The 72,089-nt window shown below is 37.1% G+C and overlaps 2 protein-coding genes and 1 non-coding gene across 3 annotated transcripts; all 3 read left to right on the top strand.

Annotated features, from left to right (window-relative positions):
- The first annotated feature begins 28,239 nt into the window (after positions 1–28,239).
- Positions 28,240–28,346, top strand: LOC139878976 (small nucleolar RNA R71). Its single transcript, XR_011769834.1, has one exon. It is a non-coding gene; the product is annotated as a small nucleolar RNA R71 (small nucleolar RNA).
- A 27,530-nt stretch (positions 28,347–55,876) lies between these two features.
- On the top strand, positions 55,877–56,716 carry LOC139874644 (uncharacterized). Its single transcript, XM_071862046.1, has one exon. It carries the CDS (start codon positions 55,877–55,879, stop codon positions 56,714–56,716), a length of 840 nt encoding a protein of 279 aa, XP_071718147.1.
- Positions 56,717–61,679: 4,963 nt separating this feature from the next.
- LOC139874240 (protein NETWORKED 1D-like) lies at positions 61,680–68,819 on the top strand. The gene is made up of 5 exons (XM_071861696.1): positions 61,680–61,861; positions 62,343–62,517; positions 63,073–66,629; positions 66,712–66,984; positions 67,739–68,819. The coding sequence occupies exons 2-5, from the start codon at positions 62,415–62,417 to the stop codon at positions 68,669–68,671; spliced, it is 4,866 nt and encodes a 1,621-aa protein (XP_071717797.1). The 5' UTR covers positions 61,680–61,861; positions 62,343–62,414; the 3' UTR covers positions 68,672–68,819.
- Positions 68,820–72,089: the final 3,270 nt, after the last annotated feature.

Genomic DNA, 72,089 nt, shown 5'->3' with positions numbered 1-72,089 from the left:
AAAAGGACAACAAACCATGTGGGCCTAAGGTAATGGACTCCGTTTGCCCCACGATTTGTTCTTCATGCTTGTTGTTAACAAAAGCTTCAATTTGAATCTCACCAAGCTTTACAAGAAAATCGTTAGTAATAATCATGCGTAACGATCCTACTCTTATCGCTGGATGTTGACTCTTTCGACTCAACGCATCCGCGACCACGTTCGCCTTACCTAGATGATAGAGTATCTCACAATCATAATCCTTTACCACATCCATCCACCTACGTTGATGATAATTCAAATCTCGTTGATTAAAGATATGTTTCAAACTCTTATGATCTGAATAAATTGTACACTTGACACCATACAAATAGTGGTGCCAAATTTTCAACGCATGTACCACCGCCTCCAATTCAAGATCATGAGTCGGGTATCTCTTTTCGTGTTCCTTTAATTGTCGAGAGGCGTAAGCGATGACTTTACCTCTTTGCATTAGAACACACCTGATTCCATTTAATGAGGCATCACAATAAACCATCATATCTTCGATTCCCTCTGGTAATACCAACACCGGAGCTTGACACAATTTCTCCTTTAACAATTGGAAAGCAATTTCTTGCTCGTTTTCCCAATTAAACCTCACGTTCTTCCTTGTCAACTTCATCAAAGGAGAAGCAATTTTAGAAAAGTCTTGGATAAACTGATGATAATAACCGGCCAATCCAAGAAAACTTCGGATTTCCGTAGGCGTAGTCGGTTTTCCCCTATTCTTCACCGTCTCTATCTTCCCCGGATCTGTTTGAATACCTTCTTTATTCACAATATGGCCAAGAAATTGAACTTCCCTTAACCAAAATTCACATTTGGAGAATTTAGCATACAACTTCTCCTTTCGCAACGTCTTCAACACTTCACGCAAATGGCGTTCATGTTACTTCATACTCTTTGAATAAACAAGTATATCGTCAATGAACACAATTACCAACTTGTCCAACATAGGTTAGTACACCTGGTTCATAAGATCCATGAATGCCGCCGGTGCATTCGTAAGACCAAAAGGCATAACTACAAACTCAAAATGCCCGTAACGAGTTTGGAAAGCCGTTTTCTCTATATCTTCCTCACGGACCCGTACTTGAATATAGCTGGACCGTAAGTCAATCTTAGAAAAATACATTGCACCTTGGAGTTGGTCAAACAAATCGTCAATCCAAGGCAATGGATAACGATTCTTGATCGTTACTTTGTTCAACTTCGGATAATCGATGCACATCCGCATACTACCATCTTTCTTTTTCACAAATAAAACCGGAGCACCCCATGGCGAAGCACTCGGTCGAATGAAACCCTTTTCAAATAACTCTTTGGTTTGATTTAACAACTCTTGCATTTCTGTTGGCGCTAAACGATAAGGAGTTTTAGCAATGAGAGTAGCTCCCGGAACCAACTCAATGCGAAATTCGACTTGTCTTTCCGCAGGAACACCCGGTAACTCATCCGGAAAAACATCTTCAAATTCATTAACCACCAAAATTTCACGAATGGGTGGTGGCTCATCACGAGTATCAACTACATGGGCAAGAAAAACCATACCACCACTCTTAAGAAGACATCGCGCCCGTGCATAAGTGCATAATGGTACGAGTCTTCTTCGTTTATCGCCATGAATAATCAACTCTCCCCTACTTGGGGTCTTTACACGAATGAACTTTTCATGGCATGCAATATCGGCCCTATAACGATCGAGCCAATCCATACCAACAACAATATCAAACTCACCCAAGGTCATCGGAATGAGATCAATTTTAAATGTTTCGGTACCAAACACAACATTACAATCCTTACACACATCAACCCTTAGCACCGTATTACCATCCACTATTTCGACTTCTACCAGATGACTTAACTTAGCTAGCAGTTTGTTAAGCTTAGACACAAATCGAGGCGACACAAAAGACAAATTAGCACCGCTATCAAATAATATCCTTGCTGAATTAGAGTTAACCATGAAAGTACCTGAGACAACTTCATTGAATTGCTTGGCCTCATCATTGGTCATCAAATAATTTCGCCCCCGAGTCGTACCCGCCGCTTTCTCAAACTTCTTAACATGATCACCCCGCAACTCGGGACATTCCGTCCTTCGGTGGCCTTCCTTTTGACAGTTGTAACAAGTGAGCTTTGGTGTTGAAGATGAGTTTGTACAATCACGAGCCATGTATCCTTGTCGTCCACAATTATAACATTTGGGTCCATAACCCCCAGATGCACCCTTCTTCACACTACCAACACTCTCACTCGCACCCTTACTTTTCTTGTTAGAATGACTAGTAGCTTCAAACTTTTTTTGCCAAAAGTAAAGCTACTCTTCCTCACCACGAGCGCCTCAAAACCTTTGGCCATATCGAACAACTCATCAAAACTTTTCACCACGTTTACACTAATCTTCTCTTGATAGCTATCGTTCAAGGTTCGGTAAAAGTCTTCTTTCAACATTTTATCATTCCCGACATACTCTGGCAAAATTGGGTCTTTAACAAGAAAACGGATTTGAGAGTGTTCAAATCCATCGACCCTTGCCTCAAGGCACGCAACTCATCCTTAAGTCTAGTAAGATCGGCCGAAGTTCGGTACTTTTGGAAAAACTCCGCCTTGAACTCGTCCCAAGTAAAATCCATACATTGTTCTTCACCATAAAGTTGGATTTTCGCATCCCACCACAACTTAGCATCGCCCGTCAACATGCTACAACCATACCTCGTTATTTTATCAAGAGGGCATTCACAAGTACGAAAAGCCCCCTCCATATCGGAGATCCATCGGGCACTCTTAAGTGGGTCCCGTTCGCCTTTAAAAGTGGGAGGTTGAGCATCTTTGAAATTCTTGTAGAAAAAGTCCCGCCTTCCAACGTTATCCTCTTGAAGGACAACCTTAATTTGTTCCTTTACTACATTGACTAATTGCTCGTCAATCGTATCTAGAAACATCTTCTTAACATCTTCTAGGAAAGCCGCATAATGACTTTTCAAAATGGCCTCAACTTTGGCAGTGAACTCGGGGTCCTCGCTCGTGCCCCCATTATCGGTGTCGTGTCCATTTCTCATCTTCATTCTATAAAACGGAAAAGGTTAAACAACGAAACAAAAAGACATACACATATATATACACACATATACACCTTACCGCCCCATCTTGCTTAACAATCCTCGTACATCGCTTGTTTGACACGATTTGCACCCGTAACATTGGTGTGATGCCCTGTACAAAACCATCGTGTTCGAATCATCAACAACAGGATCATTACAAGGTCAAACACTATATGCTAATTCAAAATACGTTTGCATTCATTATAAAAGGTGATGTCTTAACCAACATCAATGTTTAACAACCAAAGTATGCTTCAATGAATAGAAGCAAGGATAATATTATGTGACCCACAGGTCGTTACAAATCATAGTTCAAAAGTAATAATGTTTGAATGCAACCTTAAGCAACCTTAAGCACCTGAGAAAAACAGCGGAAGCAACCTTAAGCACCTGAGAAAAACATGCTTAAAAACGTCAACACAAAGGTTGGTGAGCTATAGTTTAAGTATAACAGTATGTAAGGTAGGCCACGAGATTTCAGTGCTACAAAGAGCGTTTCAAAATAGTATGATAAAGTATATGTTTAACCGTGGGCACTTGGTAACTAACTTAACGTTTATACCCCCTGAAAGTACAATTGGCAAGTGCGTATGTATACGAAGTATTAAACACTCGTTAAATGCTAGCGCGACTAGCCCAAGTGGGGATGTCAAACCCTATGGATCCATATCTAAGATTCGCGTTCACCGGTTCAAAAACCAATGACTAAACATTACCGAGCTAAAGGGAATGTATATGCCGTTGTATAACCCAAAAATATATAAAGTTTAAGTACTCATGCCTAGTATGTAAAACGTAAAATGCGCATGTATTCTCAGTTCCCAAAATAGTTAAAGTAAAAAGGGATGCTATAACTCACAGTGGTAAAGTAGTGATAAAGTCGAGTCGGGAAATAAGCAAGTACGTAGGTTCGGAAAGTCCTCAACCTAAGACAAATAGTACTAAGTTAGTAAATCGTCCTAATAGGTTTAAATGTATGTAAATTAGGTCTTAAGGGTCATCATCATTCATCATTAAACAAAAGGTGTAACGTAAGTTTCGTTCATGAAAGAAGTTTAAAACAAAGGCTGACTTGGATCAGTCACCACGGCCTCAATACCTACTGAAATAAGGTGAGACAAGTGGCCATGGCTCCGTATATGAGTCCTCTAGCTGTGGTAAAAATTCCAGAAGTAAACTCATCTTTGTTTGACCGTGGGAACGGTCTAAGTGCGAGTAGGTCAGAATTTTCAGCACAACGTTAAACGGACATAGTGACGATCGGAGGGCCATAAATCCTAAACCGTAACTCGGATTAAGACGAGTCCTAAATGAAAAGTTATCTAATAGAACAGAGATAACTGAAAATCATATTTATAGTAGCCCAGGTTGTACTGATCAGACCCAGAAACAGTAAACAGTAGGTTCCGGTGGGTTTCTTGGTACTCGATGCTTATCACGGTTCTCATCCTTGATACATATAGCTTCAAGTGTACAACCAAGGTTTCACCATCATAACACTAGTGCAAGTCTAAGATATGTAGCACAACTCAATTAAGTGTTGTATGTAGTTTGATGAACCAAAGTTACATCAAAGTCTTAGACTTAACACATACATGAAATATAAAAGTAATATTGAACTACAAACTTGAAAGTAAACTAACTAATCAAGATCTTAAGATGTAGAACATAGTTCTTAGTTAGATCTTGAAGATCCAAGACCCAAAGGTCTAGATCTAAAGTTATTAAGTTAAATCTAACACAAGTGTATGAAGTTATAACTAAAAAGTTATACTTCCATGTTCTTGAACCTTTAAAGTTAACTTTAGTTCAAGAAAAATGAGATCAAAGTTAACTAGTAACACTTGACCAACAAAAACATGATTCATGAATTTAAAAAGTGCAAGAATGAAGTAATAAACTAAATAAACAAGTAACTAGTTCAATGTTATTCATACTTTAAAGATTCAAGCCAAAGTCTTGATCTTTAAGAAAAGTAAACTTTGAGTTTACTAACATGAATTACAAGTATGATTTTTCAACATATGAACTTACAATCTTTCAAACGTTAAATGTTGAACATAAACTAGAAAGTTTATGTTCTTGTATGTCTTGTAAGAACAAGTTGATATGAAGAATCAAACTAACAAGTTTGATTCTTAATAATTAGTAAGTAAATAACAAATAACTACAAGTAAGTAAGTAACAAACAAGAACAAGTAAATAAACAACAACAAAGAACAAATGATGATGATGATATGAGATGCAAGGTTTCGGTTTTTGCAAGGAAAAGAAGAGAAGAAAATGTTCATATTACTTACAAGTATTTGAGAGAAAAAGAGAGAAAAGTTGAGAGAAATTGTGAAGTGAGTTTGTGTGTGAAAAGTGAAGTGAATACAAGTAAGTAAGTAATGTAAAAAAAAAAGATTTGAACACCCCTTCCTCCAAGGGTGGCCGACAGTTTTGGGGTTCCAAGGGGGGGAGGGATTAGTCCACAAGATCCTTGCATGTAAAGGCTTAAAAAGTTGGTTACAAGGTGTATTTGCATGGGAAGTAGCATGTAACTAGATGTAATTGTGTAGTAACAAGATTCCATAAGCATTAAGCAAGCTAGTTAAGTTTGAAAGTAATACTAGCATAAATAAATGGGCTAACTAGTCCATTTAAGAAGTAGGGTGGGCTCTCTAGTTCATTAACACTAATCAAAGCCCAAGTTCAAGTATTTAACAAATAAATCCAATTAAAGCCCAAGTAATTAACTAATAACCTTAGTTAATTAAAATGATTAATAAAACTTAATCATGAATGTAAATAATATTCTAAAAATATTATTCGTGTAATGTACGTGTGTCACAAAGACGTTTCGGGCATTTAAAGTCAAGTATGGTAACAAGTAAATGTATAAAAATACATTCATTAAATCACAAGTATTAATAATAATTATTAATAAATAAATGTTGGAAAATCCAGGGTCGTTACATTACCCACCTGTTAAAGAAAATTTCATCCCGAAATTTTAAGTTGAGGTAGATGGAGGAGTCGGGAAAAGGTGAGGATACTTCTGCATCATTTGATCCTCTCGTTCCCAAGAAAACTCAGGTCCTCGTTTCGTATTCCATCGTACTCGGACGATCGGAATCTTGTTGCGTTTCAAAGTTTTGATCTCACGATCCATAATTTCGACAGGTTCTTCGACAAAGTGGAGTTTGTCATCAATAGTAAGTTCCTCCAATGGTATGATAAGTTCTGGTGGAGCAAGACACTTCTTCAAGTTTGACACGTGGATGGTAGGATGAACTGAGCTCAATTGTGCTGGTAGATCCAGACGGTAAGAAACGGGTCCAACACGCTCCAAGATTTCAAAAGGACTAATGTATCGTGGGTTTAACTTTTCACGTTTTCCAAAACGAATCACACCCTTCCAAGGTGCAACCTTCAACATTACACGATCACCCACGTTGAATTCAAAGTCTTTACGTTTACGGTCAGCATAACTCTTTTGACGATCGCGGGCAGTCTTAAATATAGCTTGAATCTGAGCAATCTTCTCCGTTGTTTCGTGGACTACCTCGGGTCCGATGATTTGCTTTTCGCCTACTTCGGCCCAACAAATAGGAGATCGGCACTTTCGGCTATACAACTCTTCAAAAGGTGCAGCATTAATGCTCGAGTGATAACTATTGTTGTACGAGAATTCGGCTAGCGGCAAATGCCTTTCCCAGGCCTTTCCAAAATCAATGACACATGCACGCAACATGTCTTCCAAGGTCTGAATCGTTCTTTCACTTTGCTCGTCAGTCTGGGGGTGATAAGCAGTACTCATGTCGAGACGAGTTCCCATGGCTTCTTGCAATGAACACCAAAATTTGGAAGCAAAACGGGGATCGCAATCCGAGATGATCGATAAAGGTACACCATGACGAGATACAACCTCTTTGATGTACAGTTGAGCGAGTCTCTCCATCGTATCTGTTTCCTTCATAGCTAGGAAGTGTGCAGATTTGGTAAGACGGTCAACAATAACCCAGATGGTATCGTGTCCGCCCACCGTCTTTGGTAGCTTGGTAATGAAATCCATTGTTATTCTTTCGCACTTCCATTATGGGATTTCCGGTTGTTGAAGTAATCCAGAGGGCCTCTGATGCTCGGCTTTAACCTTCGAGCAATTCAAATACTTCCCAACATAAGTTGCAACATCTTTCTTAAGATTCGGCCACCAATACTGTTCTTTAAGGTCATGGTACATTTTGCCCGCTCCGGGATGAATCGAATATCTCGACTTGTGGGCTTCATCAAGTATAAGGTTCCGTAGATCTCCATAAAGAGGTACCCAAATTCTTCCGACATAACATCGGAGTCCAGACTCCCTAACCTCGAATCGAGAGACAAGAATGTTCAAATGTTCATGAGATATATTCTCCTCCTTGAGAGCCTCATCTTGGGCTACTCTGATCTGACTGTTGAGGTTCGAATGGATGGTGATGTTCAGAGCCCTAACACGAAGAGGTGTCGTCCTCTCCTTTCGGCTTAAAGCGTCAGCTACAACATTGGCCTTGCCAGGGTGATAACGGAGTTCACAATCGTAGTCGTTCAACGTCTCGATCCATCGACCCTATCTCATGTTCAGTTGTTTCTGATCGAATATGTGCTGGAGACTCTTGTGGTCGGTGAAGATAGTACTTTTCGTTCCATACAAATAGTGTCTCCACAATTTGAGCGCAAAGACAACGCCTCCAAGTTCGAGATCGTGAGTAGTGTAATTTCACTCATGAATCTTCAGTTGACGGGAAGCATAGGCAATAACCTTTGATCTTTGCATCAGTACACAACCAAAACCACTCTTCGAAGCATCGCAATAAACAACGAAGTCATCACTGCCTTCAGGGAGTGACAAGATAGGTGCGGTGGTTAACTTCTTCTTCAAGGTTTGGAATGCTGATTCGTGTGCGGGTTCCCAAATGAACTTCTTGCCCTTGTGAGTCAGCGTGGTCAAAGAACGCGCAATCAGAGAAAATCCTTCAATAAACCTTCGGTAGTAACCGGCGAGACCTAGGAATTGGCGAATATGAGTCGGAGTAGTGGGGGTCTCCCACTTGCTGATAGCTTCAATCTTGGCAGGGTCAACTTTGATACCCTGGTCGCTCACAACATGACCCAGAAATTGGACTTCCTTCAACCAAAATTCACACTTGGAGAATTTCGCATAAAGTTGCTCTTGCCTCAAGAGTTCAAGCACTAATCGGAGGTGTTGCTCATGCTCTTCTTCGCTCTTGGAGTAGATGAGGATATCATCTATGAAGACGATAACAAACTTATCTAGGTATGGCTTGCAGACACGATTCATGAGATCCATGAATACGGCAGGTGCGTTGGTCAATCTGAACGGCATCACGAGAAACTCATAATGACCATAACGAGTTCTGAACGCAGTCTTCATCACATCACTCTCCTTCACCCTCAACTGGTGATAACCGGATCGTAAATCGATCTTAGAGTAAACGCTCGATCCTTGTAGTTGATCAAAAAGAACGTTAATTTGGGGAAGAGGATACCGATTCTTGATCGTCAATTTGTTGAGTTCACGGTTGTCGATACATATACGGAAGGATCCATCCTTCTTCTTCACAAACAACACAGGTGCGCCCCAAGGCGAGAAACTTGGTTGGATAAATCCTCGATCTAACAGCTCTTGTAGTTAACTCTGTAATTCTTGCATCTCGGAAGGTGCGAGTCGATAAGGTACACGAGCTACAGGTGTGGCTCCTGGCATTAAGTGGATCTGAAATTCTACTACTCTCGGCGGCGGTAATCCAGGCAATTCTTCAGGAAAGACATCGGAGAATTCATTCACAATTCAAACGTCGTTCACACTCTTCACCTCGGTTTCTACCGTTTTCACATGCTCTAGGACAGCAAGACGTCCCTTCTTCATGATCTTTTGCGCTTTCACGCAACTAATGAGGTTCAGCTTCGAGGTACATCTCTCTCCGTAAATGATCAGTGGCTCACCATCTCCTTGTGGTATACGAAGAGCTTTATCTCCACAGATAATATCGGCTCTTATCTTGGTCAACCAATCCATGCCGACGATCACGTCAAAACTTCCCAATTTGATGGGTGTCAAATCTTTTTCGAAATCTACACCAGCTATGTTGATAATAGCTCCTCGACTAATGTGGTCAACCTTTTCAAGTTTACCGTTGGCTACTTCGACAAGCATACTCTCTTTTAAAGGGACTAACGACCAATTAATCTTATCGCAAAAGTGTCTACATACATAACTTCTATCGGCACCAGTATCAAATAGGACAGAAGCTAAAAGATTGTTGATAATGAATATACCTGTCACCAAGTCGGGATTCTCACATGCATCCCTTGCATTAACGTTGAAAGCTCTACCACTGGGTGGTCCGCCGTCTTTTCTTTTGTTGGGGCACGCATTTCTAAAATGGCCCATTTGTCCGCATTCGTAGCACTTTTTCGGTCCATTGGGGTTCGCCTTCACATTCAGGGTGGTGACCTTGCAGTCTTTACCGATATGTCCAGTCCGTTGGCACTTTTCACAAACAACGTTACAATACCCAGTATGGTGCTTGTAGCACCGCTTTCATTGTGGTAAGGTTCCCTTGTAGTTTGAGTTTGAGTTGGTGTTCGGATTGGGGTTTCCACCGTTGTTGTTTCCTCTGAAACCCTCACGTCGTTTCATCAGGTTTTGATCATAGGTCCTTCCCATGTTGTTATCCCATTTTCGCTTCTCACTACTACCCGCTTCAGACTTAGCTTTCTCCGATTCATTGATGATAATTTGGTTCATTAAAGTATGTGCCATGTGCATCGCTTCTGGGACATTGGTTGGTTTGAACGAGGTGACGTTTCCCTTAATGGACTTAGGAAGTCCCCACAAGTATCTCTCCATACGCTTGAATTCTGGGGTAACCATGGTAGGACACATCAGGGCTAGTTCCAAATATCTACGATGGTAGCCATCGAGGTCATTCCTTACAACCTTCAACTGCATAAACTCAATCTCCATCTTCTGGATCTCGGTCCTAGGGCAATATTCCTCAATCAGGGCCCCTTTGAATTCCTCCCATGGGGTAGCAAAATCCTCATCAATACCTTTCCCTTGAGCCAACGTGTTCCACCACGTTAGTGCGCCGTCAGACAGCGTGCATGAAGCAAACTTGGTTTTATTCTCCTCTGAACAGTTACTAACTCGAAACACAGATTCTAACTTCTCGAACCATCTAGTGAGACCAACCGGCCCCTCTGTTCCACTGAAGTTGTGGGGTTTGCAGATTTGGAACTCTTTGTACATTCACCCATTACGAATGGGTTGAATAACCGGTGGTGGTGGCGGTGGAGCTTGGAGGTTCCTTTCTACTAAAGCTGCGGTGACTCGCTCATTGATCATCTCCTCGATTTGGGCTGCGGTAGGTGTTGATCGTCCGTTGGCCATGATGTTCTAAACAAAAATTTTGACTCAAGTCAAAATCCAGTATTCAAATAGTAATAATACAGTATATGGTAACCAACATGGAATCAACACATCACATGTTTATTAAGTAATGCAATCCAGGTACAAATACCACAGAATCATACAGTAACGTAAATAGAACACCATGCAAGAATTAAATAACGTAAAGTTCCATTCATTAATAATAAGTTGCATACATCTGTATAAGTTCGTACAATACATAAGTGAAACATAAAACTATAACTAGATTACATAATGAAATCTACTACAAAAGCCCTACGGTGAAGATGGGTGTAGGATGTCCAATACGTGGGACATCTGGTCCTCGAGCTCAGTTACCCGAGCACGGAGGATCTCCACCTCCCTCATCAATTCCTCGACAGAGGGAGTGGGTGGGGCAGGCGGTGCAGTCGGTACGGGTGGTGCTGGTGGAGCTGGCGGTGCAGACGGTCCGGCTCCAGAAGTAGAGGCTGCGAGGCAGTAAGGCTTACGGATGAAGGGATCAGCAGGATACGACACAGGCCGCTTATGGGCGGTAACCCTACGACGCCGACCAAATGCGTCAGTGAATGATCGAGCTCCATTGATCCCGAGAATGACGGTACCATCGAAACGGTACCGCTTCTTCGGTGGGGTGGAGGGTGGCTGAACAGGTGCATCATCAGGGTCCTCCTCGTCGGAGTCATCCGTGGAATCCTCGGCACTAGAGTCATCTGAGGATATGTCGTCAGATGAGGGGTCATCTGAATCATGTGGAGGTGGCTGCACGGGTGGCTGTACTGGCTCTCCTCAGGCGGCCATCATCTGTCGATATCTAAAAGGCAGGATCGGCACGAGACGTCCATCAGGAGCGCGTCGGCACCAATGACGATACTCATTACGAAATGGACCTTCCCCAAATTCCGCGGGAATCACAACACCGCCGAGATGGTGCTATGGCTCCTGAGGTACCGGGGCAAGTGGAGCTGGAATCTCCGGGAGGTCCTGGGCTCCGTCTGCAGTATCCACTGAGGCAGGCGCATGACTGCTAGCTCCGGAGGATGAAGCACCGGGGTCACTGGTGGGTAACGGGATCAGTGTGTCGGCAGCAGCAGTAGGTAAGGTGGCTGAAGTGTATGAACTGCCCAAAATGATAGCAGGTGGAGTATCCGACATCTGAACAAGGAAAAATAAATTTTCCATGTTAGTAAGTCATAAAGCAAGCACGTATTAGGCCAAGTAACTACAACAGTCTAACTCATGTGTAACAGTAAGTAGCATGGCAATAACGACAAGTATCATGCAATCGAAAGCAGATAATAGCATGCAGTAGTGAAATCATGTAATAGCATATGGCATATAGCAATAAAAGTAAGCAGCAACATGCAGTAAGTTCAGCGGAAACAAGTAAACTAGCAAGTTGTAGATTAGTCCTATTAGTGAATCCTACTCGGGTCGGTCTAGACTCACTAATGCAACCTAATTCCCTACAACCAATGCTCTGATACCAAATGTGATGACCCGTACGAAACCATCGTGTACGAATCATCAACAACAGGATCATTACAAGGTCAAACACTGTATGCTAATTCAAAATACGTTTGCATTCATGATAAAAGGTGATGTCTTAACCAACATCAATGTTTAACAACCAAAGTATGCTTCAATGAATAGAAGCAAGGATAATAGTATGTGACCCATAGGTCATTACAAATCATAGTTCAAAAGTAATAATGTTTGATTGCAAGATAAACGTTCATGCAGTGACATCTCTAAAGCAGTGGGTATCTACAGCAAGACTAGTACACAGCGGAAGCAACCTTAAGCACCTGAGAAAAACATGCTTAGAAACGTCAACACAAAGGTTGGTGAGCTATAGTTTAAGTATAACAGTATGTAAGGTAGGCCACGAGATTTCAGTGCTACAAAGAGCGTTTCAAAACAGTATGATAAAGTATATGTTTAACCGTGGGCACTTGGTAACTAACTTAACGTTTATACCCCCTGAAAGTACACTTGGCAAGTTCGTATGTATACGAAGTATTAAACACTCGTTAAATGCTAGCGCGACTAGCCCGAGTGGGGATGTCAAACCCTATGGATCCATATCTAAGATTCGCGTTCACCGGTTCAAAAACCAATGACTAAACGTTACCGAGCTAAAGGGAATGTTTATGCCGTTGTATAACCCACAAATATATAAAGTTTAAGTACTCGTGCCTAGTATGTAAAATTTAAAATACGCATGTATTCTCAGTTCCCAAAATAGTTAAAGTAAAAAGGGATGCTATAACTCACAGTGGTAAAGTAGTGGTAAAGTCGAGTCGGGAAATAAGCAAGTACGTAGGTTCGGAAAGTCCTCAACCTAAGTCAAATAGTACTAAGTCAGTAAATCATCCCAATAGGTTTAAATGTATGTAAATTAGGTCTTAAGGGTCATCATCATTCATCATTAAACAAAAGGTGTAAACTGTAACGTAAGTTTCGTTCATGAAAGAAGTTTAAAATAAAGGCTGACTTGGATCAGTCACCACGGCCTCCATACCTACTGAAATAAGGTGAGACCAGTGGCCATGGCTCCATATATGAGTCCTCTAGCTGTGGTAAAAATTCCAGAATCAAACTCGTCTTCGTTTGACCGTGGCGACGGTCTAAGTGCGAGTAGGTCAGAATTTTCAGCACAACGTTAAAAGGACATAGTGACGATCGGAGGGCCATAAATCCTAAACCGTAACTCGGATTAAGATGAGTCCTAAATGAAAAGTTACCTACTCGAACAGAGCTAAATGAAAATCATCTTTAAAGTAGCCCAGGTCGTACTGATCAGACCCAGAAACAGTAAACAGTAGGTTCCGGTGGGTTTCTTGGTACTCGATGCTTATCACGGTTCTCATCCTTGATGCATATAGCTTCAAGTGTACAACTCGTTAATGTGTTTGCATCATCTTAACTAATTTTTCACCATCATAACACTAGTGCAAGTCTAAGATATGTAGCACAACTCAATTAAGTGTTGTATGTAGTTTGATGAATCAAAGTTACATCAAAGTCTTAGATTTAACACATACATGAAATATAAAAGTAATATTGAACTACAAACTTGAAAGTAAACTAACTAATCAAGATCTTAAGATGTAGAACATAGTTCTTAGTTAGATCTTGAAGATCCAAGACCCAAAGGTCTAGATCTAAAGTTATTAAGTTAAATCTAACACAAGTGTATGAAGTTATAACTAAAAAGTTATACTTCCATGTTCTTGAACCTTTAAAGTTAACTTTAGTTCAAGAAAAATGTGATCAAAGTTAACTAGTAACACTTGACCAACAACAACATGATTCATGAATTTAAAAAGTGCAAGAATGAAGTAATAAACTAAATAAACAAGTAACTAGTTCATTGTTGTTCATACTGTAACATCCCGCCTTTTTCCGTTTACTTTTCTGTTTAACTATTTAAATTCCGTTATATGTTTATGACATCCCTCGTTAATACGCGTTTTAAAAATATCTCGTTTAGGTAATTCACGCACCCACAACCGAACTCGAGGGACTAATTTCGCCAAAGTACCAAAGAGGTGACTAGCATTTGACTAGTCAACCCACCTCCTCTTTCTTTTCCATTTCATTTTCCTTTTCTTTCTATACTTTCCATTTTTCTCTCAAATCTTCAAACAAAGAATCATCATCTAAATCCAAGCTAGCGGGTGTCTTGCAAAACAAATTACATATTTGGAATCCTTGCAACTTCCTCTTCGATTCCATACCGATTTCATTACGTTTGGGTAACTTTCTAAAATCACTAGATTTTGTGTTCTTGATGTTTTTAACTTATAAAGTTGTTAATTAGTGTCTATGGCTCAAGTCTAACATGAATATATGATTTATATATTCGATTTTATTATTTGAAGTAACTAGCTTGAGTATGAACTTTGGTGTGCTTGATTTGGTGATTTGGTTGTTTGAAAGTTGTTAAATGTTATAAATGCATGTATTAAATGTGTTCCTAGTATCACTAGCTTCAATTTGATGTGTAGGTTGCTTGAGAAAACTCCATAAACTTGATTAGTAATTTTGGTGAATTTGGGTTAGGGTTTGATAAGCTTGAAATGAATATTTGATGCATTGAATGCCATGAATTATTGTTAGTAAGTAGTTAGTTGTATTGTATGCTTGATTACCTACAAAACGGCGTGTTTTATGTATGCATTAAATGCCCAAATCATAAATGTGCACTTGTAAGATTTGAAGCATTAAATGTGGGCATTGATTGATCTTTTGATTTGAAAAGTCGGTTATTGCAAATAAGGTTTTGTTGGTAAAATGTATTTAGTTGTGTTCCTTATCAAATTACCTTTCCAACGATATAAGATGCGTGTCATAAGTGTTTACGGTTTGTGTTTTGTGTTTGATCGAAGTTCGGAAAAAGACTTGAACAATTGAAACTGACCAGGTACCAGCACCAGTTAAATGCCGCGGCGCGGCAGCCTTGGGTCGCGGCGCGACATATAACGTGACCAGGTTCTGACCTACTTGGTCAAAATACGAAAAATGTTTGGCACGCTATGGACCTCCGATTCACATGAGACTTGTTCTAACATGCTTATATATGAATAAAAACCTCAGAAAATAGTTCGGGACCCGACCCGAATGTGTTGACTTTTTCGTTGACTTTGACCGACCAAAGTTTGACTTTTTGTCAAACTTAACCAAATGATTATGCAACCTTCCTAGCTTGTTTCTATACTTGTATCTTGCATGAAACTTGACAAATTGATTCACATGCTACATAATCGAGTCGTAAGGAGCCATAGGACTAATTGAACATCTTTGACCTATCGTGTTTACCGTTATTGATATGACCTATTTGTTTAGGTCAAGACTAGCATTGTCCTTTGCACACGTTACTTTGTGAAGTACTTTTCATACGTGCACTCAAGGTGAGATCATAGTCCCACTTTTACTCTTTTTGAACTTACATTTGGGATGAGAAAACATAAACGTTTCTTTTTACTAAGTGAACACAAGTACAGGAAAACAAACATTCTACATACGAGTTTGAACAAAAATCCTCAATTCGATTATCATTAGTTACACTTGCCGGGTGTAAGCGAGAACTTATGTTATATGGCTATATGGGTTTGACAAACCCTCATTCAAACGGTTTGCTACCGTTTACAAATGAAATATATTTTCGAGAAACAGTGTATGTTCTAACACTATTGTGATGGGGTTCTATGGAAGGAATGTTAAGCATTGATAATTGGGTGCTCGTGAAACAAACTTTTGGAATGTATTACTATTATATCAATGTTACAAATCTTGTGGTTCACTTGTACTTAATTACTTAAACCTATGATTTCACCAACATTTTCGTTGACAGATTCCTATGTTTTTCTCAGGTCCTTGAACGTTTTATGATACATGCTTCCGCTCATTACTTTTGATACTTGCTTGGATGTCGAGTATATACATGCATACATGGAGCATCTTTTGGCTACTTTTAAATGTGTCGCATAGATTTCAATTGTACTTATAACTTTGTAACGTAACTTTTGGATGAACGATTCTTGTAAACTTGGGAACAAATCTTAACTTTTGAAATGAATGCGACATATTTTCGGTCAAACGTCATTTTAAGACTTATGACCACGTAATGGGACCTAAGTAGCCGGCGCCGTCAATGACGAATTTGTCGGGTTGCTACAGATGGTATCAGAGCTTTGGCTGTAGGGATTTAGAGTTCATTGGTGTCAACCCCGAGTCATAGGGTACATTAGTGAGTCTAGACTACAACCGGCATATAGACTTGAAGTAGGAATTACTTGACTACTTGTGCATTATACTCGAACTCTTCTATCATATCTAATTCTTATTTAACCTTAATCTCACGTTACTTGATTTAATTGACGGGCCACCTTGACTATATGAAATAGTGTCGAATGCACATATGAATTAGGGTAATATAATTTCCGGGATTATATTACGGTGAATCATAGGAACATTCCGACATTATGACATAAAGAATTTAAGGCGAGTCAAGGAAAATTTATCTCTATCCTTATTCCATATCATAGTTAGTATTATTAAGAATACTAATCAACGGTATTCTTGTGTTTTGAAGGAACAATGCCTCCTCGTTGTGTGCCACGCCATGAGACACCCGAACAAGCTCTACAACGAATGGTAGCCACCGCCGTAGAGGCAGCCATGGCCGATCACTCCACCAATAACAATAACAATAACAACAACAACAATTAAGGGGCCGGTAACTCAAGTGAAGGGTGCTCCTACAAAGCCTTCATGGGGTGCAAACCTCACACCTTTGATGGAACCGGGGGACCGATTGTACTCACTCGATGGTTCGAACAAACGGAAGCCGTTTTTAGCATAAGCGGTTATCGAGAAAAAGATAAAGTCAAATATTCCACTCACACTTTTGCCGGTGTCTCCCTCACATGGTGGAACACCTATGTACAATCGGTGGGTACCGATGAAGCTCACGCCCTCTCTTGGGCCGACTTAAGGGAAAAGATGATCGTCGAATATTTCCCTCATGAAGAAACCCGAAGGCTCGAACAAGAGCTAAGAACTTTGAAAGCGGTCGGAAACGATCTCAAGGCTTATAATCAACGATTTTCCGAACTAGCCTTGATGTGCCCAAACCTTGTGAACCCCGAAGCTCTAAGGGTTGAACTTTACATGGATGGTCTCCCAAAGATCATCAAACACGGGGTAATGTCATCCAAACCCACTAATCATCAAGAAGCTTTGAACATGGCCCGCAAGTTGATAGAAACGGTGGACGAAATTGTAGTGCCGGCACCTAAAGCCGAGGATAAGTCGAGTAACAACAAAAGAAAGTGGGAAACCCCCCAATCAAGTAACAACAACTTTGCCAAGAAGCCTTACACCTCCGACGACAAGAAGGGTTATGCCGAAAACCTACCTCTTTGCAACAAATGCAACAAACATCACTTCGACGAATGTGGCAAGCTAATTTGCTATCGGTGCCAAGGAATTGGTCATAAGACCAATGAGTGTAAAAGTGTCGCCCCCATCGCTCGAAAGGGGCCCAATGCACCAAAAACGGGCACTTGTTACGAATGTGGCCAAACGGGCCATTATAGAAATGCATGCCCGAAGAAGAAAGATAACCCCAACACACGCAGCCAAGCTTTCAACATAAACACGAGGAAGCCCGAGATGACAATGAATTAGTCACGGGTAAGTTTCTTCTCAACAACACTTATGTTACTTGTTTATTCGATTCGGGTGCCGATAAGAGTTTTGTATCCAAGACTTTGACTCATTCTTTTAACACTCCACCACTTCCACTAGATACCACTTATACCATTGAAGTGGCTAACGGAAAACTATTAAGTGCCAACACATATTACCGGGAGTGTACGTTAAACATTTTGGGTAATGAGTTTGAAATTGACTTGATACCCATGGAACTAGGAAGCTTCGATGTAATAATCGGTATGAATTGGCTAGCCAAAACGAAATCTCACATCCTTTGTGATCTTAACGCAATCCGAATTCCTATCGAGAATGGTGAACCTTTGATCGTCTATGGCGATAAGAGTTGCACCGGACTCAACCTCGTTTCATGCATTAAAGTTAGAAAACTACTCCGTAAGGGTTGTTTTGTGATCCTTGCTTACGTTAAGAAAATCGAGTCCGATGAGAAGCACATCGATGATGTGCCAATTGTTAGTGACTATTCCGATGTATTTCCCGACGAATTGCCGGGTCTTCCACCTCATCGACCGGTTGAATTCCAAATCGATCTTATTCCGGGAGCCGCACCCGTAGCACGTGCACCATATAGACTCGCTCCATCCGAAATGCAAGAATTGCAAAATCAAATCCAAGAACTACTTGATCGTGGTTTTATCCAACCTAGCCATTCACCTTGGGGCGCTCCGATTTTGTTTGTTAAAAAGAAAGACGGATCCCTACGAATGTGCATTGATTATCGTGAACTAAACAAATTGACGGTTAAGAACCGATATCCTCTTCCTCGCATTGATGACCTCTTTGATCAACTACAAGGGTCTTGTGTATATTCGAAAATTGATCTCCGCTCGGGTTATCATCAATTAAGGGTTAAGGGGGAAGATGTCTCCAAAACCGCTTTCCAAACTCGTTATGGTAGCTATGAATTTCTTGTAATGCCATTTGGTCTCACTAACGCACCGGCGGTGTTCATGGATCTTATGAACCGCGTGTGCAAACCGTATCTTGACAAATTCTTTATCGTGTTCATCGATGATATTTTGGTTTATTCTAAAAGCGAAGAAGAACACGAGGAACACCTCCGACTTGTGCTTGAACTTTTAAGACAAGAATGACTCTATGCCAAATTCTCCAAGTGTGAATTTTGGTTAAAGGAAGTTCAATTTCTTGGTCATGTTGTAAGTGATCAAGGTATTAAAGTCGATCCAACGAAAATCGAAGCCATTAGTAAATGGGAGACTCCTACTACTCCTACTCACATTCGTCAATTCTTGGGTCTTGCCGGATACTATCGTAGATTCATCAAAGATTTCTCTTTGGTCGCTCGTCCTCTAACCGCGTTAACTCATAAGGGAAGAAAATTTTTTTGGGCAACCGAACAAGAATCCGCATTTCAAATCTTGAAAACGAAGCTAACCACCGCTCCTATATTGTCACTTCCCAAAGGCAACGATGATTTTGTTGTGTATTGCGACGCCTCGAAACATGGTTTTGGGTGTGTGTTGATGCAACGAACGAAAGTCATTTCTTATGCTTCTCGACAACTCAAAATTCATGAACGAAACTACACGACACATGATCTCGAACTCGGAGCTGTTGTCTTTGCACTTAAAATGTGGAGACACTATCTTTATGGAACCAAGAGTACTATCTTTGCCTATCACAAAAGTCTCCAACACATCTTCGATCAAAAGCAACTAAACATGAGATAACGAAGGTGGATTGAAACCTTAAACGATTACGATTGCGATCTTCGTTACCATCCCGGAAAGGCAAATGTAGTAGCCGATGCCTTAAGTCGAAAAGAAAGAGCGGTGCCTCTTCGTGTCTGAGCCTTAAACATCACCATCCACACAAACCTTAATAGCCAAATTCGAGTAGCCCAAGATGAAGCACTTAAGGATGAAAATGTTTCACACGAGCTCTTGAATATTCTCGTCTCTCGATTCGAAGTTAGGGAGACCGGACTTCGATATTTCGCTGGAAGGATTTGGGTGCCTAGTTATGGGGACCTACGAAGTCTTATTTTAGATGAAGCCCATAAGTCACGATACTCAATTCACCCTAGTGCCAATAAGATGTACCACGACCTTAAACAACAATATTGGTGGCCGAACATCAAAAGGGGCGTAGCTACTTACGTTTCCAAGTGTTTGACATGTTCCAAAGTCAAAACCGAACACCAAAGACCGTCCGGGTTACTTCAACAACCCAAAATCCTGCAATGGAAGTGGGAAGGAATAACAATGGATTTTATCACCAAACTACCAAAAACGACGGGCGGTTATGATACCATTTGGGTTATTGTTGACCGTCTCACCAAATCCGCACACTTTCTCGCCATGAAGGAGACCGACAAAATGGAGAAACTTGCACAACTTTACATCAAGGAGATCGTAGCCCGACACGGTGTACCTTTATCGATTATCTCCGACCGAGATGGCCATTTTGTTTCTAGATTTTGGCGTACCTTGCAAGAAGCGTTGAGAACGCGTTTAGACATGAGCACCGCATATCATCCCCAAACCGATGGGCAAAGCGAACGCACCATTCAAACCTTGGAAGACATGTTACGAGCTTGCGTGGTTAATTTTAGAAAAGCTTGGGACAAGCACTTACCTCTCGCCGATTTCTCTTACAACAATAGTTATCACGCGAGTATTAAAGCCGCACCTTTTGAAGCGCTATATGGCCGAAAATGTCGTTCACCTCTTTGTTGGGCCGAGGTAGGCGACGTGCAAATCACCGGACCCGTACTCATTCACGAAACCACCGAGAAGATCGTACAAATCCGAGATAGGCTTCGGATGGCTCGGAGTCGTCAAAAGTGCTATACCGATAAAAGATGCAACGACCTCGAATTTCAAGTCGGTGACCTAGTAATGTTAAAGGTCGCACCTTGGAAAGGTGTAATCCGTTTTGGGAAACGCGAGAAGCTAAATCCGCGGTATATTGGTCCTTTCGAAATCTTGGAGCATATTGGAACCGTTGCTTATTGTTTAGATCTTCCGCCCCAATTGAGCTCCGTTCATCCTACCTTCCATGTATCTAACTTGAAAAAGTGTCTTGGCGAACCCGATATCGTCATCCCTCTCGAGGAACTTACTATTGATGACAAACTTCATTTTATGGAGGAACCGGTTGAAATTGTGGACACCTCCGTCAAGACATTGAAACAAAGCCGAATTCCGATTGTTAAAGTTTGTTGAAACGCCAAACGAGGACCCGAGTTTACTTGGGAAAGGCTAGATCAAATGCAAAGGAAGTATCCTCATCTATTCGCGAATTCGGAAACGCAAGATTTCGAGGAAGAAACAACGACTACTACGCCTACTTAAATTTCGGGACGAAATTTCTTTTAAGGAGTAGGTAATGCAACATCCCGCCTTTTTTCGTTTACTTTTCCGTTTTACTATTTAAATTCCGTTATATGTTTATGACATCCCTCGTTAATACGCGTTTTAAAAATATCTCGTTTAGGTAATTCACGCACCCGCAACCGAACTCGAGGGACTAGTTTTGCCAAAGTGCTAAAGAGGTGACTAGCATTTGACTAGTCAACCCACCTCCTCTTTCTTTTCCATTTCATTTTCCTTTTCTTTCTATACTTTCCATTTTTCTCTCAAATCTTCAAATAAAGAATCATCATCTAAATCCAAGCTAGCGGGTGTCTTGCAAAACAAATTACATATTTGGAATCCTTGCAACTTCCTCTTCGATTCCATACCGATTTCATTACGTTTGGGTAACTTTCTAAAATCACTAGATTTTGTGTTCTTGATGTTTTTAACTTATAAAGTTGTTAATTAGTGTCTATGGCTCAAGTCTAACATGAATATATGATTTATATGTTCGATTTTGTTATTTGAAGTAACTAGCTTGAGTATGAACTTTGGTGTGCTTGATTTGGTGATTTGGTTGTTTGAATGTTGTTAAATGTTATAAATGCATGTATTAAATGTGTTCCTAGTATCACTAGCTTCAATTTGATGTGTAGGTTGCTTGAGAAAACTCCATAAACTTGATTAGTGATTTTGGTGAATTTGGGTTAGGGTTTGATAAGCTTGAAATGAATATTTGATGCATTGAATGCCATGAATTATTGTTAGTAAGTAGTTAGTTGTATTGTATGCTTGATTACCTACAAAACGGCGTGTTTTATGTATGCATTAAATGCCCGAATCATAAATGTGCACTTATAAGATTTGAAGCATTAAATGTGGGCATTGATTGATATTTTGATTTGAAAAGTCGGTTATTGCAAATAAGGTTTTGGTTGGTAAAATGTATTTAGTTGTGTTCCTTGTCAAATTACCTTTCCAACGATATAAGATGCGTGTCATAAGTGTTTGCGGTTTGTGTTTTGTGTTTGATCGAAGTTCGGAAAAAGACTTGAACAATTGAAACTGACCAGGTACCAGCACCAGTTAAATGCCGCGGCACGGCAGCCTTGGGTCACGGCGCGACATATAACGTGACCAGGTTCTGACCTACTTGGTCAAAATACGAAAAATGTTTAGCACGCTATAGACCTCCGATTCACATGAGACTTGTTCTAACATGCTTATATATGAATAAAAACCTCAGAAAAATAGTTCGGGACTCGACCCGAACGTGTTGACTTTTTCATTGACTTTGACCGACCAAAGTTTGACTTTTTGTTAAACTTAACCATATGATTATGCAACCTTCCTAGCTTGTTTCTATACTTGTATCTTGCATGAAACTTGACAAATTGATTCACATGCTACATAATCGAGTCGTAACGAGCCATAGGACTAATTGAACATCTTTGACCTATTGTGTTTACCGTTATTGATATGACCTATTTGTTTAGGTCAAGACTAGCATTGTCCTTTGAACACATTACTTTGTGAAGTACTTTTCATACGTGCACTCAAGGTGAGATCATAGTCCCACTTTTACTCTTTTTGAACTTACATTTGGGATGAGAAAACATAAACGTTTCTTTTTACTAAGTGAACATAAGTACAGGAAAACAAACATTCTACATACGAGATTGAACAAAAATCCTCAATTCAATTATCATTAGTTACACTTGCCGGGTGTAAGCGAGAACTTATGTTATATGGCCATATGGGTTTGACAAACCCTCATTCAAACGGTTCGCTACCGTTTACGAATGAAATATATTTTTGAGAAACAGTGTATGTTCTAACACTATTGTGATGGGGTTCTATGGAAGGAATGTTAAGCATTGATAATTGGGTGCTCGTGAAACAAACTTTTGGAATGTATTACTATTATATCAATGTTACAAATCTTGTGGTTCACTTGTACTTAATTACTTAAACCTATGATTTCACCAACGTTTTCGTTGACAGATTCCTATGTTTTTCTCAGGTCCTTGAACGTTTTGTGATACATGCTTCCGCTCATTACTTTTGATACTTGCTTGGATGTCGAGTATATACATGCATACATGGAGCATCTTTTGGCTACTTTTAAATCGTGTCGCATAGATTTCAATTGTACTTATAACTTTGTAACGTAACTTTTGGATGAACGATTCTTGTAAACTTGGGAACAAATCTTAACTTTTGAAATGAATGCGACATATTTTCGGTCAAACGTCATTTTAAAGACTTATGACCACGTAATGGGACCTAAGTAGCCGGCACCGTCAATGACGATTTTGTCGAGTCGCTACACATACTTTACAGATTCAAGCCAAAGTCTTGATCTTTAAGAAAAGTAAACTTTGAGTTTACTAACATGAATTACAAGTATGATTTTTCAACATATGAACTTACAATCTTTCAAACATTAAATGTAGAACATAAACTAGAAAGTTTATGTTCTTGTATGTCTTGTAAGAACAAGTTGATATGAAGAATCAAACTAACAAGTTTGATTCTTAATAATTAGTAAGTAAACAACAAATAACTACAAGTAAGTAAGTAACAAACAAGAACAAGTAAATAAACAACAACAAAGAACAAATGATGATGATGATATGAGATGCAAGGTTTCGGTTTTTGCAAGGAAAAGAAGAGAAGAAAATGTTCATATTACTTACAAGTATTTGAGAGAAAAAGAGAGAAAAGTTGAGAGAAATTGTGAAGTGAGTTTGTGTGTGAAAAGTGAAGTGAATACAAGTAAGTAAGTAATGTAAAAAAAAAGATTTGAACACCCCTTCCTCCAAGGGTGGCCGACGGTTTTGGGGTTCCAAGGGGGGAGGGATTAGTCCACAAGGTCCTTGCATGTAAAGGCTTAAAAAGTTGGTTACAAGGTGTATTTGCATGGGAAGTAGCATGTAACTAGATGTAATTGTGTAGCAACAAGATTCCATAAGCATTAAGCAAGCTAGTTAAGTTTGAAAGTAATACTAGCATAAATAAATGGGCTAACTAGTCCATTTAAGAAGTAGGGTGGGCTCTCTAGTCCATTAACACTAATCAAAGCCCAAGTTCAAGTATTTAACAAATAAATCCAATTAAAGCCCAAGTAATTAACTAATAACCTTAGTTAATTAAAATGATTAATAAAACTTAATCATGAATGTAAATAATATTCTAAAAATATTATTCGTGTAATGTACGTGTGTCACAAAGATGTTTCGGGCATTTAAAGTCAAGTATGGTAACAAGTAAATGTATAACAATACATTCATTAAATCACAAGTATTAATAATAATTATTAATAAATAAACGTTGGAAAATCTAAGGTCGTTACAAATGGTAGCTAGTCATTGTTACGCGAGCATCTCGCATTAACTTGCTAGTACAACGTCTATCTCGCTTGAAGGATTTCAAACACAACACAAAACAAATAGCGCAAGGTTTGTTCACATAAACCTATGCACTAACCAAACCCGGTCCGACCCGAAGTCCTACAAGCCCCGCATAAAGCGCACACACAATAAAGTCTAAGTCTAGGCACCTATCACAAGTCGCCTAAATCCCTTAGACCATGCTCTGATACCACTTGAAACATCCCAACCCGTATTCTACACGACCAATTTTTTTTCTTTTATAATAAATAAACCATTAACGCCCGATTAAATGGTTACATAACGTGAAACGTCCCTTTCAACCCATTAAAACAATATTACAAGTTAAATGTTTACAAATTAGGCACAGATGCCCGTAAACGAATGTAATACAAGTTCGACCCGTAAAAAAATGATAGTTTTAATCCAAACAACACTTGAGCATGGTTTGGGGCTAAACTACCCAAAACACTAGGCCGACTTCAAAAAACTTCACCAAGCATCCAACAAGGGGTAACTAGTACCCAACAACCCCCTTCCCCTTCTCCGCACCTGCATCTAAAAGATAAACAATGAGAGGGGTAAGCTAACGCTTAGTTAGTGCAATAAGTATACACATCCATATATAATATACCTACTTGCAACCACCTAAACACATACTACAAACATGCTAGCAATATAATATTAGCATGCGAACTCCAAATATGAAGCTAATAACCTCCAATACCGCAACTAGCATAAACAATAGCATATACTCCAAAATATAATATGCTACACTACAATACATACACAACTATATGGTCAACCATACACGCGTCATGGTGCTACCGGCTCCGTGGTTCACACCATACGTAATGCTATGACGCTACCGACTCCATGGTTCACGTCACTACGCATTCGAGTCATACTCTTTTATAGTGCTACCGGCTCCATGGTTCACACTTTGATGTTACCGGCTCCGTGGTTCACACCTCAATTTATAGTGCTACCGGCTCCATGGTTCACACTTTGATGTTACCGGCTCCGTGGTTCACATCACTACACGTACCATGATGCCACCGGCTCCGTGGTTCACATCATAGCACACTCGCACACACTATGGCACTTCCGGCTCCGTAGATCATGCCATAGCATACAAACAAATATACTATATACATACATGCGTAAATATCTCATGCACCTTAACACCAAGGTTATGATTAAAATCCGCAAGCTTCAAGCGAAGTACCTATCACATTAAGTACACTTTCAATACACGAACTAGTTGGACTAGACACCAACATTTAACACTTGAGCATTTAATGACCCGATTGCATTAAATGACTCATTTACACCAAACCGCCCATTAATGGCCAAGACTCATCATAAATCACTAGAAGCTAGTGATTATAGTCCAATATTAACAACTAACACCATTTATGGTATTTTCATACCCATCTTGCCCAAACTAGGTTAACATTACCCATTTGACCCATTTTAACACTTAGACTTACAAATTTGGTCAATCTTAACCCATTAACAAATCTTCCATCATTTAACAAGTGTATTAGTGAATAACAACACAATTAACACTTAAAAATCTCAATTTACATGACCAAGCCCTAGATTAACACCATTAGGGTTTCCTTACACCAAATTAACCCAAATTCACCCATTAAATCCCCAAATGAGTCTTACAAGTCTCAAATGACCAAACCCTAGCCATAAATTAACTAAAACTCAAAACAAGGAGTTAAGACTTACCAACACAATCAAATCGTAGCTAAGAACGAGGAGAACAATTTTACTTCTTGCTCCTAAGATCGATTCACAAATCTTCACCTTCAAATCTTAATATAAATCTAAGTTGGTTTTGTGTTTGAGAGGAAAATAGGAAAAGAAAAGAGAAAAGAAATGAAATAAGAGGATAAGATTTGGGGTCATAAAGCTGGCCACACGCGGAAATTACCAAATTGCCCCTAAAACCCCTTAAAATAAGCTGAATTCGGAATCAGACCCGCAGGTCTGTCGAGGCGCGACCCCAATTTCCGCGGCGCGGCAATGCATATAAAATTCGAGCTGTTTGTTTCCCCTTCTGATTTTGATTCTAGTTATATGTCGCGGCGCGGCTTTCCTCCTCCGCGGCGCGACAATGGCCGCCAACTGACCACTTTTCAACATCTTAAACCCACTATGATTTACACGACTTGTACACTTCGTTCTCGCTTCCTATATATGTCTAAACTTCATCATAAAGCCTCACATGTCTTAATACACTCCTAAACCACGTATATACTCATACACATATACATTCTCATGCGTGTATATATATATATATATATATATATATATATATATATATATATATATATATATATATATATATATATATATATATATATATATATATGTGTGTGTGTGTGTGTGTGTGTGTGTGTGTGTGTATGTGTGTGTGTGTGTGTGTGTCGTATACATTAATTTAACACTTAAATCATTTAATCGCATATACAAATGAAATATAAACGTTCTAGCGATTAAATATATACCTTAAGACATGTATGAAGAAAACGGGATGTTACACCGAGAGTTCTTCCATTTTTCTTCTATTTGTGATTAGATCTTTCAAGAATTTAGCATATCTTGGCATTCCTGAAATTACATCAATGAAAGGAAGATTTACATTTATTTGTTTAAACATATCCAAGAATTTGGATTGTTCGGCTTCAAGTATTTCTTTTCTCATTTTACTCGGGTATGGAAGCAGTGGTTGGTATGATTTAACATAAGGTTTTGCCTTAACTGTGTTATCTTCATTAACCTTTTCAATTACCGGTTCTTTTTTCTTCTCTTGCTCAGGCTGTGGTGCCTCAGAAATAACAGGCATTTCAGGTGGTTTAAATGTCATACCATTTCTTGTGGTAATGGCTTTAGCTGTTTCATTTTGGGGGTTAGCATTTGTATCGCTAGGTAAACTCCCCAGTTTTCTTTCACCAATTAACCTTACTAGGTTACTCACTTCTTGTTTCAGATTTTAGATTGAAGCTTGTTGATTTCTAAATGCTTGAGCATTTTGTTCATTAGTCTGTTTCTGAGATGTAACAAACTGCGTTTGAGATTCAACTAGCTTTAAAACCATGTCTTCTAAATTTGTCTTTTTCTCATCGGTTTGTGGTGGTTTATTAAAATAACCAGGTCTTTGCTGATTGTAAGTATTGTTAGATACTTGTTGATTGCTAGGACCTTGTTGGTTGTTGTGCTGAGCATTTGGATTATATGGAATGTTTTGATTTCGATTGTAGTTTGGCCTTGGCGGTTGATAATTATTTCCCGGCCTTTGGTTCATGTATGAAACATTCTCTCTTTGTTCCATTGTTTGTTCAACACTGAGATAATCTTTTGTCAAATGTGGTCCTCCACACTGCTCACAACTAATGCGTATTAAGTGAATATCTTTAGTCATCTTTTCCATTCGTCTTTCGAAAGCATCTAGCTTTGCGGAAATGGAATCAAAGTCATGGCTAGAATCGGCTCTAGCCGCTTTAGATGAACGAAAAATATCTTTTTCTTGATGCCACTCATGTGAGTGGAAGGCTGTGTTATCAATAATTTTGTGAGCTTCGGTTGTGGTTTTCTTCATAATGGAACCACCAGCTGCTGTGTCGATGTCTTTTCTTGTAGCGACGTCGACGCCTTTGTAAAATATTTGCACTATTTGAAAAGTGTCTAAACCATGTTGAGGACATCCTCTTAACATTTTTCTGAATCTTGTCCACACCTCAAATAACGTTTCATTTGGCTTTTGCACAAACGTGGCAATTTCTCCTTGAAGTCTCACGGCTTTAGATGCAGGAAAGAATTTTTTAAGAAATTTCTCAACTAAAACATCCCATGTATCAATCGCTCCTCTAACCAATCTTTGGCTTCCCCCTTTAAAGTCCAGGGGAACAACATAAGATAAATAGTTTCATCCTCAACTTCTCGAATTTTAAATAGATTACAAATCCTATTAAAAGTCGAAGATGTTCGTTTGGATCTTCTTTTGTTGTACCACTAAATTGACACTGATTAGTGATCATCTGTAGGATTTGTCCTTTGATTTCAAAATCTGGCACATTAACATCTAGCTGATTAATGGCATGACCTTGGCCCGTGCGTGTGGCTCTCATTCGGTCTTCTATACTTTGAGGTTCCGTTTCTTCCATTTTTGAATTTGTTGAATCTGAATCATTAGAAGATTCTGATTTAACAGTTTCTTCCTCGATAACCTCCGGATGAATAATTTGTGGTTTAGGAGGAATGATTAGTGGTTCAGGATCTCTTAATTGTCCTTGAATATCCTCCGGGTCCTCAATTGTGAAGTCGGGTTCAAAAAATGGATTATCAGAAATTTGAGTTGGAGTACTTCTTTGACTAAATGATGATTCTAAAGAAAAATTAACGGTGACAATATTGGCTAGATGTCTTGATCAGGTTACAGGTGGTGAACGTATAAAAGGTGGTGAGCGTTTTGCTCGGTGCATTCACTGAATATCTTATTAGTTATAAAAATTATATAAGTTATCAAATTAATAGACTTTTCTGATTTTGCCCACGTTTCGAATAGCCAATAGATGCAGCAGGTAGCCAGGATCTTTTAAATCGGAAAATCCACAACTCGCCACTAACAAATCCAACTATTACTACGAACCAAAAAGTTGGTGTCTATTGATTTAATCACGTACAATAATTTTTCGTCGAAATTTTAAAAAAATGGCTAAAAATCTATGTCCTAAAAAACTAGCTCGTAGAAATGAAAAAGAGAAAGAGCGTCGAAAAACAAGAAGAAGAAAATAAACGTCGAAAAACAAACTAAAACTCAGAAATTAAAGTTTTACGTCTAAATCTTAGCGTCTAAAAACTTAAAACTAAAAGTTGCGACTAAAATCTAAAAATTCTAAAGGTACTAAAAATGCAATTCTAAAAGGAAAAAGCGACAATTACTTAAATTGGCACTAAAATCTATTAAAGCGAAAAACGATGTCGTAAAATTATAAGGCTTTTAAAATCTAGTTCTAAGAAAAATATCTTAAGGGAAGATTACGGCAAAACTAAAAACTAAACTTAAACTAAGGCAAAATGAAACTAAAATTATAATTACGAACTAAACGATTAAAAAGACACAAATAATAAAAAGATATAAACTAAAATGATAAAAATAATATTTATATAAAAATATTATTTTTATATTATTATTATATAAAAATATTAATCTATATAATTAATAAAAACAACAAAACTTAATATTATAAATTATATATTTAAACTAGAAATATAAATATGTTAATTAATTAAAACCCTAAATTAATAAACCCTAATTTCGTAATTAATGCAGTCCAAGGTTTGACCTGTCAGACAGGCTACGCGTTCGCGTAGATATTTGCTTTAAATCTCAGCGATCGCGGAGTAGAATAGTAATGGGTTCGGTATTGGGCTAAAACAGTTCGACCCAGTCACAATTTTAATTAATAATTGTTTTGGGCTTCGAATTTAATCCGGCCCAGTACGAATTTTTATGTTTATTTGATTTTTATTTTTTATAACATAATAGATAGATAATTTTTATAAAATAAAAATAAACTTATATTTTAAAAATCTAAATAAAAATACTTATTAATTTAATAGAAAAAAATCTTAAAAATATATTAATTTTTTTTCTTTTTATGCTTTTTTAACACTTATTATAAATACAATATATTTTTTTAACAAAATGCAAATTAATATTTTTACATAAATATACTTTACAAAAATATAGCGTTTTTCTGGCTGTCCCCGGCAGCGGCGCCAAAAATACTTGATGTGTAAGCGGTGGTATATGAAAATATTATATTTTAATATAAAATACAGTACAATTTACACAAGTTTTTATTATTTATAGATGAGATATACCTAAACCTTGCTACAACACTTATAGGCAGTGTACCTAATCGTAGAGTAGTTTAGCTTTTAGTAAGTCCGGTTCGTTCCACAGGGAGCTAGCTGATTACGTACTATATTTTTAGACAATTATATGTGTGTGTGTGTGTGTATATATATATATATATATATATATATATATATATATATATATATATATATATATATATATATATATATATATATATATATATATATATATATTAGTAATATAGTAGTGTTATTATTATTATAAAAGGGGGTTTTACCATTTAATGATCGGTTTGTCGATTTTATATTTTAAGTCACAATTAAAACCTAATGCAAAATATTAAATATAAATATAACTTAATTTTAAAATATAAAAGACAATAATAAAGTACAATAATTAAAAATACAAATAAAATGACGATATATAAAAGTGCGATAAATAAAAGTGCGATAATAAAATTGCGATAAATAAATTGACGATAAATAAAATGTAATTAAAAAGTACGATGAGATATAAAATAAAAGAATTATGCTTATTTAAACTTCCGTAATCATGATGTTGACGTTTTGATTTTAATTTATTGTCCTGGGTTAATTGCCCTTTGTCCTGGATATTTGATATGTCTATCTGGTTTTTACCCATAATAGTCCATCGGTCATAATTATAAAGTGCGAATGTCCTCGGCAAATTAACCTCATACCCGAAGTCAAATATTCCAACTAATTAGGGATTTAAACTATAACAAGGTTTTAATACTTTGTTAATAATTACACCAGGTTATCGACTGTGTATAATCCAAGGTTTTAATACTTTGTTAACAATTACACCAATTACCCTTGTATGTAATCCACCCCTGTTTTAATGAGTCCGTTGACTATTAATCCATCCCCGTCTCCGGTCAAATGAATAATTATTAGTGTGTGTATATATATATATATCCCGCCCACCGTACCCGATCGGACGTATGTGGTTATTTATAGATACGTCAAATTGTAAATCTCTATATTAAATTAACGAGATATCATTTAGTTAAACAAATATAAAGTCCATTAATAGTCCATAGTCCAATTTCCACAAGTGTCGGTCTTTTAACCAAACCCCAATTATGGTCCAAAGTCCAATAACCCCGTCTTAATATTTAGTCCAACATCACGATTACTTCGGCTCAAATAAGCATAAAAGTAACTTAGCTACGAGACATTAATTTAAAAAGGTTGAACATAACTTACAATGATTATTTATCGCGTAGTGTTACACGGACAGAGTTTCGACTTAAAAACCGTAAAACATTCGTTACAATAACCCAATTATTATTAAACTTAAATTAAACTTAATATTAAATATAAATTATAAATATATATATATATATATCTATATATATATATATATATATATATATATATATATATATATATATATATATATATATATATATATATATTGATCAGAGAGATAGATAGAAAAGGGGTAATGGATTCGAGCAGATGCCTCAGCTATTTATAGGCGAATTCTGACTTTGGAGGCTCCGCGATCGCGGGAGCATAAGGCACAATGGCTCCGCGATCGCGATGATATGGATTCCAGCTCATCAATTGATTTAAAACGTGGACTGCTGATAATTTTATAATATAATATATATATATATATATATATATATATATATATATATATATATATATATATATATATATATATATATATATATATATATATATAATATTTATATAATTATATATATTATATTATATTATATTTTTGTGCATAGATGACTTGTAATTTTAGCTCCGTTGAGTCGTACGTTGATACTCGGTTTATGTCTCGGTTCTGAATTTTTGAACGTCTTTTCGTATGCTTAGATATCTTGTACTTTATGTTTTACAACTTGTACTCTTATCAATTTTTAGACGTTAATCATCAATAAATTGAACCACTTGGATTGTAACTTGTACTTTTGAGCGTTCTGGTCATTTGCATCTTCAAATCGTCGATTCTGTCTTCCGTCTTCACATTTTATTATTTAAACGATTATCACTTGTAAATAGAACAATTGCAACTAAAAGCTTGTCTTTCTGGAAGGATAATGCTATGAAATATGTGTTCGTTTTTAGCATTATCAGCAGTATATAGCATATTACATGAATGATTTATGAAGATTTCTTAAAAAATTACTCAATTGTCTTTTGCTTTTTATTGAAATCAATTTCCCCTTGATAATTTCATAGTTACTATGAACCCATTCTTGCAAATGCTTTTGAGTGAGATTTGGATTATCCTTGTTGTGCTTACATAATGCTCTTCGAATCTCGTCTGTCATTGTTGTTTTTTCACACCTTTAAGATGAGAAGCCATGTTGTGTGTATGATTTGTTTGTGTTAACCTATTTCGATCTTGTATTTATATAGAAAATATTTTTAATGTCCATAAAGTGATACATTGAACACAAGAAGCATAATAAGGTGGAAGATTGAAGGTTTCTTTCAAATTGGGCCGTTCATTTGATATACATGCATTGTATACGATAACTAAGTGAAATGTTGAAAGGTGTTTGTAAACTAAGTATTCTACTATAAATTAATAAAATATTAATTAATATGTAAATTAATAATTATTAATTTATCGATTAATTAATAACTCTTTTAATTAATAAATTTTGGTGGTCCCAAGTGTATTATTTTATAGAGTTTCTACTGTATATCATCATTGAGTTAGTTATACACAATAATGTACGATTACTTGCTTTATTTTTCAAAAATAACATAGAATCATAATAGAGAAACACACAATTTTAACAAAAAATTCAAAAAGAAAAAGAAAAATTCTAAGCTACCATGATGATGTCATTAAAATAATTAATTATTACTAAAGGGCAATTGGGTTGGCGGTATCGTGGTGGCCCTTTTAACCAAGAGGTTAAGGGTTCAAGTCCCGTTGTGGACATATTTCGTGGATTATTGTAAATATTCATGTAAAGTGTGTGTGAGTTTGCCTTTCAAAAAATAAATAATAATAATTATTTATTTATTTGATAAAAATATTAACATGTTAATTATGTACAATCTTATGGTAACACATCATCATGATCATATTTACAATATTTGAAGCATTATGTACAACCCAATGGTAAAACACTCATATGACTATATGTACAATATTTTAAGCATTAGGTACAATTTTATGATAAAACACTCCAATGACCATATATATACAATCTTTAAAATAATTGTACAGTCTTTTATAAAACACTCATGAACACATGTACAATTTTAAAGCATATTGTATAACCTCTATATAATAATTATATTTTAATTTTTAAAAAAATTTCTAAAGTCATCTGTTATTACTAATAACTATTATTAAAAGTATAACTATTTAATTCTTGAACAAACTTTACTATTTATTATTTATTATTATAATTATAATTATTATTTTTGTATTATTTAAATATAAATTTTCTGATTAAATACGTTATATATGTATGTGAAATACATGTCTCAATAAAATGTTGTAATGTATGCTTTTATAACAAAAAAAAAAATATTAATTGTGATAAAAATTGGAAGAGTGTGGTTGAAGAATGAATGTTGTTCATTTATTATGTGCAATATGTTTGTAGTTTATCTCTGATTATTTCGGATACATATGTTCCTGACAAAATATTGGTGGTACATTTTCGTTGTAATCATTTGCTATATGCATTATATAAACTTCAATGGTTTGAATATTTTTCTTAATGGTTTGATAAGTATTCTCGATAATAGTATGGTTAAATTCAGGGGCGGATCTTAGTGAGGACAGGGAGGGGCACCCGCCCCCACTCGATTTTGAGTAACTAGTGTTATATTTATAGATGATTCCATGGTAGATTAAGTTTGAGGTAATATTTTTGATGAAGAAATGTTTGAAATGAGGTTAGAATGGAGGTTGCAGAAAGAGAAATAAAGTTTTTCTCTTTTCAGCACTATTTGTCCTTGAAAGTTGAAAAAGATCACCACTATTTTTCATTTATTTATAACTATAACAATAACAAAATAATACGAGTATATAATGATACGGAGTATTTATACTTTCATTTCCCCATTTTATTAGTTATGCGTAAACAGTGTACATATTACCTATATATTTTATATGTATCTTTCAATATATAATACAAAATTAATCCATATATTGATTTAATTTACTTACAAGTAATTTTATACTCCGTAGTATCTATGTTTCAAAAATTATTGTTATAGTAATAAGTTTGTTGATGAAGAGTCTTTAAATTGTATCGTATATTCGGGTTAACATAAAAATGGATTTTTACAAAAAAAAAAAAAAAAAAAAAAAAAAAAAAAACATTTTATGAATAAAATTATTTTGCCCCTCCTATAAGTTCATTCAAGTTCCGCCACTGGTTAAATTTGCATTATTTAATAAATCTGTGATTTTACATGTCTTTTTAGTAGTGATAAAATAAATTCCAAAACAAGATTCTAGATTAAAAACGCAAATGTTTCATAACTGGTCAAGCTTCATTAATTAAAATAGTATTTTGAAAAACGCTGTAAACATGATTTTAGCACATAAATTAGTCAATGCAGTTAATCCCAAAGTCAAAGTTGACAAGCTTTACCATATTATAAAACCTTACTTAACCCTTGAAGTTTGAGTTAGGTTAGTCATTAAAGTGCGGCGTCAGCTACTCCTTAACGATTAATCCAACTAATCCATACATTGACGATTTGCTATTTTATAAAATTACACCCTTAACTCTTGAAAACTATCTTTTATAACCCTTTAACAATTTTAATTCTTTTATTTTGTAAACCACAAACCATTACATAGTGGTCTAGCCGTTGACATCTTAATATCTTTATACGTAGTAATATTTTAATAAGAGGTCTCAAGTTCAAGCATCACAAGTATCACATCAGAGGTGGCTTTGGAAAAAGTCTAAAATGATTCATGATAGCCTGATCAGACCTCGAACATTTGATTAAAAATACTACTCTTTTTCGAATAACATGAACAGAAAAAGCCTCAACCATTTACCCATTTAACCACAACTATATCTTAGAGAAGAAACTATATCTAAGAGATGAAATCTCAGAGTCTAATTCCATTAAGTCTTATGAATTTCAATGGTGCAACATCGGTCATTGGGTTATAGTTGACAATCTAAACATATTTAGCATATGTAACATATTTTTTAATACAAGAACCAAACACTCTAGTAAAAAATCAGAAAAACTAAGCATGTGAATAAAGTACTCCGTAACGATCGAAACATGAAAGTAGTCTGCGAGATAATTTCATACGTACAAATTTTCGTACGATGTTGAAAAATTAATCGTTCTTGTTAATAAATGTATCGAAAATGCATTAACGAGTGCAATTCAAGGATATTTAAATTTGATAAATTAACAATTTTGATGGTGGATTTATTCAACATCCAAGTTGATATATCCACCAATAAGTCATTAGGTACAATATAATTAATTGATATATAATTCTTACACCAATTTTTTTTTTTTTTTTTTTTTTTTTTTTTTTTTTTTTTTTGTTCTTGTAAATGCAGTCCGAAATCTTTAATTAATCCATTACCAATAAAATTAATGACTTTTCATATGCGTTTTAATAAACTATTTATGGTATTTAAATGACAGGATTGCTAACATTAAAGTATTTAACATAACAACCTAAATGCGGTGTAATCCCAATATATCAACTTTAATAATTAATAAAAAGTTTCGCTATCAAGGATCTCTTTGTTGGATATTAGACTATAATTGATTAATCGTTTCGTATAGTTCAGATTTACTCGATATCATACGAGCTTTATGTTTACCTCTTGAAATGGGAGTTCAAGAAACATTCTTATGACCTTCATGATTAGGCACAATCATTCGTTCATCATTTTAAGCAAGTTGTTTAGACAAATTAAGCAAAATTACCGTTCAATATCACCTATTTGATGTGGGTAGTGATATTTTCAAATTCAAAAAAAAAAAAAATATATATATATATATTTTATTATAAAATTAACATGTGTGTGAGAGAGAGTGTGAGGAGTGAGAAAGTGAGGAGAGAGTTTTTTTGCAGGTGGAGACGAGGCGGATCGACGGGATATGTACAATGGTAGACTACAAGATCGGTTGACAAGTATCTTCGGAACCCACTTGACATCCTACATGTTCTTCAATTTCCCGGATAGCTGGAATGTTGAGAATCTGTGGAGGTCATTCAAGCCCTTTGGGGACATAAGAGATGTTTATCTGGCACGTAACAGATTAAGAAATGGATGCCGATTCGGTTTTGCTAGATATGGTAACGTGAAAGATAAAGATGTACTGTTAAGAAACCTGGAGAAAATAAGCTTCAATGGTAACCCTATCAAAATCTTTCTAGCCAGAGAAAAAGAATCATATGTCCGACCCCAATCCTTCCACCCTCATCTTCATCAAATACCCATTGCGAGATCCTTCACCAACCCCCCTCATCAAAACTCCGGTCCAAACCCCAACCCAAGATCCTTTCCGAACGCCTTCAGGGATGACAGACGTTTTTGTGACGTTGCTGGAAACCCTAATCGTGACCTTCGAGAAACCCTAGACCAAAAGAGAAGAGAGTTTGTTCACTTTGATCTCAGAGATAAACTTAACCAAAAACCTCGTTCATATGATAACCAAAAACCTCGCTCCTCTGATGGTGTTGATAACCCTCACAAATACATTGATGGCAGAACTATTAACCTGAAAACCCTAGAGTTACCTAACAAGCTTTTTTTTTGGGTAAATCCATTATATTTGAAGTAAAAGACACTGGGATATTTTTCCAATTAGAAGAGCTTTGCAAAGCTGCAGGCCTTTCCAATTTCTCCCTCAAGTACTTAGGAGGTATGGATATTTTGATTGTCTGTGATTCAATCAATATGGCTAATGGCATTGTCTCAAACGTTAACCATACAGTCCACAAATGGTCCAACAAAGTCACTATCCTCGATGCAAAGCATTGGTCCTCTGGACGATCAGTTTGGATCAATATTAGAGGAGTTCTGTGATGACCCGAAAATTTCTGACCAAATTTAAACTTTATCTTTAAATGATTTAATGTTTCCGACACGATAAGCAAAGTCTATGAAGTTGAATCTTAAAATTTTAGAACTGTTTCATGTATTAAATTACATTTGACTGCTCTCGACGATTCATGAACAATTATATGTATGTATATATATATGTGTACAAGTAAAAACGACTTTCCTACCGTAAAACACTATTTGCTACAGTGAAACCGTATTTTGCTACAGTGCTACAGTGAAAACGACTTTGCTACAGTGATTTGCTACAGTAAACACTATTGCTACAGTAAAACACTATTTGCTACAGTAAAACACTATTAGCTACAGTAATGAAGTATTGATTTCATTTGCACCTTGCGAAGTTTGCAAGAATTCCACGAATATCATCACCCTTCACCAAGGAATATCAATAAGAATAAATAATGAAGTATTGATTTCATTAGCGAAATACTCCGCAAAGATTATGTAATCTTTAATATTTTAGAGATTATTCATTTCTAATTCAAGCCGAAAATCAATTGAGCTTAATATGATATTAACTCATTAAATCTGTATTACATCTGAAGAAAATATACATACATATATTTTCATAAAAACGGTAATAAAAATTCTTTTGTACAAAGTATTAATTGTGAAATCTTTAACGGGTAGGTAATACTCGGGAAATATATAAGTTCACAATTAATATGTTATGTTGTACATTCTTCAACTTTGATTCAAAAATTATTAACTATGCTCACAGCGATATACAATCGTTTTCATACAAATTCAATTACATATTCTGATATTGACAGATCAGAATCCAAGTCATAACTCTGAACCGGTGAAATCATTCTTAGATCTCTACATCTTTCAAAGCTATACTTTGACTTCAAAACTGTGAAAGATCCTTTGGTATTGTTTTTACCAAAAATAACCTTGCAATTCCTTTTCAAAGTATCCAGTATTATCAACCATTCAACCAGTCAACGACGACCTTTCAGACTTGTAATTTTGGCATATACGTTTTCGTTACTGGGGAACCTTTCATGTTCCACCACATCAGCAGTAAATTTACCAACAACTTCATTGATCTTTGACCTTCCGAAAAATCCTTATACTCATTGAAACTGTATCATGTACTCATCCACATCTTGTAACGGCAATTGCCATACCAACTATCGGGAATTAGTAATCAGTATCTTGAAATCTTGTAGCACGTCTACGCCAACAGTTATATGTGTACATATAACGTCTACCTCCTGGACTTACATACTTCGAATGTGAAGTTTTCGAAAAACACCCCAAACTACGAAACTAGTTCTTCGAATTTTGGAAAAATGTTGATGAAGCAGCAAAAACTGTAAACGACCTTAACAGTCAAAAGTTTGATGATAAAGAATAGTATGGTGGTAAAGCATAGAAAACGAGAAAGTTTGGAATTGAAAAACGGATTGAGCAGACCATGAAGGAGGCTGTGGACAAATCATAAAGACTAAATCTACCTTCAAAGAATCCAAATGATTCAGAGTCTGCTGAAATCATTAGCGAATACCTTGCTCCTTACTCTAAAACCTTTGCGGACAATATTCTTCATCATCATCTTATCTTAAATATTCTAAGATATCATCGTATCTCCCATTATAAATATCCTCCATATTTCTGAAGATATTTTTCGAAACCATTCTTATCTGAAATCATTACCTCTTCGCGTTATCTGTGTTACATCATAAAAGAAACTATTTTAGTTTCTAAAATATGAAAAATTCGAAAAAAAAAAATGGATGTTTTGAAGTAATGTTGGGAACTGAAGCATGAGTTAGTATAATATAATGACACTTGATCAACGTGATTATATTACAGTAAGTCATGTTGAGTTTCTAATGGAACGTGACAAAGGTTCATAGATCACACCCTCATCATAAACCATGTTACATAACTCTTTCATTCTATATAATCTCTAAATATATCAAGAAAATATATTTCTTGATGATTCGGTCTTTTCCAGATATTCTGATAATTTGACAAGTCGGATTGTGCAATTACCGTTTCTTTCTTAGAACATTAATTATGTTTATTCTGAAATTCATACCTACGAATTCTGGACCATTATTCGCTTGACTTAAGGTCGGGAAGAGAAAACGAAAGCATGAAGCTCCGAAATATAATAGAGAACATAAAGCCCGATAACAACCCCGAAATTACAAACCATGTATATCAATGCGTATAGCAATATAAAGACACGGGAGAATGAAAAACACTATAACCCCAAGGTAATAGTAGAAGAAAATAACTTCCTCTGGTGGCAGATGAAAAAGAAGAATGAAGGATACGATAGCCAGGAAAATATCTAGAATCAGAACTGGATTAAGCATTTTCACAATCTATTGGGATGTATGAAATAAGAAAGAAGATTATAGGAGTGGTGAAAATAAATGAAACGGAAGAGGTCAATTTATAGCAATCGAGACAGATTACGCATTTAATCAAAGAAAATCCTAATTTCCGCAAATTCCGAAGAATCAAATCTTATTTAGATTATGAAGATTTTCTATTCCTTAAATTCAGGAAATCAATCGTAACTACGTCAAAAGCTAAGACGAATCTCTATTCTTTCATTTCACTCTTTTACGATAACTTCTCTCATACGCTTCGAGAAATCGGATTGTTTTATCCATATAATTCAACGGTGATAAAATTCTATTTATCAACTCATATTCGTCATGAAAACATTTCTATTGTTAGCCATGACGACCTCACTTAAATTTCAGGACGAAATTTCTTTAACGGGTAGGTGCTGTGATGACCCGAAAATTTCTGACCAAATTTAAACTTTATCTTTAAATGATTTAATGTTTCTGACACGATAAGCAAAGTCTATGAAGTTGAATCTTAAAATTTTAGAACTGTTTCATGTATTAAATTACATTTGACTGCTCTCGACGATTCATGAACAATTATATGTATGTATATATATATGTGTACAAGTAAAAACGACTTTCCTACCGTAAAACACTATTTACTACAGTGAAATCGTATTTTGCTACAGTGCTACAGTGAAAACGACTTTGCTACAGTGATTTGCTACAGTAAACACTATTGCTACAGTAAACACTATTTGATGTCGACGAACTAGCAAACAAAAACAGGATAAGGCGGCCATGCGATCGCATGGCAAAAACACTGAAAACTCATGCGATCGCATGAGGTACTGTAGCAGGCCACATACTATAAAAGCTCGATTCATTCCTCTGTATTATTATTTTTTTTATATTATTATTATTATTATTATTATTATTATTATTATTATTATTATTATTATTATTATTATTATATTAAGATTAATATTATTATTATTAATCTTATTATAATATTATTATTAGTAGTATATATACCTAAAATACTACGACGAGGTTATGAGCGTGTCACCTTCAAAATAGGTTTTTGAGCGGGATAGAGCTAAGGAAATTATGGGTTATTGTCAAGGAGGTTATGGGTAATGTTCGAGGGTATATTTGTGAATCAAATCTAGTGTTTATCATCTCTGTTGCGTCTACGTACTTTTCTACAATATTGAATCTCAATATTGATACGTAAGCACTCATATTTTATCTTTTATACATTAATTGTGTATCCATGTCTAGTGCTCGAGTATATATATATATGCATGCTTGTATGCTAAATTTTGTCGTTAAACAGTTATGATGAATCACGAAGTAAATACATATATTACTGGTAAAATGTAACACCCCGTTTTCCCCGTATATGATTTATAGGTGTATGGTGTACGTACGATAGGCGTATGAAGGGTTTGGTACATGTTCGGGTGTTAAAGTCTTGTGTATGAGACAAGGAGTCAGATCACGCCTTGTGTCGCGGCGCGACAAAGGAGGCCGCGGCGCGGCAAACAACTGAAATCTGGATCAGAAGTTGGACAAAAAGGGATCCCAGAACTAGTCAAATGTCGCGGCGCGACAACTTAGGCCGCGGCGCGGCATACTGGGCAAACTGGTGCCGGATCCTTGTAAATTTAAATGAAGTTCAAGGGCATTTTGGTCTTTTCATGTTTGAGCCAGATTTGAGGCTTTAACCTCATCCACCCATTTCATTTCCTTTTTCATTTTTCTTCCATTTATTCTCTCAAAACATAAATCCTCTTTGGATTCAAGTGAAGATTTGGGGTTCAAGACTTGTGATTCGATCTTTGGCGTAGTTGGAAAGTGTGTTCTCCTCGTTCTTAGCTACACGGTGATACTAGTGGTAAGCTCTAACTCCGAAATTCATTTTCGTGTTCATCATTCAAGTTTAGGGCTTTTGATTGTATGATTCATAGGTGAAACCCATTTAGTTGTTAATTGGAGATTTACACCAATATTCGGGTTTATTGTTGTTATTGGCGGGTTTCGGGTTTGGTGTGCAAGTTTATGCTTGTAAGACTTGCAATGGGTGTAATCACTAGTATTTAGTGATTATTGAAGTATTGAAACCCATTTAGGGTTATTTGGTTGACTAGTTTTGACTTTGGGTTAAAATTAGGGTTTAGTGATGATTATGACCCAATTGGCGATTTAATGAGGTTTATAAACTTAAAATGGATTAAGTTGAAGTATAAAACCGAGTTAAAGGTGTTTTGGTGTCAAAACTTGTAAATGGTGAGATTTTGACCTTATGGGTCAAAATTAGGGTTTAGGGGCAATTTGGAGATTTGTAAGTGTTTAACACTTGTGTTCGGGTTTAATTGGTGTGTTAGGACCATTCTCACTTGTGTTAGTGATTATTGGTTAATTTTGGGCGCGGTTTGTACTTGGAAGTGCATTTGGGTCGAATTTGCATTAAGTGTCAAATTGGTTTGGTTTGTAAATCCAATCTAAGTGTGTTGTTGAATTTGTGATAATGGAATAGGTACTTTCCATTGGCGAGTTGCGGTTTACTTGGAAGCTTTCTTCAAGACTTCAAGGTGAGTGTTAATATCCTATGTGCATATGTATGTGTAGGATGGGTGCGGGTCGGGTGAAGTGGTTCTCGGTTATAGAGCTCACTTCACATATAGGTGGATTTGATAGACTTGCGTTTAGATCCAATTGGCACGGTTGTGCGTTTTGGTTGACCACCTTTGGCGAGGTACACGTTTTGTGTGTACACTATCACACGTGGTTGTGATGTGGATGATATAACCCCAATGGCGAAGGGTTTTGAGTTGGAGAAGTGAATCGCGTGTAGTTCGGATTCACGATGACGCGTGTAGTTCGGTCATCTTATCAAAAAATGAATCTCGTGTAGTTCGGATTCATGGTGACTCGTGTAGTTCGGTCATCTTATTGAGGTAGTAATCTCGTGTGGTTTCGGATTACTAAGGCTCGTGTAGTTCGGCCAACCTCGATGTTGTGAAGATAGTAATCTCGTGTGGTTTCGGATTACTAAGGCTCGTGTAGTTCGGCCAATCTTCATTGTGGTATTTGGTTCTCGGTATTGGGTTAAGGTGTTAACCTTGTTCGTTTATATTGTTATATATTAATGTATTGTTGTGTTGTAGCTAACCCTCCGGGTGTAGCTATTTGGCGTTGTTCACATCGTCGTTGGTTAACTTATATTGTTGTTGTATCTTTAGCTCGTTGTTTAGAGATCGTACGGTATGCTTAGTGTAGTGCCTTATATGGATGCTTCGGTATGCGGTATTTGTTATTTTGTGGCGTGTCCATTTTATACATATATATGTATGTAGTATATTATCATTCACTAAGCGTTAGCTTACCCTCTCGTTGTTGACTCTTTTTATAGATTGCATGCGGATGGTGGCTCGGGTAAGCGCGAGGATTAGAGGACTTGCATAGTTTGCGTAGAAGGCTTGCTTTTGGATTTATTAGGATTGGGTAGCGTATCCCCAATCGCCATGCTCGGCTTTGTTTTGTATTAAAAGTCTTATGGTCGAAAATTGTATTTTGATACTTAAAGGGTAATTTGGGTCGATGTGGGCCCCGCTTCATAAACATAATTTTATTAATAGAACGTGCTAGTTTTTATATATGGAACATGGGGTTAAAAGCGTTACGCCTAAATATGTCGGGAACTAGTCAAACATTTTCGCATTTAAAGACTTTCCGGACAGTCAGGTTTGGCGCGCCGCGCGGCCTATATGGCGCGCCGCGCCAGGTGGCAGTTCAGCAAAAAAAAAATTTTTTAGTAATTTTACACGGTTTAATCGCGGGTTGGTTTGGGTTGTTACAAGTGGTATCAGAGCATGGTCTAAGGGATTTAGGTGACTTGAGATAGGTGCCTAGACTTAGACTTGTGTGTGCTTAAATTGTTGCGGGACTTGTAGGATTACGGGTCGGAATGGGTTTGGTTAGTGCCTTGGCTATAGGTTGACTAACGTTTATATTAGTAATGTGGATATTATTAATATGTTGTTGTGTTGTGATAATAATTCTCGCGTGTGTTTGTACCGCGTAGAATTTTGGCTGTGTTTGTGTATATCATCGAGCGAGACGGTCGTTGTACTAACGAGTCGATGCGGCATGTATGCGTAATAAGAACTTGCAAACCTTATTACGGGTGCAAATCGTGTCTAACAAGTGATGTACGATGAGTGTTTAGCAAGATGGGGCTGTGTCGTGCGTACGGTTTTACACGTTCGTGGACTAATCGTTTTGCATTCTTTAGAATGGCGACTCAAAACGAGATCGAGACGAATGACGAGGAGTTTAATACTAGAGTTGCGGCCGCCATTGCGGAGCAAATGGGTGCGTTGGAAGAAAGAATGGATAGGAAGTATTCCGAATTTCGGGGTAGTAGTGAAATGGAGCGTTATCTTAAGAGCTTCATGAGGACTAAACCCCCGATGTATGACGGGAAGCCGGATCCTTTGGTAAGCACAACTTGGATTTCGGACGTCGAAGGGTGTTTCCGTACTATTGATTGCCCTCCCGAGAGAAAGACGAGACTCGCTACGAGTTTGTTGCGGGGTAGGGCAAGGGATTGGTTGGATGGTAAGATTGATCTTGTCGGTGGCGAGACGTTTATGGCTTTATCGTGGGACGACTTTAAGGAGGAATTCTTCGAGGAGTTCCGGACTTCGGCCGATTTGTGGGAATTGCGTAATGAGTTGCGAAATTTGCGACAAGGATCTATGGATTTGAGTACTCTCAAGGCGACCTTTATGGCGAAGGCTCGTTTTTGTCCGGAGTATTTGGGGAATGATCATTTGTTGATGGGGGATTTCTATCGGACCTTGAATGATGACTTGAAAAGTAAAATTAGTCGGGGTCAAGCGAAATCGTTTTCGGAATTATTCGACTTGGATAGAGGTTTCGAGTCGTATTCACGATCGAAAAAGGGTGAACCTTCAAGTGAGCGAAGGGTCGTTTCTTATGGTGCTTCGAGTAAGAGGGCTAAGGGTCCGAGTGTGAGCAAGGGTGGTACGCGAGCGGGTATGTCGGATTCTAGTGCGGCTAGATGTTACAATTGTGGCGTGAGGGGTCACAAGTCTTGGGAATGTTTGGTACCAAAGGGTGATGGTATGGTGTGCTTCAATTGCCAAAAAGAAGGACATCGTAAGTCGGAATGTCCCAAGTTAGCGGGGACGGGTGCGGCCAGGAGACGTTAAGGTACGTTTAATTTTGATAAATATGTCTTTTGATTATTTATTAAATGCCGTTTGAGTTTGAGTTGCGTGCCTTTGTTGTGCATGTTATGCAATGGGTGACATTCCTAATGGAAGTACCCTATGTTGATGATTGATTGACGGGCGAATGGCGTAATACTTGGTGCAACCAAGCATTCCTTAGTATTTGGGAAACGTTTCTACCTAGCCACGGAAATGGTTTTGGTGTTTGGTTGTTAAGCGCGTGTTCGCTTTGATGTTGAAGTGACGAATCATGTGGTTCGTCGGTTGGTTGGAACCCTTGAGATCGAGTGTTTTAAATCTCGATGTGTGTTGGTAATGGAGTCTTTATGACGCGACATTAGGTGCCTCTTTTATACCTACTAGCGTGGTGTTCGACTCCGATTGTGTTGCGGTACACTTTTCGTACAAAGTGTTTAAGGGTTGGTTAAAATCCTTCGTGTGCTCAAGGTTGGAGTAAGATGTGGTAATGGGTCGTGTGAGCCCAAATTGTTGGTAAAGTCTACCTGTGGTAGCATTGTACGGTTGTACGAGTTGTGGATATGGAACGTGGTTCTAAGTGGGGGAGTTACACTCCCGCACGAGGAAGTTTTAGTGTGAGATTTCGGATGATGCTTTTGGTAGATCCGGAAAATGTTGTCGAGACCTGGTTTGGTCGATTTGTGGTAGAGTACAATTTCGGATAAATTGTACTTATGGTTTGGATTTGAATCATCACCGAGGTGGTAACGTGGTAAATCTCGTTGAGAGATAATGGACGTGTTTGGAGAGCAAGGTGAAATCCTCCGGTTAAGGGAGGTGTGTGTCGGGTTCTCTTGTGGAGAATTATTGTTTGGTACCTATGTTTGGTATAGGTGGTTCTTGCTCGATTATGGTATGGTTGTTTGATGAAGCATGATCTTTAGGGTCCGCTGACTTCATCATGGGAATACGTGATTGGTGGAGCATGACTTTCGGGGTCCGCTGACTTCATCATGAGCGTGGTGTTATATCGGTGAAGCATGATCTTCGGGTCCGCTGACTTCATTCGGTGTTGTGATCGGTGAAGCATGATCTTCGGGTCCGCTGACTTCATCCGGTGTTGTGATTGGTGGAGCATGACCTTCGGGGTCCGCTGACTTCATCAAGGGAGTAGTGTTATGTCGGTATGGTGTAACACTATTGGGAAATGCGAGTACCGGTGGGAAATGCGAGTACCATTCCTATGTTGAGATTGTGAATCACGTGTGGTTTCGGATTCACGATGACGCGTGTAGTTCGGTCATCTTATTGGAATGAATCTCGTGTAGTTCGGATTCATGGTGACTCGTGTAGTTCGGTCATCTTATTGAGGTAGTAATCTCGTGCGGTTTAGGATTACTAAGGCTCGTGTAGTTCGGCCAACCTCGATGTTGTAGAAGTGAATCTCGTGTAGTTCGGATTCACGAATGACTCGTGTGGTTTCGGTCATTGTATTGAGGAGTGAATCTCGTGTAGTTCGGATTCACAATTGACTCGTGTAGTTCGGTCATTCCTCCGGGATAGTGACTCTCGTGTAGTTCGGATTCACTAAGGCGCGTGTAGTTCGGCCAATCCTGATTGTTGTGATGAAGGTAGTGAGTCGCGTGTAGTTCGGATTCACTAAGGCGGGTGTGTTTTAGGCCAGCCTTCGTGTTGTGTGATCTGTCGGTTGTTTTATACACCGATGGTGGGGTCGTAAGGACCGTGACGTTGATCTGTTGGTTGTTTTATACACCAATGGTGGGGTCGTAAGGACCATGTTGTGGGAACTATCGGTTGTTTATACACCGATGGTGGGGTCGTGAGGACCATGTTGTATGATTAGTGATGCGATAGCCGTGTTTCGCTCACATGTTGTTACGGGTGTGACGATAGTCGATCTTGTTCACCTTTGGATTAGCGTTGCCATAGTCGTTTTGGGCGCTATCGGTTCTAGCCGTTTGTTTATGATGGTGCGGTGGTTGCGTATTGGTCGTATTGCGCACTACAAAGGATGTTTAGTGATTGGTGTTATCCGTAAGGATTCGTTTGGTTCGGTCTTCATCGTTTCGGGTTGTTGACCTTAGGTTGCGACTTGGTTGTTTTTAGCATTGTACTTGGTAAGGGTACGCTAAGGGATTGATATCTCGGTTCGAGATTGGTTGAGTTTTTCCCGATGTGAGGGAATGAGTAAGGTTTTAGTGCTCGGATTGTGATTTGATAAATTGCGGGTGACGATTTAGTTATCGAAGGCAATTCATTGGGAAGAATTGCTTAGGAAAGTCGGTTGGGACTTATGTTTGAGGACCGTGAAGTGTGGTTCGTTTGGTTAAGTGACGAGGATCACGAGGACGTGATCGAGTCTAAGTGGGGGAGAGTTGTAACACCCCGTTTTCCCCGTATATGATTTATAGGTGTATGGTGTACGTACGATAGGCGTATGAAGGGTTTGGTACATGTTCGGGTGTTAAAGTCTTGTGTATGAGACAAGGAGTCAGATCACGCCTTGTGTCGCGGCGCGACAAAGGAGGCCGCGGCGCGGTAAACAACTGAAACCTGGATCAGAAGTTGGACAAAAAGGGATCCCAGAACTAGTCAAATGTCGCGGCGCGACAACTTAGGCCGCGGCGCGGCATACTGGGCAAACTGGTGCCGGATCCTTGTAAATTTAAATGAAGTTCAAGGGCATTTTGGTCTTTTCATGTTTGAGCCAGATTTGAGGCTTTAACCTCATCCACCCATTTCATTTCCTTTTTCATTTTTCTTCCATTTATTCTCTCAAAACATAAATCCTCTTTGGATTCAAGTGAAGATTTGGGGTTCAAGACTTGTGATTCGATCTTTGGCGTAGTTGGAAAGTGTGTTCTCCTCGTTCTTAGCTACACGGTGATACTAGTGGTAAGCTCTAACTCCGAAATTCATTTTCGTGTTCATCATTCAAGTTTAGGGCTTTTGATTGTATGATTCATAGGTGAAACCCATTTAGTTGTTAATTGGAGATTTACACCAATATTCGGGTTTATTGTTGTTATTGGCGGGTTTCGGGTTTGGTGTGCAAGTTTATGCTTGTAAGACTTGCAATGGGTGTAATCACTAGTATTTAGTGATTATTGAAGTATTGAAACCCATTTAGGGTTATTTGGTTGACTAGTTTTGACTTTGGGTTAAAATTAGGGTTTAGTGATGATTATGACCCAATTGGCGATTTAATGAGGTTTATAAACTTAAAATGGATTAAGTTGAAGTATAAAACCGAGTTAAAGGTGTTTTGGTGTCAAAACTTGTAAATGGTGAGATTTTGACCTTATGGGTCAAAATTAGGGTTTAGGGGCAATTTGGAGATTTGTAAGTGTTTAACACTTGTGTTCGGGTTTAATTGGTGTGTTAGGACCATTCTCACTTGTGTTAGTGATTATTGGTTAATTTTGGGCGCGGTTTGTACTTGAAAGTGCATTTGGGTCGAATTTGCATTAAGTGTCAAATTGGTTTGGTTTGTAAATCCAATCTAAGTGTGTTGTTGAATTTGTGATAATGGAATAGGTACTTTCCATTGGCGAGTTGCGGTTTACTTGGAAGCTTTCTTCAAGACTTCAAGGTGAGTGTTAATATCCTATGTGCATATGTATGTGTAGGATGGGTGCGGGTCGGGTGAAGTGGTTCTCGGTTATAGAGCTCACTTCACATATAGGTGGATTTGATAGACTTGCGTTTAGATCCAATTGGCACGGTTGTGCGTTTTGGTTGACCACCTTTGGCGAGGTACACGTTTTGTGTGTACACTATCACACGTGGTTGTGATGTGGATGATATAACCCCAATGGCGAAGGGTTTTGAGTTGGAGAAGTGAATCGCGTGTAGTTCGGATTCACGATGACGCGTGTAGTTCGGTCATCTTATCAAAAAATGAATCTCGTGTAGTTCGGATTCATGGTGACTCGTGTAGTTCGGTCATCTTATTGAGGTAGTAATCTCGTGTGGTTTCGGATTACTAAGGCTCGTGTAGTTCGGCCAACCTCGATGTTGTGAAGATAGTAATCTCGTGTGGTTTCGGATTACTAAGGCTCGTGTAGTTCGGCCAATCTTCATTGTGGTATTTGGTTCTTGGTATTAGGTTAAGGTGTTAACCTTGTTCGTTTATATTGTTATATATTAATGTATTGTTGTGTTGTAGCTAACCCTCCGGGTGTAGCTATTTGGCATTGTTCACATCGTCGTTGGTGAACTTATATTGTTGTTGTATCTTTAGCTCGTTGCTTAGAGATCGTACGGTATGCTTAGTGTAGTGCCTTATATGGATGCTTCGGTATGCGGTATTTGTTATTTTGTGGCGTGTCCATTTTATACATATATATGTATGTAGTATATTATCATTCACTAAGCGTTAGCTTACCCTCTCGTTGTTGACTCTTTTTATAGATTGCATGCGGATGGTGGCTCGGGTAAGCGCGAGGATTAGAGGACTTGCATAGTTTGCGTAGAAGGCTTGCTTTTGGATTTATTAGGATTGGGTAGCGTATCCCCAATCGCCATGCTCGGCTTTGTTTTGTATTAAAAGTCTTATGGTCGAAAATTGTATTTTGATACTTAAAGGGTAATTTGGGTCGATGTGGGCCCCGCTTCATAAACATAATTTTATTAATAGAACGTGCTAGTTTTTATATATGGAACATGGGGTTAAAAGCATTACGCCTAAATATGTCGGGAACTAGTCAAACATTTTCGCATTTAAAGACTTTCCGGACAGTCAGGTTTGGCGCGCCGCGCCAGGTGGCAGTTCAGCAAAAAAAAATTTTTTTAGTAATTTTACACGGTTTAATCGCGGGTTGGTTTGGGTTGTTACATAAAAGGTATATGATATACATGTTTTTGGAAAGCTGGCGAAAAATCAATAACTTTTCATTTAGATATCGAATAATTTCGATGAACGGATTAAAAGATATGATCAACTGAATTATGATTAACGTTAATTGAAATTGCTTTTGAATCTACAATTAAGATTTAAACAACTTGTTTACGAGATTGATAAATTGGATTTTTGAATATTACCAACCGAGTAAATGAATCCTTATATAAGGTATGTCTTGTTTTGTTGAACTATTGTCAAAATTGACTTTTTGAAACGACTTTGGATAACTTTTGTATGTCGATCTCGAGCATTAGGATTGTTATACACTATGACCTGACCTAGCTTGATAGACATTTATTGACCAACATATGTTCTCTAGGTTGAGATCTACGGTTATTTGATATTCCGAGTTTCGGTCACGTTTTGGTGAACAACTTTATGTGCTGCTAAGGTGAGTTTCATTGATCCCTTTTTAATTGCTTTTGCAATATATATTTTTGGGCTGAGAATACATGCACTTTATTTTAAACGCAATGGATACAAGTACATACTAAATTCTACACTGAGTTTGAACCGAAAATCCCTTAGCTTTGGTAACTGTTAACTGCCAGTTATAAGAACTGGTGGGCGCGAGTAGTAGTATATGGATCCATAGGGCTTGATATCCCCGTCCGAGCTAGAGCGCTAGCCTTTTAACGGACGTATGCTATTTGAGAAGCGTACACGTTGGTTTGCGTGTATTATTAAGATGATAATACAAAGGGTACAAATTATATATACGTTAAGTTTAGTTATCAGGGTGCTCAATTTTGTAGAATATTTTGATAAACGTTTCTGGATGAAACAACTGAAATCTTGTGATCCACCTTTATACACAGATTATGCGAAACATTAAAACTATGAACTCACCAACCTTTGTGTTGACACTTGTTAGCATGTTTATTCTCAGGTTTCCTATAAGTCTTCCGCTGTTGCTTATATGTTAGACAAGTTATGTGCATGGAGTCTTACATGACATACTTTTCAAGGAAACGTTGCATTCACCAAATTATCACCGTGTATCTTATTTTGACTGCATTGTCAACGGAAGTACTATTGTAAACTATTATTTACGGTGATTGTCTATATGTAGAAATCATCAGATGTCGAAAACCTTTGATTTAAATATTCATTTATGTTGTGCCTTTTCAAAAGAATGTAATGTTTACAAAACATATCATATAGAGGTCAAATACCTCGCAATGAAATCAATGAATGACGTATTGTCCATATGGATTTGGAGCGATCGTCACAAGTTCCTAGTATATGGTGGTCTGAGGATATTTTTAGAAAAATTGCAGGTTGGTGGGGAAGAATTATGGAGATGGAAAACTGCAGCCTTGACGACGACAATCAAAACCTAGATGTGGGGAGAGTTTTGATTCATACCAGAAGTAGCACTATAAAATTCGAGGGTGAAGTAAGTCTTATGGATAATGAGAACGTCACCTACATCGACATTAGGGAGGATGAATCTAGAGAGGTTCGTTTTGATTTCAATCAGTCCACTTCCTTAGATGATGGTCAAGCTGATGCCATCCCAGAAGATGATGATGAAGATGATAGGTCCATAGATGACACTTATGATGGATCAGATGAGTATGAATCGGATTTTAACAATGATCTTGAGGATAATGATAATTTAATCAGAGATGGAACACCACTTTCCGACGGATCAGATCGCAATGGTGGCCGGAAAAATGTTTACTCCGGCGAACAGGTATGTGAGAAAGATAGGATCGAAGACGAAGAGTCGGGTTGTGGTAACCTAGGCAACCTATTCCAAGAAAACATTAATAATGATGGCACAGTGTGATGACCCGGAAATTTCTGACCAAATTTAAACTTAATCTTTAACGTTTCCGACACGATAAGCAAAGTCTATGAAGTTGAATCTCAAAATTTTGAACTATTCAATTACCCTTCGATTGTTCTCAATGATTCGCGAACAATTATATGTAAATAGATACATATACTATAATTTGAAAACGTAACAAAGTGTGGAGTATATGATACTGTGCATTAAAATTATTGGTTTGATTATCTGATTTATATATTTAACTATGGAGTTAAAAGATTATGCCAAACGATTGAATGAAAGGATATTTATTGAGTCTCTTAAGGATTATGATATTATTACGGGTCTCTGTTGTGAGGTCCACGTTGATTTGGGAAATCATTCATTTTAAATAGTATTCGGAATAAATGGTAAAGTGTTTGCTTAAATAACGTAATTTGGACACATACAATAATAAGGAATATTAACTGTTAGAATTAGATATATTTGATTTCAAGTTATTTAGTAAACGATAGTAACATTCGATTGATATTTAGATAAGTTAACTAAAACGTTTAAGATGAACCAGTAAAACACTAATTTGCTACGGTATTTTCGAATTACTACAGTACCCGAAAAGCTACAGTGTTTTTGAAAATCACTATTTGCTACAGTAAAAAAACTTTGCTACAGTAACTTTGCTACAGTAAAACACTATTTCAAAATGAAAATGTATATGTATATACTACGAGACGATGATTTATAGAAGTAAATGACCAAAACACTCGAAAGTTTAAGATACACTTTGAGTGATATAGTTTATTGATAATTTAAGACTATATTTTAACAAAGGTACGAGTCACGAAACGTAAAGAGCCAGTTTTCTCAGCGTACGAATGGACATTCGAAAAACCGAAACCAGGACATAAGTCGCGTGATGACGTACGACTTATCGGAACAAAAATTACAAGTCACATATACACGAGAATATAATATAATATATAATTAATTAATTTAAATTATGTATATTTTATATATTATTAATAAACATGTCGACAAACAAAAATACAAAAGATTGTGAGCTGGAAATGGAAGCCATGCGATCGCATGGCATCCCCTCACATAATCCATGCGATCGCATGGATAAGGATTTCAGGCCACATCTATAATCGAGCTGGTTCCTGCACTTATAACACACACACATATCCGAATACATATTACTCCCTCTGTTAGTTATAATTATTTATATTATTATTATTATTATTATTATTATTATTATTATTATTATTATTATTATTATTATTATTATTATAAATCTTATTATTATTAATAGTATTATACAAAAAAAATACTACGACGAGGTCATGAGCGTGTCACTTTCAAAATGAGTTTTCGAGCGGGATAGAGCTAAGGAAATTATGGGTTATAATTATGGAGGTTATGGGTAATATTCGCAAGTCAAACCTAGTGTTTATCATCTCCGTTACGTCTACATACTTTCCTACAATATTGAATCTCGCTATTGATACGTAAGCACTCATATTTTATCTTTTATATATTAATTGTGTATCCATGTCTAGTGCTAGAGTATATATATTTATACATGCTTGTATGCTAAATTTCGTCGTTAAACAGTTATGGTGAATCACGAAGTAAATACATATATTACTGATAAAAGGTATATGATATGCATGTTTTTGGAAAGCTGGCGAAAAATCAATAACTTTTCATTTAGATATCGAATAGTTTCGATGAATGGATTAAAAGATATGATCAACTGAATTATGATTGACGTTAATTGAAATTGCTTTTGAATCTGCAATTAAGATTTAAACAACTTGTTTACAAGATTGATAAAATGGATTTTTAAATATTACCAGCCGAGTAAATGAAATCTTATATAAGGCACGTCTCGTTTTGTTAAACTATTGTCAAAATTGACTTTTTGAAACAACTTTGGATAACTTTTGTATGTCGATCTCGAGCATTAGGATTGTGATACACTATGACCTGACCTAGCTTAATAGACATTTATTGACCAACATATGTTCTCTAGGTTGAGATCTACGGTTATTTGGTAATCCGAGTTTTAGTCACATTTTGGTGAACGACTTTATATGCTGCTAAGGTGAATTTCATTGCTCCCTTTTTAATTGCTTTTGCAATATATATTTTTGGGCTGAGAATACATGCACTTTATTTTAAAACGCAATGGATACAAGTACATACTTAATTCTACACTGAGTTTGAACCGAAAATCCCTTAGCTTTGGTAACTAGTAGCTGCCAGTACATAGGATGTGGACTGGTGGGCGCGAATAACAGTATATGGATCCATAGGGCTTGACATCCCCGTCCGAGCTAGAGCGCTAGCCTTTTAACGGACGTGTGTTATTTGAAGTTTAGGACATGTTGGTTTGCGTGTATTAAAATGAATGGGGTATTTATTATATAACGTTAAAGCTTAGTTACCAGGGTGCTCTGTTATGTAGAATCTATTGATATCTGGATGAAACAACTGAAATCTTGTGATCCAACTTTATATACAGATTATGCGAAACACTAAAACTATGAACTCACCAACCTTTGTGTTGACACTTGTTAGCATGTTTATTCTCAGGTTCCCTAGAAGTCTTCCGCTGTTTACTTATATGTTAGACAAGCTATGTGCATGGAGTCTTACATGGCATATTTATCAAGGAAACGTTGCATTCACCAAATCATCACCATGTATCTTATTTTGACTGCATTGTCAACGGAATTACTATTGTAAACTATTATTTACGGTGATTATCTATATGTAGAAATCATCATATGTCGAAAACCTTTGATTTAAATATTCATTTATAGTATGCCTTTTCAAAAGAATGCAATGTTTACAAAACGTATCATATAGAGGTCAAATACCTCGCCATGAAATCGATGAATGACGTGTTCGTCCAGATGGATTTGGACGGGTCGTCATACACAGGTAAACAGAAAAGTGTAGAAATCGAAAAATCATCTGAATTCATTCCTGAAATTGCCCCCATAAATGCACGTGCAAATAATTTCGCCAACCAAGATAATCATTACAATAGCCGTTCAAACTACATCCCCAACAACCCAATCCCTAACCCTACTGACAATGAGAATATTCTTCACAGCCCAATTCGCCCACTCAACCTTAGCCCAACTCGTTCACTTACCCCAAATAAATCCCCATCGATGGATAAGTCCACTTCCAGTCCAATTATCTTAAATAAGCCCAATGACAGCCCAACTATAAAATCCAAAACAACCTCAAGCCCAACTATTCTTACCAAACAACCCAATAATGCTACTTCTAACACTGTACCCTCCCAATCCAGTCCAACAAAAATCATTATTCAGCCCATCCAATCCAGTCCACCTGAAAACATCATTCATCCCACTATCCCCAACCCATCATCTCCCCTCAATCCCAGCCCAATTAATCGCTTCTCCAGCCCAACAAGTAACCACTCTGATCCTAATCCATGTAGCTCCAACCAGCCCATCCACCACCTCATCCATTCTGATCTTCAAAACCACTCAACCTCTCCCATCCACGCTCCTTCGCTACACCGTCCATCAGCCCCAATCGTTAACAATCTTCACAATCTTCCAAATAATCCCAAACCCTCACGAACCAAATCTTCCAAACCCCACTCTCGCCCTTCCAAACCATCTGTTAACACGAAACTGCCTAATAAATCCAACTCACATACAACCAATTATGTAAATCCTATTCCAAGTTCTCTTGACGCAAATCATAAGCCAAGACAAAAAGGGGAATGTTGTTGGTCAAGCATAAGGCGATGGAAAACTTCTTCTCGCATGCTCAACATCAAAAACACAGCCCGAAAAACTAAACCTGATGACAAACCCATTCGATCTAGTTGCACCTCATGTGCTACCAATCGCTCAAAGGCAAACTCTACTCAGAACCATCCCCTGAACAATAAGTCTTCAACACTTCCCCATAACCATGAAAAGAAACAATCCAATTCGTGCTCTTCTGGTTCCCTCAATTCAATCAATAACGATGGGATTTACGAGTTTGGTTACCGTTTAGGTCTCAAATGGCAGAAAAAGCCAACTACTCAGTAAGTCTTATCTCTCTTTCGCAATTCTTGTTTTCTATGAAGATCATCTCTTATAACATTAGAACGTTCGGGTCCGGTAAGGAAAGTAAATTCGGGTCCATAAAAAAGTTTATCGCTGTTGAAAAACCTTCCTTCTTTGCTCTTCAAGAGACAAAACTCAAGTTAGTCGATAAGTCATGGATAGAGTCACTTTTGGGATCAACGAGCTGTGAGTTTATCCAACAAGAAAAAATAGGTAAATCGAGCGGGCAATTATTGATCTGGGACACAAACCTGTTTGATGCTTCTGATGTGATTAGGATTGATAGAGTGATAGGTGTTCGGGGTGTATGGAAAAATAACTATACAGTTATAAATACTCTTAACGTATACGGTCCCCACGATGACAACGGTAAGTCCAAACTATGGGATTCTCTATCATCTATAATTGGTAATAGTGATGAAGCCTGGGCCCTTTGTGGTGATTTCAATGAGGTAAGAAAAGACGATGAGCGGCTCAACTTTGTCTTTATAGAGAGTAGAGCTAAACGTTTCAACGATTTTATTAATTCAAACAGTCTCTCTGATATTCCTATGGGCGGTAGATGTTTCACTCATGTTAGCGAAGATGGGCTAAAGTTCAGTAAAATAGATAGATTCCTTGTATCAGACAAATTCATGGCCTTGTGGAATAATTTATCTGCTGTGATTATGGACCGATCTGATTCCGATCACTGCCCTATTTCTCTCTTTGATGAGGTAAAAAAATTTGGTCCAAAGCCCATCAAAGTTTTCGACTCTTGGCTAGACGATCCAGAAGCAGAAAACATCATCTCATCTAGTTGGGCCAACCCCCCACTGTTCCTCCAGGCCCACGTAAAGACAGGCTCTTTTTAGCCAAACTCAAAGAAGTAAAGGGTGCACTTAAATCATGGAGTGTTTCTAAATTCAGCAAAATTGATCAGGAGATAGATTCAAATAAAAGTAAAGCTATGTCACTAGAGCTAAAAGCTGAATCATCGAACCTAAATGACAGTGAGTTAGCAGATTGGAAACTAGCACGCAAGTGCTGTCTCGGAAATGAAAAAATCAAAACAAGTATGCTAAAGCAAAAGGCCCGGGTACGTTGGGCCCTAGAAGGCGACGAGAACTCAAAGTTCTTTCATTTGGTTATCAGGAACAATTACAACAAAAACAACATTCGTGGTCTCATCATCGATGGTTCTTGGAATGATAATCCCGATAGTATCAAAACTGTCGCTGTAACTCATTTCTCAAACCTTTTCGCTGAACCCAACCATAACAGGCCCTCTCTTGAAGACTTAACCTACCCTTCGATCACTACTGATGAATCAGCAGACCTCGAGAAAAACTTCACAGAAACAGAAATCCATGATGCAATTTGCGATTGTGGTAGTTCCAAGGCCCCGGGGCCGGATGGCTTCAATCTAAGGTTCTTTAAAAAATATTGGAACATCATTAAATCCGACCTCATTGATGCGATCAATTGGTTCTGGGAGACGGGTGAGATCTCCAGGGGTTGCAACACGTCTTTCGTCACCCTCATTCTCAAGAAATCTGACCCATTATGCTTAAATGATTATAGGCCGATAAGTTTAATCGGTAGTTACTACAAAAATGTGGCCAAGTTACTTTCAAACATCCTTAGAAAGATAATCCCGAACATCATTGGTCATGAGCAAAGTGCTTTTCTTAAAGGGCGTTTCATTCTTGATGGAGCGTTAATTGCTAACGAAACGATTAACTACATTAAAGCAAGTAACAAAAAGGGTCTCATCTTTAAAGTCGATTTCGAAAAGGCTTTTGATATTCTTAATTGGAACTTCCTATTCGACGTCATGAAATGCATGGGTTTCGGTTCCAAATGGAGATAATGGATTCGTTCTTGCCTTACCACGGCCTCGATCTCTATTTTGATAAATGGTTCCCCCTCTAATGAATTCACGCTTGGTAGAGGTGTTCGTCAAGGCGATCCGCTCTCACCTTTCTTATTCATTATCGCCGCCGAGGGTCTAAACATCCTTACAAAAGCGGCTATCGATCGTGATCTTTTTAAAGGAATCGAAGTAGGAAAAGATAAGGTGCTCCTTTCCCATCTTCAATACGCCGACGATACTATATTCTTTAGTGAATGGAGTCGCACGAATGCCTACAATCTTCGAAATATAATGAAGTGCTTCGAGTTGGCCTCGGGTCTTAAAGTAAATTTCAACAAAAGTAGCGTGTTCGGGGTAGGAGTAGATCATTCGGATATATATCCGATTGCACAACATCTTGGTTGCCAAATTGGTAATTTCCCATTCACCTATCTTGGTATTCCTATCGGGACAAAAATGAAAAGAATAGGCGATTGGGAAGCGGTGATAGATAAGTTTGAAAAGAAATTATCCGGGTGGAAAATGCGTTCGATGTCATTCGGTGGAAGATTGGTACTCATCAAATCGGTTCTTTCGAGTCTCCCATTGTACTACTTCTCGCTATTCCGCGCTCCACCATGGGTCATCAATATCCTTGAAAGTGTAAGACGCAATTTTTTTTGGGGCGGGACGGGTTCTAATAACAAAATTTCTTGGGTCAAATGGGAGGGTATCTTAAATACTTTCGAAAATGGGGGGTTAAATATTGGGTCTTTAAAAAGCAAAAATCTTGCGCTATTGACTAAATGGTGGTGGAGGTTTAGAACCGAAACCGATGCCTTTTGGGTTAAAATTATTCGTAGCATTCATGGGGTTAGCGGCGGCTTGGTGCCGGGAGGTGAAAACTTTCCGGCTACCGGGACGTGGCATAATATTGTGTTAGCAGGTTTAGATATTGAACAGGTCCAGCTTGATTTCAAGAGTTATTTCCATAAGACGATTCGAGATGGTAGCAGCACTTTAATTTGGCACGAGCATTGGATCGGTGAAGACAAGCTTTCCTCACTTTTTCCCAGATTATATAGACTCGACATTGACCCTAATGCAACTGTTAAAGATCGTGTTGTTATTACCAACAATGAAGCGAGTTTCGCAGGTAACTGGAGGCGATCACCTTCAAGCCGAGCCCTTGACAATTTAAGCTCGCTTGCATCCCTCATCGCCTCTTCTGATCTCCAGGTTGATAATACTGATTCTTGGTCCTACTCGCTAGACTCAGATGGTTTGTTTCGTGTTAAAACTTTATCTTGCACCATTGATGATCAAATTCTTGGGCCTTACAAATCAGCATTCAGCACTCTTCGAAATAATATGGTCCCGAAAAAGATCGAAATTTTTGTTTGGAGAACTCGTCTCAAAAGATTGCCGGTTAGATCGGAATTAGACAAACGTGGCATCGACCTCCATACCGTCCGGTGTCCATTGTGCGATGATGATATAGAGACGGTTGATCACTCCATAATTTTTTGCAAGCATGCGGTTGAAATTTGGGATAGAGTTTATAAATGGTGGAATATGGGTTCGTTCTCGAGCTTTAGTATTAATGAAGTTCTTGGGATCGAGAGCTGCTCGGGTTTTGGAGAAAAAATTTGGCTTGCCGTTAGATGGATTAGTGCCTACATCCTTTGGAAAAATAGAAATAATAAAGCGTTTCGTGGCAACTTTTGGAGAACTCCGGTTGCGTTTAGCGAAATTCAAATAAAGTCATTTGAGTGGATCGCTTCTAGATCAAAAGGCAAAAGGCTCGACTGGCTAAAGTGGATCTCCAACCCTTCGGAATATTTGTACATTACATAATCGTTTTTTGTGTTGCTTTCCTGCTTTCCTGTTTCGAGTTTATTCGCATAGTTCTGTAGTTGGTTGTAATTTACCTTGCTTGCATTCCATTTCTCTTGGAAGTGCTAGTTTTGTGCTCTTTCCTGTTTAATGAAAGTTGGCTTTTCAAAAAAAAAAAAAATGACAGATTCACACTTATTTTATACTATCTTCTAATAATATATCAAAAAAAATTTAAAATAAATTTATGCAATACATTATTTAAGGGTCTTTAAGGTATTTTTAAGTGAATTTATCGAATATATCATCTTGCTTTGTTCGTGGTCTCGTGTTAATCATGTAAGTGCTTGCTTCTGGCTAGTATTTTTTAATGCTAAATCACTCATTTGATGTCCACATGTCCACATGTCTAATTTATACTATGGTTTCCTGAATATCATTTTTTTAATGTAAAGAGCTGTCGTGATGTTGACATCATGATGCTTTAATTAACTTTTTACTAATAATGTTATTACGAAAATATGTATTGATTTGAATTATTTGCCAATCCAACTAAAGTAAAATATTAAAAAATAACCTTTTAATTTTTGTTTATTTTTCATGTAACATAAATCATGTTATATATTAACAGTTGATCATAGATTTTTTTTTGCATAAGGTTCACTAAGATTAAAATATTAAAAAAGGATAAATTATTAACATAATGTTTAACATATAGGCTAAAATTATGTTTTGTTGCACCCGATTTTCCCCAATAATGCGCGGTAACCTTTTAGCTCGTTAAAGCAAAAAACGACATCTTAATTTACTATTAAAAAAATAATATACTTTATCAACATAGAAAATAATATATCACCGAAGTTTGACTTGAGTGGTATATGAGTGTGATCCAACTTGAGTTACTGTTAACCCATGCTCGATTCTCACTCCAAGCAGAGAGTTTTCAACCAAAAAATTTAAAATAATATACATTTTCAACATATTACGAAGCATCTATGTAGACAAATATATATATATATATATATATATATATATATATATATATATATATATATATATATATATATATATATATATATATATATATATATATATATATATATATATATATATATATAGGGGCATGATCAATGGGGAAGTAACCAATCGGGGGGAAGCGGGGGGAAGCAAATTTTTTTTTTCGTTTTTTTTGAATTTTTTTTCCGGCATCAAGATCACACGAAAATATGAACATTTAGAAGAGACACTTCGTGATGAATGTTATTATTTAGGCGGGAAAACGATCGACAAAAATAACATTCAAGATAATATTGTTCGTGAAGAATATGAACGTTTTTTTTCCATGTTTTGTGAAGTAAAATTTAGCCCGATTTAGAGTTTAGAGTTTAGGGTTTAGGGTTTAGGGTTTAGGGTTTTGGGTTTATTCTATAAACCCAAAACACCAAACCCTAAACCCTAAACCCTAAACCCTAAACTCTAAACCGTTCGTGTTAAAAAACTCAATCTAAATCCTAAATCTAAACCCTAAATTTCTAAACCCTAATATCTAAACCCTATAAACCCTAATATCTAAACCCTAATATCTAAACCCCAATAGCTAAAACCTCAAAATACGCTCGAAAAACACGATAATTGTTATATATTACTTCTTCGAGCGTTTTTCCGCCAAAATAAAAACATTTATCACAAAGTGTCTCTACTAAATGTTCATATTTTCATCTCATCTATAATGTTCGTGGACAAAATTTTTTCAAAAAACGAAAAAAAAAAGTTTTTGCTTCCCCCGCTTCCCCCCGAATGGTTACTTCCCTCTTGATCCTATCACTGTGTATATATGTATATATATATATATATATATATATATATATATATATATATATATATATATATATATATATATATATCCAATTGTAACATAAATTCAAATACATAAAATGTCACTTTTCTATTTTATAAAGGGTATATTTGAAACCTAGAAAAATTGAAAATGTAGTAAAAATTAAGTAAAAAATGAACATAAAAAGAGTATTACGGAGTATAATAATACATCTAACTAATAATAATTTGTTTCATTTTGGGTTTTGTGTTGCTATTGGTCCTTCTTTGATTTCCACATTTTTATTTTATTTGCTAAGCCGACAGCTGCTTTTTACACACAACAACAACAACAACAAAGTATCAAAACCAACTTTTATTTCTTCTAGTAACTACCGTTAACAGATCAAGCTGGATTATGGGTTGAATTCATGGTTTTTATTCAATTATATTCATCTAATTTCATCTTATACAGTTCAAGTACCCAAATCACACCTCAATTTCCATCCTTTCAGTAAGTTTATAACCAATTATTACTCCGTATAATTAATTAATATGTTTATTTTCAAAGTTTAATTTCCGTTAATTTTGCTACTTTCCGTTATACGTCCGTTATCTCTTTTATGATCATTAAATTAAATTAGTTCATCGTTTTGTTTTTTTTTTTTTTTAATTTTTTATAATTGGAATTCAGTTATGATCACGGCCGATCAAAGTAAGGTATAGTTTTGCTTTAGTTTTGGTTGCGATTAATTTACTTTTTGGATCTCAAATTTTTAGGGTTTGATCATTTTTTTCTTAATTCATATCTGAAGTTAGGTGCGACACAATGATGTTTAGTAATTGAGTGTTTGATCAGCTTTAATCTTCCAATAATTGAACGTTTTCAGTAATTATATATTATATATTATATAAATATATAATATAAAATTTGTAATATTTATTTATGTGTATTATTGTTATGTTGATATAGTACTTGTTTGTGTTATTTGTAGGAGGAAGTAGTGAATTTTGGTTATCGTAAATTCGATTTTGAAATCTGAATCGGGATATCGTAAATCGTGATTATGGCTTCGTTGTCAAAAGCGGATTCGAGACGTATGTATTCATGGTGGTGGAACAGTCACATTAGTCCTAAAAATTCTAAGTGGCTTCAAGAAAATCTCACAGGTAAATAGTAAAATTTTGTTGACTTTGCAATAAGTATAGTCAACACTCGAGAACGTTTATAGATGATTTGTAGCAAAATGCTGGTTCATGCGATATAGTCTAGGAAAAAAATTTGTTGTAATAAAAAAGAAATTATGTTTGGTTAGTTATTGTTTGATGTCTATCTTGACCGTTATATATACCGAAGCCCTAGTCTTTTTTTTTGTGTGACTGATTTTTTTTAGCAACTTAGTTAATGATTTACCTTTTCTTATTGGATTCAGAGAATTTATCCGTTAGTATTGACGCTAAAATGGTATGGTTATCGAGTATTACATTTAGTACTTCAATATGTTGAACATGTAAGATTGTATATTTATAGTGTTAATGGTTAATGCATTCTCAAGTTCCAATTAGAATTTAGGTTTTGGTTAGTTATGTACATTCATATATTGTTCTTTTCGTGATCATTTATTGTACGTACGAAGCTAAGTGTTACCGTTTTGATTTTATATAGGATTTTTATTTTTATACGTATATATTTATTGATACTTTTTTAATTGTGTTAATGAATAGATGTGGATGTTAAAGTGAAAGCAATGATAAAGTTGATTGAAGAAGACGGAGATTCATTTGCAAGAAAGGCGGAAATGTACTATAAAAAGCGTCCCGAACTCATGAAATTAGTTGAAGAGTTGTACAGAGCGTATCGAGCCTTAGCAGAACGATACGATCATGCAACCGGGGCCCTCAGACAGGCCCACAAAACAATGTCCGAAGCGTTTCCAAATCAAGTCCCTGCAGGGTGCGATGACGCTTCTCCCGTTTCACCCTACGATGCCGATCCTCAAACTCCCGATTCAAAAAGTTTCGGCCTTGATGACATACATAAAGACGGGTCAATGGGAACAGCAAGAAAAGCGCTTAATTTTAGTGATTCGGTAGATGGTAATATTAAAAACAGATCTCAAGATCGAAATTTGTTACCGTTTGAGAATGATAAAGAGATTTTACAATTAAAAGAGGCTTTAGCGAAAGTAGAAGACGAAAAGGAAGTTGGGTTGAAGAAGTATTTAGAGAGTTTGGAGAGATTAGCGAAACTTGAAACCGAGATGTCGAATTCGCAAGAGTTTTCGAAAGAACTAGCGGACCGGGCGAGTAAAGCCGAGGCCGAATCGAAAAGTTTGAAAGACGTTATCGAAAGATTGAATGCCGGAAAGGAAGAAAGTTTTGAACTTTACCAACAAGCGCAAGAGAAAATCGAGAAACTTTACGAGAAAGTTAGTGAAAGTGAAAACGTTAACGAAAACTTGAAGCAAGAAATTACTAGATTAGAAAAAGAAAGAGATTCGGCTTATGATCAGTACAAACAATCTTTGAATCTGCAATCAGATTTGGAGAAGAAATTAACCGAATCAGAGGATGAAATCGAGAATTTGAAGCTAACGATCATTAAATTAACGGACGAAAAAGAAGCGCAAACGGTTTTATATCAACAATGTTTGGAGACGATTTCGAGTCTCGAAATTTCACTCGTTCGTGCAAAAGAAGAGATCGAAAGATTAAAAACCGAGATCGAGAACGGGATTTCGTGTTTAAAGGACGCGGAAGAACAACGGGTCAACTTAGAAAAGTCAAACAAGGGTCTTCAAACGGAATTAGCATCAATGGGGGTTAAAATTGAAGCTCAAGATCAAGAAATAACTGAAAAACAAAAGGAATTGGGAAGATTATGGACTTCTATACAAGAAGAACGATTACGGTTTGTGGAAGCTGAAACCGCTTTTCAAACGTTACAACAACTACACTCGCAGTCCCAAGAAGAGTTAAGATCTTTGGCTAATGAGTTACAAAACCGGGCCCACATTTTGCGGGATATCGAAACCCGTAACCAAGTTTTAGAAGGAGAGATTCAGAAGCAAATCGAGGAGAACGAGAACCTTAGCAAGGTTAACTTATCTTCTGCCATTTCGTTGAATGACTTGCAGTCTGAAATCAGCAGCTTAAAAGAATCCAATGTGAAACTCGAGGAAGAGGTTGACCTCCGAGTTGACCAAAGAAACGCTCTTCAGCAAGAAATATATTGTCTAAAGGAGGAACTGAACGAGTTAAATAAGACCCACGGGTCCATTTTGGAACAAGTTGCTTACACGGGTTTGAACCCGGAAAGTTTTGGATCATCCGTAAAGGCGTTGCAGGATGAGAACTCTAATTTGAAAGAAGAATGGCAAACCGAAAAGGCTGCAAAAGCTGCGTTACTCCAAAAACTTGAAGTCATGGGTCAACTTCTTGAGCGAAACGTCGTTTTGGAGAATTCGTTATCGGATTTGGGTGACGAGTTAGAAGGTGTACGGGGAAAATTAAAGTCACTTGAAGAATCTTACAAATCTCTTGCTGAAGAAAAATCGAATCTTGCTGTCGAAAAAGCGAATTTGTTAGGTCAGTTACAAGTAACGACTGATAATTTGAGTCAAGTTTCAGAAAAAAACACGGTTCTTGAAAATTCCCTTTTTGATGCCCATGTTAAACTTGAAGTATTGAAACAAAAGTCACAAACTTTTGAAGATTCATGTAAAGTTCTTGCTGATGAAAAGTCTGCACTTATTACCGAAAAGGGTAGTTTAGTCATTCAGATGGAAATTACCGAAAAAAGTTTGAATGATCTCGAGGTAAAATATACAGATCTTGAAGAAAAGTATACGTTGTTGGAGAAAGAGCGAGAGTCGACTCTTCGTAAAGTCGAAAAGTTAAATTTGTCGTTGGCTTTACAAAATCAAGAACACGAAACGTTTGCCGAAAAAAGTGACAAGCAGTTGCACACGTTGAGAAGCCAGATTCAAGTTTTAAAAGATGAAAGTCACAAAAAAAGCAAAGAATTTGAAAAGGAGCTCGATTGCGCTTTTGGTTCCGAAATTGAAATCTTCGTCTTGTTGAAATGTGTACAAGATCTTGAAGAAAAGAATGTGCTTTTAGTTAATGATCTTCGTAAACTTCAAGAAGCATCGAAATTGTCTGAAAGTCTTGTTCGTGTGTTGAATCAAGAAAAAATTAATGATCAGATAAAGATTAAATCTTTAGCTGATCAGAACGATAGATTGAAGATCGGGTTGCACCAGTTGCTGAAAGCTTCTGGGATTTTTGTTCATCCTGGATCTGTAAACGGGCAAGAACAAACACATTTCGATAGTATACAACGAAATTTCGAAGGAACTAAACGTGCCCTAATTGAAAATGAAGACAAAAACATGGAGTTGGTTGTTGAGATATCGATTTTGGTTGCATTGTTAAAGCAACTGAAAAAAGAAGCAGTGGATCTTGAAGCAGACAAAAGCTATTTACAACACGAGTTACATGTTCGGGCTGAGAAGAACGTTGTGTTGCAAACTGAGGCCCAAAAACTTTCAGAAATGAACGAACGGTTGAGATCGAAAGTGATTGAAGGTGATAATACAGAACAAGTGTTAAGAAATCAGGTAGAGAATTTGAATTTACAGTTTGCAGTTGTTCAAGAAGCTTACAGAACTTTACAGACGGAAAATTCGGTGGCTCTTGAAGAAAAAAAGTCTTTGTTGAATGATAACATCTCAAAAAACGTCAAAATTCGCCTTTTAGAAGAGGAAAACGATATCGTACTGATTGAGGTTTTAAGTCAGGGCATTCTTTCACAAGCTTTAGAGACTCACCTTGATGAAAAACACGCGAAAATGTTATCGGTTGAGAAGAAATTGGATTTGGCGAGAACGGAAAATCTCGATCTCGAAAGGCGTTTAGAAAAATCCGAGCGTGAATTGGTAACAGTTATTTCTGTTCGTGATCGATTGAATTTGGAGTTGGTGAATGGGAATAATCTGTTGCAGTTAAAAGAAAACGAGCATAACGAAGCCGTTAAAAAATTAACGAACTTGGAGGGTAACAATAACGAGTTGTGTGAGATAATAGCTGATCTGCAGAGAGAAAACAACGATGTTAAAACGACAAACGATGGACAACAGAAACAGATTGTTAAACTTCTAGAAGATACCGAACATTTAAGTAAAGAAAACCAGATTTTAACGGTGAAAATGCAGCAGTTGACCGAAAAGCAGGAAAAAACAGAGGAAAAGGCTCGACTTTTGGAAACAGAAGGGTCATTGGTATGTTTCCTTTTTTTTTCTTTTTTTCTTTTTTTTTTTTTTTACTTTTGTGAAAAGCTCATTGGTATATGGTGATTTGCAGGCTTTGACTGTTTGTGAAGTTGTATTAGAAGAAAAGATTCGTGAGCTTACTGAAATTTGTACGAGTCTTCAAGAAGAAAATAGTTCTAAAGATGTGAATACCGAATTGCTTAAAGAACGAACCCGCACTTTGGAAACTGAGAACGGAAACCTTAAAGCTCATATGGCTGCATATGGCCCGTCCCTCGAGTCTTTGAAAGATAGCATCGTATCGCTGGAAAATATAACTTGTATCCGAACAAAAGTCCCAGAGTCCGAAACTGAAGACGCGAAGGTAATTTATTACGGAGTAATATTTTTTTGTAGATATAGACAATGTTGCAAAACTAGTTATTCGGCGAGTACTCGGTCAGGACTTCGGAGGGAGTAATCGGCAATTCAGGGATTAATCGGATTGGACTTTTATACATTTTAATAATGAGTTTCAAAAATACATGCAAGTATAAAAGAAAACCATCAACGCCAACATAAACTTTAACATAATTGTCTAAAAACATAAACATAATCGTTCATTTATTCAAAAACTCTAAAATTGTAGTTTACATTCATAGTAAAATGTTGATCAAATTTGACTTTGACCAACAAATTCAATTATGACCCATTAACCGATGTTGACCAATTAATTAACTGATTTTCCAAAATCAGTTCAGTCTGTTCTTAAAAAGGAGTAATCGGAGATTGATATGGAGTAATCGGGCTTTTTTACAACAATGGATATATAGGTTTGACCCTTGAGATATAGGTCAAAGTTGTTAAACTTATAAATACTGTGATGTTTGTTCGATAAATACAGGGAAATTTACAGAATGGGGGTATTTTTTAGCACAGATTCGATATATTGTTGTTACTAACATACTATTTTTAGCACAATATTGTGATAAGATTTCAGATGTACAAATCATACACATTTTCACTTACAAATTGCAACAAATAGTGACCATATATATCCGATTAATGACTACTTTTTATCTTGAAATATATTTAAAAGCTAATGATTTTTTTGTATTTTATATAATGACTAATTGCAGGGCGTTGAATCTGTAAACGAGGATCAAGATCCATTTGTTGAGTTGCAGTATCTGCAAAATAAGGTTAAAGTTATCGAAATGGCTGTTGTTGAAATGCAGATGCAATCCGCAAAGATCGAAGAATTAAGCGATCGAACGAGAAAACGCAGATCAAACAGTAAACCGAAGTCCGAAATCTCAGAAGCCGATCCGAAAGACATCATGCTCGATCAAGCGTCTGAATGTTCGTCGTACGGTGTAAGCAAAAGAGGATTAACCGAAGGTGAAATTTGGGAAACGGCTGACGATTCAAAATTCGTGTCGAAGCATCATCCGACTGCTTCGGATGTGTCTTTCGATAGTGTAGTTGATAAACTAGAAGTTTCTAGAAGATTCCGCGAGCCTCGTGAAGGCGAAAACAAACGGAAAGTTCTCGAACGACTTAATTCGGATGTATTAAAGTTGACGAATCTTCAAATTACGATCGAGGATTTAAAACGGAAGCTCGAGATCACGTTACGAACGAGAAGAGGAAAAGGTATGATCGAGTGCGAGACGTTAAAAGGTCAACTTATGGAAGCCGAATCGGCTATACAAAAACTATATGAACTTAACGGGAAGCTCGTTAAACATGTTGAAGGTTCGTCTGAAAAGTTAACGGGGGATAATGTGGAAAATGAAAGTATGAGAAGGAAAAAGGTATCGGAACAAGCGAGAAGGGTATCGGAAAAGATCGGTCGATTACAGTTAGAGATACAAAAGATACAGTTTGTCATGTTGAAATTGGACGATGAAAACGAACCTAAAGGAAAATCGAAGTTTATTGATACTAAAAAACGAGTGCTTTTGAAAGATTATCTTTATGGTGGCGGAAGAACAAAAGCGACGATTAGTAGCAAGCGCAAGTCAAGTCATTTTTGTGCTTGTGTCGAGCCTTCGACGAAAGGAGATTAATCAAGGTTTTTTTTTTCTTTCTGTAATTTATGAAGTAATTTAGTGTGTGTTTTTATGTACTTATATGAATAACTTTTTATGGTTTTCGGTTTAGAGAGACTGTAAGAGGCCTATGTTTTAAACCTGATTTAAAGAAGCTATTTTTAGAGCTTGTTTCCTTTTAGTTTTGGTGCTTGAAGTTGTATGGGAACTTGGTTGCACATGTTTATTTTCATATTTTGTAGTCGCGGTTAACGAGTAGAGCTTATTTCGAGTGCAAACTCAACTTGATGATATTGAGCTACACTTGAGCTCGACTTGATCTGTTTGACAACTTTTCTTGAGGTGGAGGTTCAAGATGGTATTATTCATTTGTGAACCTTACTACCTTAGTAGGGTTGATTGAGAAACAAAGTTAAAAACCCTAAAAGTTATTTGCTGTGGTTTGATGATTTGGGTGTTGTAAAGGTTGTTTTCAAATTGGATATTTACCATTGTCGCAGCAAGGATATAGGTGATAATGATATGGTGTCATAGAGATTCCGAAATGTTATTCTTTCGGCTCTCAACACGTTAAAAGCCCTAAACATTACTCCGTACATTTTAAAACATATTTTAACTGCCTTTTTCACATATGATCATGTTATGAATCTATTACATTGTATGCGCCAGTCAAGGTTGCAAATCTCGGGCATCTCGGCCGATTTACCAGCAATAACTCGGTAGAAGTGTCTCAACGAATAGATGTTATAGTGGCTAGCTGAAGCTTGTTCTATTGCACAAGTAAAATAGTAATTCATTGTCTTAATCTTTGAGCAGCTTCTGCAACAACTAATTGATGCTCAAGTACCTAATATACCTGTAAAATAACACAATACATCGACTTCATGATGAACATGTGAGCAATTTATTTCAAAACACATACGAATAGTAAGAAGGTTAATATGAAACCTGAGGAGAATTCTTTAGACCAAGATTGGTGTTTAAACCCTGCATATGTCATTTGGTGTTTAAACCCTGCATATGTCAAATTCCACAAAGATTAGCTAGCGCAATAGCTTTGTTGATAGTCCTCAACCATAGCAATTGCTTCACAATGTATAGTCTACTTTTTAAATCATTACACTAAATTCAACTGATAAATAAAATATGCACACACACACTATCTAGCAAGGTTGCAAAACTTGCTATTTGGGGAATAATCGTTCAAGACTTTGAAGGGTGTAATCAGAAATTCAGGATTTAATCGGGGATTAATCGGATTGGACATTTATACATGTAAATAAAAAAATTTAAAAATTTGTGTGTAAATATAGAAGATAATTGTCTAAAAATATACATATAATCGTTCATATTGTTCAAAAACTCTAGATAACTAGTTCAAATTCATGTTAAAATGTTGATCAATTTTGACTTTGGCCAGAATCACACCAGACATCCAAAGATCCATCCGAGATACTATTACTGATCGAATGACTGAAGCCATACGCAGAGCTGGGGATGTTACAACTTTCACTATTGAAGTCCAGCTCAAGCAGGTATGTGCCTTTGCAGATCTCGCGGTGGATGTCATTGTCCAACACCATGAGGAAGAGGAGGACCTTAAAAGGCGAATCATCTCTCACAATGAATATGCTGATCATATTGCCCGTCTTCAAGCTGATCTTGATGCTGCTAATCGAAGAATTCTTTTTCTTAGTGAGGAGAATAGGGTATTGGAAGAGAGGTTGGATTCGCAGGAACAGCAAATGGCTACAATGGTTCCTGCCTCTGCTTATGTTCAAATGGTGGAGCTGATGCAACGCATGGCTGCTCTTCAAGCTGATGTAAGGGCCAGCGTAAATCAAATGGTCATGGGTGTTGCAAGGAATGAAGTTCGTACTTCAAACCTATGCCTCAGACAATATGGCGTGGATCCTGGTGCCCATCTTTCTCCTGCTGATGCTGAATGGAACAACTTTACTTTTTCTGTTCCAGAGTCAGATAGTGACCTTGATGCACATGTTTCCCCAGACCACCCTTCTGCCCCTGCTGATGATAAAAAGGGGGAGAAGAAATCTAAAAAGCATAAAAAGAGAAAACAAACTGAGGGGGAGCATGAACATGAGAAATGGGAGGCCTATGCTGCTCGTAAACGACATAGAATTGAGCATAGAAGAAGCCTAGACCCTGAGAAGATGGATATTCAAGATGAACTGATTAGCATAAATAAATACAAAAGAGATGCTTGAAAACGACATGCTAAGTTCATGGTGAAATATGACAAGAAGAAGGCAAAGCTGTATGCTGAGCGAGCAGACAGAATTAAGAAGATGACACCTGAAGAGATGCAAGATTACTTGGCTTCAACTGAGTCAGGAGGAGTTAGGGCTGATGAATTCATGAAATGGCTGGATGCCATATTAGAAGCTAGCCAATCCTCTTGATCTGCATCCACTGCTCAGCCAGCTACACAATTCCATCCAGCAGAAACTATCAAACTTGATGTTGATGATGACGTTCAAGGGGAGTATCTTGCTATTACTCCCTATCTGCCTCCACAAGAACCAGTATCAACACAAGAACCATCAGCTGAACCCATGCCAGTTGATAAACAAAGGGTAAAATCTGCCCCTAGGGACAATCAGCCCCTAAGGAAAGAGCCCTTATTTGAGGCAGCTGGTGAAGATACTGTGGCAGTTGTGCCAGCTGATACTAATCAATCAGCTGGTACTGAAGACACAGCAAGGAGTGCTGTGAGTGAAGACCTAGCCAGAAGTATGCGGCTGGGTGTAACAAGAGATGAAGACCCAGCAAAGGTGGATGAGCTGGGTGATAACAAAGATGCTGATTCTGTTGATGCTGCTGACTTCACAGTCTGGGGCAGAGGCAATTCAACATTTATTCAATCACCTATTCCTGCCCGGACTCTTGCTTACTTTGACAGGATACTGGATGAACATATTAACTTTTATTCAGTGAGTTCTTCTGGCATAGCAGAATCACGTATGTATCCTCCATCTTCCCCAAAACGTCATGATAAACACTCTACTTGGAAAGATGATCCAGCTGCACAGGGTGAGCCAGGCATAAGAAAGATGAATCCAGACGAAAGAGACGCTTACAGGCTGGAGATCACTGTTCCAGAACTGCTTGAACAACGAGCAGCAGCTATACCTGAAAGGATACGCCACATCAGATTGTTGTACCATCCACTTGATCAGCAATTCTATATCAATGCGTTAGAATTCGGCATTGAAGTTGGTGTTTATCTATACAACATTGGTCAACGGCTACATACTGATGCAGAGAAAGCTCTCTTTTATGAGGCTCTACAGCTGGACATGGATATAAAGCAATACTGTGATGCCATGACTACTGATGAAGGTAGACAGTTGATTGCTACAGCAAAATCCCTCAACATTACTACTAATGATTATCTTTTGAGTGTTCAACTTGA

This window comes from Rutidosis leptorrhynchoides, chromosome 11 (assembly GCF_046630445.1).
Source record: "Rutidosis leptorrhynchoides isolate AG116_Rl617_1_P2 chromosome 11, CSIRO_AGI_Rlap_v1, whole genome shotgun sequence".
In the NCBI taxonomy this organism is placed as follows: domain Eukaryota; kingdom Viridiplantae; phylum Streptophyta; class Magnoliopsida; order Asterales; family Asteraceae; genus Rutidosis; species Rutidosis leptorrhynchoides.
The sequence above is the reverse complement of the archived record's forward strand: the minus strand, read 5'-3'. Positions and strand labels throughout refer to the sequence as shown.

Coding starts and splice junctions, on each gene's coding strand:
- LOC139874644 (XM_071862046.1), top strand. CDS start 55,877: ATGAAGATCATCTCTTATAACATTAGAACGTTCGGGTCCGGTAAGGAA.
- LOC139874240 (XM_071861696.1), top strand. CDS start 62,415: ATGGCTTCGTTGTCAAAAGCGGATTCGAGACGTATGTATTCATGGTGG. Junction 66,630..66,711: donor TGGAAACAGAAGGGTCATTG/GTATGTTTCCTT, acceptor GGTGATTTGCAG/GCTTTGACTGTTTGTGAAGT. Junction 66,985..67,738: donor CCGAAACTGAAGACGCGAAG/GTAATTTATTAC, acceptor GACTAATTGCAG/GGCGTTGAATCTGTAAACGA.